The following is a 71,777-nucleotide window of genomic DNA, read 5'->3' on the forward strand; positions in this document are numbered from 1 at the left end:
TATATATGATATGCATGACCATGGCTCATTATGCTGCTGATACCGTTACCCTTCTGATACTGTTACTGTTGCTGATACTGTTATTGGTAGGGTATGTATGCTCTATACTACATGCTCAATGTTCCGTGCTTGACCAGTATATATTTCACTACTGTATCACGTTGAAATCATGCAGTTTTTAAATCACGTCCTCTTAAAATTAAACAAATCCAGCATTTTATCCAACACTTTGAAATCATTCAAAACATATTTTCTTCATAAAATCTAAACAGTTTCAACATGACATGTTCTCAAATAATTTGCATAATTTAAATCTTAATCGCAAAACATACTCCAACACTTTAAATCAATTAACACCTTTCACTCATGCATCAATTCTTAAACATCATTGATAATATTTAAACATAATCGAAACTAATCAAATCATCTCAAAACATACATTTCATCATATGGTTGGTTCGGTTTCATAAACAACATATATATTTTTATCAATCCAATACATATAAAAATATATATTTTCTCAGTGAGTGGAATACCCACCTTGGATCGTGTGTACTCCCAAATGTCCAGACAACTCTAAGCTCAACCGCAATGTGCTGCTAAAACACAATACATTGCTTTAATTAGCATTCCAACTAGTAATTACACCTAGTGGCATTTTGAATCGCTCCAAAGCCATTTTTACTAAATCCCAACCTTGCTAACCCATAAGCATAACTTAGGGTTAACCACAATAATATATCGCTTTAATAAAATACCTAAAACTATTGTCTATGGGAAACTCACCAGAAATTCACCAAGCAGTGACCCAATGCTCGGGATGCTCCTGGCAACTCCAAACTACACCAAACCTAGAGAAAATACCAAGTTAAACTCATTTCTATAAGATTTAACAAAAACCTCTAAAAGATGCGATTTTAACTGTTTACCTCAAAAAGTTCGATCATAACGTAGATCGGGCTTCAAGGATTACGTTATCGAAGTCGGATCTAAGATTGGACGGTTGGATTTCAAGATATCACAGTTTTTGAGTGACAAAACCGTGGAGAAATAGTGAAAACAACCGGAGAAAAGGAAGAAACAGGCGTACTGCCCCTTTTAAAGGGAATCCTGTCCGGACGGGCATCTCAAATCGTCCGAACGCGCGTCATTTTAGACAGACCGTCCGGACGGGCATAAATCACCGTCCGGACGCGCGTCGTTTAAGAAGACTGAGCACCGCTCGTTGCAGACCGTCCGAACGCGCGTGGAATAAGGCGTCCGCCACGTGGTGATAAGGTACCGTTCGGACGAGCCTGTCGAGCCGTCCGGACGCGCCACATTAATTTTATTTATTAAATCCCTTTTTGCATTTATTCAATTCCTCCTTCATTCTCACACATTTTTTCCTTATATAATTTATTCTTTGGTCCATAAAACATTCTCTGCACGTCCCATTATTTTTTTCTAGTCGCCTAGTTAATTTTACTTGTCTATCCCAATAAATTTTATTCCCAAAATAGCCAATAATATTCGGGACATCACACTAACGCCCGAAAGAAGACAACAGACTGAGTGAGAGGGAGATGAGATCGAGAGAGTAAGACGGAGAGTGAGGGATCGAGATCGAGAGATTGAGAGGGAGATCAGAGAGAGACGGATTCTGGAGCCCGATCCTTCGGTGGGTGACGCCGACGAGACCAAAGAACGCCGGTGACGCGATATCCGGTGAGGCCGTGAACTAGAGATGACCCGGGAGAGAGAACCCGTAACCCGGTGACCTGAGCAACCCAGGGAGACCTGTAACCCGAAAGGCCCAGATACCCGATCCTCCATGGGCATTCTCTGGCGAGTTTTTCGGCGGTCCAGTGAGGCAATTTCCAGCGGATTTTCTAGGAAAATCCTCTTGGTAATTTCTTGTTAATTTCCAGTTACTATTTTGTTGATTATATGTTGATTAAAAAGCGGGTTAGTCTTGATTAGATTATTGATAAATTATCCATGCTATTTTAGGGATGATTTTATGATTTGGGGGTTGATTGATTGTGATTTTGATGAGTTGGAAGTTGATACCGGTTGGGGGTTTTGATTTTCTTTATTGATGACCGAATGGGTATTGAGGTTTTGGATTGATTTTTAGTATGAATTCTAGGTTGTCATTGGTTGAGTTTGAAGCTTGAACTTAATGATGGGTTTTGGTTGCCTAGAAATTTAGTTTTGAATGGGTACGTAATTAAATGATTTTTGGTAGTTGCGATATGTAAATTAGTGTTGATGATAATTGAAGTTGGAATTAGGTGCTATAGATATCGGCTGTAATAGTATTTATTTAATGTTATTTTAGTCCTTTGATTTTCCATTAACGTTTGAGTTATTTGGATTGGGAAAGTTTTTGGAATTATTGGTGATATGGAAGGGTATATTGATGGTGATCCAAATCTGAATTTGGGAATTGTAAATTAAGTATTATGCATAAATGGAAGGGAGTTGAAGCTTTGATTGGTGTGTCTTTTCTGGTTTAGTTGTGATTCTTTGATGAAAGCTTAGCTCTTGGTGGCAATTTATCTTAATGAATTATGTTAGATTTTGTAATACAATTCTAGTCTTCATGTAAGTTATTGAGAATTGGTCTTGATATGTAAATGAGGATTTTGATGATATGTTGGATAAGGTTGATTCAATTAAGTTAGATTCTTTATTTTGGTTTAATTGGATGCTTTAAGGACAATGGATTGTCAATTAGTAATTAAAGTCCTCATCTTGGTACTAAGTGGGGAATGAGAAATAAGATAAGGAAATTGGTTAGGTTGGTTTGTTGAGAAGAGCTTGGAGTTAATGTTTTAGATCATTTGGTGTAAATGGCAAATGTGGTTGAAATAAGGAATGAAAAATGTTATGTACGTATGGTTATGTGGTTTTGTGTACTAATAGATGTATTTGGTTATGTTTATGAGCTTTGGATGGTTTGGATTTTAGGTAAGGTATGAGAAGAATTAATGCATAAGGACACTAAGACAATATGATAAATAGGTAAATGTTGGGCGTTGGGTTCTATGAGCCGATTGATAGAACATATACTTAACTAGAAATAAATTAAGGAATGAGTAAATAGTGTAGGTGAAATGGGTATAATAAATAAATGGAATACATAAGGATTATGTAGCGTTGGAGCAATAGCCTATATACAAGGAATCACTAAGCGGCATCTTTATACGTGTTTGGATTAGGTTTTAGATTGGTGAGCATTTTATATGTGTATATACACACACATGTATATACATGTACATATACAAGTATGTAAGTTAGATGTATATTACTAATTTAGTAAATAAATAAAATGTTATAAAAGGGGGGTTAGCAATGATAATGTAATGCAACAACAATTGATAACCTAATAAAATAATAAACCCACCTTAGTGTTAATAAACATGATATAATAGGAACCTAAACCTAAGCGTTAATTTAATAATAGTTAAGATACTTTGCTAGACTTAGAAGTGGGTAATGCGACGCGTGAGCACGTGGGTAGCTTGTGTGTTATTAGGTCTAGAGTTCAATAGCATAGTCTAACATCATAAATGTTTACAGGCTTGTGTCATCATTGGAGACTTTAATTGGTTCTCCAATGTTGTGTCCAAGTAACAAGAACCCAGTGGGACGTTCGAGTCCAATGCAGCACAGGTGAGTATTCTACTCACTGAGAAAAGATATTTTTATGTATTTTATAGAAATGCAAATGATATATGATTTTCTTACTGAACCAACGATATGTTAACCTGTATGCTTTGGATGTTTTAAGTAGTTTCAATTATGTTGAAATATCAATGATGTTACGAAATGATGCATGAATGAAATGTTTTGAATTGATTTAAAGTATCTGAAAGTGTGCTGGAGTTGGGATTTAATTATGCAAAGAAGGATGATAAAATTTCATGTTTATTGGTTTATCGTATTTGAAGAAAGCATGATTTGCAAAGAATAGGAATATAGAGTTAGAAAGCATGATTTGCAAAGAATAGGAGTATAGAGTTTGAATTGTAAAGCATAAAGCATGAACGCATAATAATGGAAGAGAGCGTAAGGCTCATAATAACGGAGAGAGCGTAAGGCTCATAATAACGAAGAGAGCATAAGGCTCATAATAATGGAAGAGAAGTTAAGCCTCACAATGAACAAAAAGACTATCATGAGCATGCATAGCATTGTTTAAATTGTGTAATGTTTTCATGATAAGTATATTTGTAGTTTTGCTAGACGTATTAGTATGCATGAGAGTCTCGATAGAAAAAGAACTTATGTATATTGGAATCGGATGGTTGCATAATTTAAATGTCATTGTTTTAAATAACGAATCTCCTACGAATAATATTAGTTGCCTAGTATGTTAAAATGCTTTCTATTTGTCAGTGTATGCTATATCAGTTATGGGGATTTTCAAAACAGAAGTTTATAAAATTGGTAGCTGTTATAGTGTACGCATAACTAAAAAGGAGAAGTTGGTTCTTTGCGAAAACTCAGTGAATAATATACTTTTGAGGTCTTAGTGTATTTATCTATGCTAAGACGGTAGGCTCATAATTCCACCTATACGGATGTGGCAAACCCCCACAACCATATAGATGATGTTCCTTTGGTTGCAGGTATTCCGGTCGTAGTTGATAGCATTGTAGAAGGGTACTTTGGATGTTATGACTGAAGCACGCCGCGACTGTCGTAATTGGTGGACCACTGGTTGTCCACTTGTTTATAGGTTTAGTTTATGGCTTGTGACGTTTGTGTCACTTGTTCTTGTAAAGCCATTTCTGTTATGTAATTATATTGAGAAAAGACTTAAACAGATAGATGTAATATGGCTCTTTGTTTATGATTATTTGTAATAGAAGTTTATGTTATGATTTCCGCTATTTAGGTTTATGTTTTCCGCTGCATAGATGAATAGATGTTATACTCTGATATACCAGGTTCATATTATGGGAAATGTACTATATGTTGGCTTTGCGACATATCATCATGCTACTGTGAAGATCCGTTTATATTTTAAAAGACTAATATTTATGCAAATGCTTTGTATAAAAAAATAAAATAAAATAACGGGTCGTCACAGTCCTTAAGTTTTTTATTTCAAAAATAAGGTCCTTAAGTTTTGTCAAAGTTTCAAATTGACCCTCTATTACTTTACCATTATAGTTAACGGTTTTTCATTTGTCACATGTGTCTCATTTGTCACCACTAGGGTCAATGAGAGCTCTCCGAATAACAAGTTATTCGAAAGACCAAGATAACTCAAGGATCCATTTGTCTCATATATGAATGTAATAGTTCCGTGAAACAAATTATTCGAGAGGTTCAACACAAATGATATCCAGATGAAATGGTGGAACCTGGTATGTACTAAACTTCAAAGACAAATCAGAATTATAAGGCACGTCCAGAACCTGAAGCTTGAAAAGTTTTCCTAGAACATTGTCTACAGTACTCCCATTTTACTGATTCTTGAACAGGCGCAATTCTCTCAACAAAGATAATTTTGTAAGATCAGGTATCGCCGCTTGAAGGTTGTTGGACGAGTGGTGAAGATGAACAAGAGCTACCATATTCCCGAAAGCTTTTGGAATAGGGCTGGAGACAAACTTAATCAATTCTCAATACCTATTTCTCATACATTTTCCCCTCTTATTACTCTTAACATCCACGACAAAGCAACTTATGAAATAAGATAATAGATAAAGATAGAAACATAACAAGGAAAGAAAGAGAACAACATAAAAAGAGTTATTGCGTGCGATTAGACCATATCAACGAGCCCCCTGCATTCCTCTGCCTCTTCCTTAGGGAGGAATGGAAGAACCATAGATGTTCGTGAGAGTTTGCATGTTCTTGAATATTGCTTTCTCTATGTGTGTTACCAATTCGAGGACCTTGAGGTGCTTCATCTCCGAGACACATTTTCAAAAGAGGCAACCCACAAAGATATCGGTTACTTGCATATGAATAAGCATTGAAGCTTTGGAGTTGGGTACTTGCTGGGATTCTACTTGATAAATTGTTGTTCGACAAATTCAAATATTCCAAAAAGTTCAAATTAGTGAGGCTTGGGGGAATTACACCAAAAAGGTGATTGCTTGAGAAGTCTAGAGACTCTAATCTCTCCATGTCACCAATACTTTGAGGGATGATGCCAAACATCAAATTTCTAGATAGGTTCAATCCAATCAATTCCACGAGAGTTGTTATTTCTATTGGAATTTCTCCTTTCAATTTATTACTTGAAAGATCAATTACTTTCACTTGTCCAAGAATTTTATCATACTCAAGATGAAATCCTTTTGTATTCACGAATGCATGCTCAATGTTGAGATATTGAGAATATGTTTAATACTCGTGTGCATAAATATAATTGACCAGAAATTCATTACGATAACTTGGACGATCAAAATTTTCTGAATCTTGTTTTTGAGCCATGGTAGTGAAGTTTTTAAGGCACCGAGGTATAGTCCCTGAAATATTGTTGTTAGAGAGGTCCAAGATTTGAAGAGATGTTAGTTGACATAACTCTAATGGTATGCTACCAACAAACATGTTTGATGGGAGGCGAAGAACCACCAAATCTTTTAGGCTTGTGCCTATCCACATTGGTATCCTCCCAACGAGTTTGTTTTCTCCAAAATCTAATACTTTTAGTGAAGAGCAGTTTATCAATGACATAGGCAATTCTCCAATGAAACTGTTGTTCTTGAAATGCAATGACACTAAATACTGTTCTTTCCTACAAATTCCTCCAAAAGATTTAGGGGTAATTACCTTTTCCCCCCATGAACTACCGGCCTGTGTCATTTTGCCCCCATGAACTACCACTTCGACCAAAAGAGAGCATCAAACTACCATTTTTACACACTTTTGCCCCCTTCTGTCAGTCTAATTCATGCAAAGACGTAAATGCCCTAACTCAATTTAAAAAATGACTTAAATACCCTCATTTAAAAAAAAAAAAAAAAGACTGAAGGAAAAGGGGTGGCTGCCGCCACCCCTGAGGTGGCCGGGTGGCCTGCGAGCCACCCCCAGAGGTGGCTCCGGCCACCTCTGGAGTGGCTCGTGGCCTCCCCGGAAGCTGGGTGGCCGCGCGGCCCCCCTAGGTTCTGGGGCGGCCGTGTGGCCACCCCTTAGGCCGGCCACCTCTGGGGTGGCTCGCGGCCACCCTAGAAATGACCTAGGGTGGCCGCGCGGCCCCCCCAGGTTCTGGGGAGGCCGTGCGGCCACCCCTTAGGCTGGGGTGGGCTGCGAGCCACCCCAGAGGTGGCCGGAGCCACCTCTGGGCCACCCGGCCACCTCAGGGGTGGCGGCAGCCACCTCAGGGGTGGCGGCAGCCACCTCAGGGGTGGCGGCAGCCACCCCTTTTCCTTCAGGTTTTTGGTTTTTGGTTTGTTTGTTTGTTTGTTTGTTTGTTTTTTTTTAAAATATATTAATTTTAATATTTTTTATTAATTACTGTAGAGGGTATTTTGGTCTTTAAGTCAAAATTAACGGTAAAAAATGGCATATTCCATCCAAAATTAATGGAATTCCTGACGGAAGGGGGCAAAGTGTATAAAAATGGTAGTTTGATGCTCTCTTTTGGTCGAAGCGGTAGTTCGTGGGGGCAAAATGACATTGGCCGATATTTCATGGGGGAAAAAGGTAATTACCCCAAAGATTTAAGAATTCTCCCAGAGAGATGATTGTTTTCCAAATTAAGGGATGTCCTTATCGTCATATTTTCCCAACACTCGGGGAGCTCTCCAAATAACAAGTTATTTGAAAGATCAAGGTAGTCCAACAATGATATAGTTGGCTTATATATAAATGTAATAGTTCCTTGGAACAAATTATTGGAGAGATTCAACACAGATCCATCAAAATTAATTTGTGGCAGTGGACCACTGAAGCGGTTATAACTCAAATCTATTGCATAATCACTAATAAAGTTTGTCGAAAACCATTGAAGAGGTATGGTACCAGTGATATGGTTGTGGGAGATATTTAATAACTCTATTTTGGAAGAAAGGTCCCAAAACCAGTTGGGGATGGTGTCTGAGATTCTTGAATTAGATATATCAAGCCATGAAAAATTCTGTTGTGTTTGAAGCCATTGAGGAAAAGTTGGCCCCAATTTGCAAGAGCCCAATCCTATGATATCCAAATAAAATAGTGGAACCCAAACTGGACTAAACTTCAAAGATAGAGAATTAAAAGAGAAGTCCAACCGTTGTAGGCTGGGAAAATTTGACAAATGTGCTTCAGTGACCACACCTTTGAAGGAATTGAAAGACACATCCAGCGCATGAAGCTTGGAATGTTTTCCTAGAACATTGTCTAAACTCTCATTTAACTGATTGTTGGACAGACTCAACTCTCTCAACAAGGATAATTTTGTAAGATCCGGCATCGCCCCTTGAAGGTTGTTGTAAGAGAGGTCAAGTTGAACAAAACCTACCATATTCCCAAACGCTTCTGGAATAGAACCTTCTAACATGTTTTGACTGAGGTCAAGATGAACAAGAGCTTCCATATTCCCAAACATTTCTGGAATAGAATCTTCTAACAGGTTATAAGAGAGGTCAAGATAAACTAGAGCTACCATTTTTTCCAAAGCTTTTGGAATGGGACATTTTATCTCGTTAAAACTGAGGTCAAGATGAACAAGGGAATATTGAAGAGTTGAAATTAAAATTGCCAGAGAGATCAAGGAATGAAAGTGGTGAAGAAGAATTAATAGCACTGGAAAGCACAGGAGGAGCAGGCATGGAGAGCTCACAATTACCTAGACGTAAGTCTGACAAAGAAGGGAGCATATTAAATTTATCCAGCCAATTGACTGCCTTGCTAAGGTTCATAGTGCTCATATTTAAGTACCTTAAAGAGGGGAGATGAATGAGCCAATCAAGATTATGGTCCTCAATCAGCCCATAATAGTTCTAGCTGAGATCAAGAGAAATCAAGCTTGAGAGATTTCCAAGCTGTGGTGGAATATTAATGGTTCCAGGAAAAAAGGTCGAGGAAAGATTGAGATATTGCAACTTAGTGAGTGAACCAATGAACTTTGGGAAGTTGGAAAACATATTGAGACTTAACACTATAAAAAAACATGCAATTAGCCACGTGGTTACAGTAGCTGTTACTGTAGCCACGTGGCCAGTTAGCCACGTGTAATAAATACACGTGGCTAAATGTAAAAGAAAGTATGAAAAAGCCAATTAGCCACGTATATTAATTACACGTGGCCAACTCGCAACGTGTAATTAATACACGTTGCCAATTGGCCACGTATATTAATTACACGTGGCTAATTGGCTACGTAATTAATACACATGACCAGTTGGCAACGTGTAATTAATACACGTGGCTAACTGGTTACGTGTGATTAATACACGTGGCCAATTGGCCACGTGTAATTAATACACGTGGTTAAAATATATATGTATATATATATATATATATATATATATATAATTTTTTTCGAGAAATAAAATTATTATAAAATATTTTTAAAATTTAAAATTTTAGCAACGTGGTCATAGACCACGTTGCCATTTGCATGTTTTTGGGGGAAGACGGGTTTTAAATTTGTGTTTGATTTCAATTTTTTAATTTTTTTCTCATTTTCTTTTTAAAAGCCAGATCTGTCTTCTAGAAGATAGATCTGGCTTCTTAAATTTTTCCTTTTCTTTCTATCTCTCGTCTCTCCTCTTTTCTTATTTTTTCAGATCTGCCTTCTTAATTTTTTTTCCTTTTCTTTTTTCAACTCTCTTGTCTCTCCCCATTTGTCATCAAAAAAATGGCTAACTTTGTTTGTATTTTTTTCTCAACAGATCGACGATGACTCACCCCCACCCGGACGCACGACTCGGAGAAGCTTGCTTTCGTCGTCGGTGATGGAGAAGAGGCCGGTGGTTTGTGGGTCCTTTTGACGGTGATTTTTGGTATTTTTGTTAATTTTTTTTGGTCCTTTTTGTTAGTCGCCGGAGTAGTTGGTTTCTTTTGGTGTTTTCTGCTCATTCTCGGCCAAATGGGTATTTTTGAAGTGGGTATTTTCGTCGACGAGTTGGACGAAGATCCGGCGCGGATCTCTCCGGATAAACCGGCCCTTTCTCCAGATCTCACCGGATACACCGGCCCTTTCTCCAGATCTTGCCGGATCGCCGGATCTCGACGACGTACACAAGCTGTTATTTGAATACCGTATACCGTATAGAATATTAGAAAGAAAGAAAAAAAACAGAAGAAGAAAAGAACAGATACGATCTGTTCTTTTCTTGTATTTTTTTTTAAAAAAAAATTCCTGATTTTGGCCACGTGCACAGTAATAAGTGGCTAAAAAAAAAAAAAAAACAAGCCACGTGTACAGTAATAAACGTGGCCACTGTGCCACGTGTATTTCTATACACGTGGCTAATTGTTTGCCACGTGTTATATAAATACATGTGGCGAATTGTACAATTTGCTATACTCGGATCTACCACTCTCCTAACACGTGGCAAACGGTTCGCCACGTGTATGACTTCCGTACACGTGGCGAACTGTAAGTGGCTAATTGCATGTTTTTTTGTAGTGTAAGTCGAGGTAAGTCAAATGTTTCAATCCATGTAATGAAGAGCTTATTTCACCTGACAAATATTTACCTCTTAGATCAAGTGCGACAACATGACCTGTTCGGTTGCTGCATTCAATTCCTTCCCATTTGCAACAATCTCCCTCATGACTGCCCCAAGAAGAGGGCATACCGTAATTATGTTGAAGGCCTTGTTTGAATTTGAGGAGTGCTTGTCTTTCTTCCTCTATGCATCTGACCTCAGAATTATGCAAATTCAATGAGAAACAAATTGTAATTGTGGTTGATAGGAGGAGCCCAAATAGAAGAAGGAATTTAACATAAGGGCCTCTCATTATTCGACCCTCTCGATCTTTGGGAGGGTGGTGGGGTATGTACGTAAGAGGAGAATTAGTTGAAGTACTGCTGGTTTAATTTTGATGTCCCAAAGGAACCACATGGGTTCTATTTATATTGGTATCTCAACGATATTGTAATAAATAAAATAATCCTAGTAGTAGTGGAGGACTTCTTGCATGTCTTCTTTCATATATATATATCGAATTAATTCTCTTTTAACGCACTTTTTTTTTGTCTATCAATAAAGGAAAACGGGATCTCCATTTCCAAGTGCCGTAGTGGAGGACTTCTCTCGTCAACACCATCTCCGATAATAATCATCACCTTTTAAATACGTTCATAATATGTGATGTACGCTCAACTTTAATTTATTTGAGCCACACAAACTCAAAGTCAAGATCAGGATCTTGTCAAATTTTATTTTTAGTAACGTCTTTGAAAACAAATGTATCAGTTATGATTAATGGTTATCCTTTCGGTGATTTCTGGGAAACTCCCATGTCAAGTTCTTTTGTTCTTTTACTCTTACAGTGGGACATGGGCCAGCACACCTATTATTAGATTTATAGTCCTTTTTTAAAAAAAAAAAAAGATTTCTTAAGATTTTAGCACTCAAAAAATTCATATTTTATTCCCGCGTGTTGCAACACCATATCATGATCATCAGACTCATAATAATATATACTTTTTAAAAAGGAGGACTTTCAAAACTTTCTAGAGAGAGAAGCTTTCAACTTTCTAGAGAGAGAGAGTTTGCTTTCAGAGATTTGTTTGCTGGGGGAGGGAGTTTTTTGTCCTCCAAGCTCCTCAAGCTTTGGAGTTTTTGTCCCTCCCTGGCTTTACCAGTGGAGGTTGGTTTTTCTTCCTACCATTAGGGTAGGAAGTTAAGTTCCCCCGAACCTGTTTTCGGTGGTGTTTTGGTCTTCTGACTCTTCGAGGTTGTGAAGTTTTATTGTGTTTTCTTTGGTTTTCTTTTCTATTTTCCAGAAGGAAACTTCCGGTGTATTGTTGGCTTGGATCCGGTTGTTTTCCTTGAGTCCTCGGTGGTTTTCGTCTCTCTGGCAGTGTGTTTATAGTCTTATTTTGAGAGTCAGATATGTGCGTTTTCACCGGAGATATCCTGTCACGCGCTCCGTAGCCGCTTTCGCCGTCGTCTCCCGGTCCGACTGTCACAAGCTGAGGTCGCGTCGTTATTCCTTGACCGGCGCGTGGCCTGCACGCACCGGGATCTTGATTCCTGGATCGGCGCGTGAGGGCTATGCTTCGTTTCTCAGGCCTAGTTTGTGGCTGTTGGTGGTGGTCCGTGGTGGTTGGGTGCTATTGGAGTCTCAGGATATGGCGCGTGTCTCGCACGCGCCGACTCAGGCAATGACTAGCTCTTTTCGGCGATGGCAGTGGATGTTTTTCTGTTTGGATTGTATATTCTTGTCTTTCACAGTGTATCTTTGCAATGGGCTGATATTTTATGGGCTTTTAGGTGGCTTTAAGCTAGACCATGCCTCTTATCTTTAGTAGGGTTGTGTTTTATTGTATTGAGAGGCCCAAATGTATGTTCATGTAATGTTAGTCTGTTGACTGTTGTATTTGATAACTGCTTTAAGTCGGGTTTTATCCTGACTTAGTGGGTAAAGATTCTTTATCTCTGGTCATTGCCATGGCCTATGGGCTGAGCTTCCGCCTTCGAGGTGGTGTTATCGCCTTCTATTTTACTCTTGTATTTGTATAGACCTTTGGTCTTTTGTTGTCACTTGTAATCCCTTTTTGGGGCTTTTATCGGTAATGAAGGTGATGTTAAAAAAAAAAAAAAAAAAAACACCATATACTAATAATCATGATCATCAGACTCAAATCAAATCTCCACTGACCTACTAATTAATGGGAAAACAGGGGATAAAACAAGAATATTTCTCATACAACTTCTGTTAAAAAATTATAAACAACACCGGCCAGCTTATTGGGCACGTCTCGCAGGTACTAATTCTGCCACAAAATCAATGGCTGCGTATAATCTATTTTTAAAGTTTTGTTTGGTAGAAAGAAGTATAAAAAGTGAGGATATATAAGAGACCTAAGAGCATATATTCACATTCAACTTAGCAAATATTTAGCTAAATTTTAATTAAAGAATACTTTTTTTCTTTTCTATTTAGCTACAAACTTTTCTACGATATTCAGATCCAACATTTTAGCTATTCATTTTTATTAGTCTATTTAAAATATTATTTCATTATCTTTTTTTCCATTTTTCAGAAGAATATTGTTTTATTTATTTAATATTATTAATATAGCTAAGGATTTGTTGAGTTACAACCGACTATTGGAGCTCGACAAACCCTTAGGTCTGGTTTAGTATGCGGAATGACTATTCTAGGATCTGTTTGGGTTTGCGATTTTAAAAAGTACAATTTTAAAAATAGCAATTTCAAAATGTGCGCTTTTAAAAAGTAATTTTTAAAAATGAGTTAAGCGTTTAGTAAAATCGCAGTTTGTCTTTTAAAATCACAGGTTAGCCTTTTAAAATACTACGTTTTCAAAAAAGCATCTCATTGTCTGCGATTTAAATAAGCACTTTTCTGCATTTTTAAATCGCAATTTTTTAAAAACGCAGTTTTCAAACGATTTATTTTATGCGATTTGGTTTAAAATCGCACTTTTTCTCTACGAAATCGCAATCCCAAACTCACCCTAAGAAAATGAATAGGTATTACTAAGAATAAAAGAATGTGGAATATAATAGTTATTCATATTTCTTAGTTTGGTCATAATTTATATGCTTTTATTGTAATTGTAACAAAATTACTAAAATACCCAAATTATATATAAAAAACTAATATATATATATATATATATATATTTTAAAAAAAAATTCACACTTCTCGAAATTAGTCAAATCTATTTATAAGAGTCAATATAGAAAGCAGAAATTTCATTTTTAAAAAAATTTGTTAATCAATAGAAAGCAAAGATGTTGCTCACCATTTACAATATCAATTATCAAGGACCGATCAATTACAATTAAAAAGAAACAAATTTGAACAATAGGAAATGCGATCTTTAAACCACCGAGTCCTGCATCTGCACAATAGAGAACAAAATCATTCACATCAGAACCAAGAACCGGAAGCCGGCCTTCACGGGCATATTTAGGATTTGAGCGCAGTGTCAATGATACTAGCAACAAGAATCTCTTACTTTTCACGTCCTTCACTTTTTTACTATCACCATTATACTTCTGCTTCTGCAACTCAATTTTCCCAGGGACCATCTTCTTCATCATTTTCTTCAATCTTCTTCTTTTTTTTTTTTTCTTTTTTTCTAGGTTTTCAGTTTGGTGGACAAAATTCTTTGTTAGGGTTGCCGCATATTAAGGTTTTTTTTTTTTTTTTAAAAAAAAGACAAATAAAAAAATTAATGGGTTTTTTTGGAAAACTCATTACATTCCTCAAGGAATAACTATTCATTTCATTTTTTTAGAGAAATATCTATTCCTCTTCGTAAGGAAATAACTATTCCTATAAATAATGTACAACCAAACAAATAAATAGTTATTCCGTGGGAATAGCTATTCCTATCTATGGGTTTAATCTATGAACCAAATGAGGCCTTAGTTATTTTGGCTAGCTCGGTGTGAAGTTTTTTTTGAGAATGTTTTGCTATGTGCTCAGTCCAATTGACATTAAACTGGGCTAGTTCTGTCCAAGAATGTCCATGGGACAGGCTATTCAACACTACAATCGATGGGTTTGTGGAAAAATTGACTGAAATGTGGGAACAGCGTGATGTTCGTAACATGTATTATTCACAATTTCTTGTATATCACATTCATTAATTTAAATGATATTATCATTTTTGTATTTGTAGTTGTTAAAAGTTTGAATTGGTGAATCTACAGTCGCACAAAAGAGGGAGAGGGAGAGGGAGGGGAGGAAATTGATGGAATTATTCTATATATGTATCATTCCTAAGATATTATTTTGTAGATTAATTGTTTTGGATTTAGATACTTAATGGTTTATTACATTGTTATTTAAGCTATATTGGAGATTAGTAGTTTGCTCTCCATAATTTTGGTATTATGGTTTTATGAGAATTTGGCTATCTTGTAACCCTATGAAGTGTTTACTTTGGCTGATTTCTATTTGGAGGATTAAGAGATCTTTCCGGACTTATTTAGTTGGTAAATAAGTATTGAGATGCATACCAAATTAATTATTAATTAAATAATTTCAAGAGAATTACACAATTTTTCGATACGGTTTTCATTAGTAGCTGGTGGCCATGCTTTGATACCACGTTAATTAATAGGAACCCACAACTAATAACACAAATATTATAGATAATGAACTCCAATTAAGGCAGGAGACAAACCACAAGACAAACTTAATCAATTCTCAATACCCCATTCTCATACATTTTCCCCTCTTAATACTCTAACATTCACGACAAAGCAACTTATGAAATAAGATAATAGATAAAGATAGAAAGATAACAAGGAAAGAAACAGAACAACATAAAAGAGTTATTGTTGCGGTACGTGAGATGGTCTCCCAGCGATTAGATCATATCAACGAGCCCCCTGCATTCCTCTGCCTCTTTTCCTTAGTTGATTCTTGCTTATCGTCTCCTTCAATGACCATGCATCTTGGATTAGGCTGTTGTGGCCTCTTGCTCCTACGTTGCAATGACAAGTTGCTGTTATATGATTATAGTTTCTAAACTAGTAATTGAGAGGCTGATGTGACCATGTTCATAAATCATTGCATCAATTTTTATTAAAAAATTTTAAAAAAAAATTAAGGGTCGATCAAAATTTGAGAGTTGATCTGCCATATATATGTAAAGAAAAAGAACATAAAATATAAAATATTATTGCCACATATTCATAAAGTAAACTTTTCTTGTATATAAAAAATGTATTTCTTTGAAAGGAAAAAGTTAATAGCTACAAAGACAAAAATTTGTACTATTTTCTTGAAGGACAATGAATGGTCAAGCATATATAATTATTGAAAGATTGGGGAACAACTAAAAATAACATGGCTACCTCTACTTAGCAGTGAGTCTTGAAGTTCCTCAACACTTTGGCCATGTTGATAGCTATTGTAACGTAGAGCCTGTCTCCCATTCTTTCCAAAAACTGGAAATAGGCATGCCTCCAAGAACTCTTCAGCACTAACGATCCACAAACTCTCCAAAATCTAACAATGAACCCCATTGCAATGCTTGAATAAAACCATAGATGTTTGTGAGAGTTTGCATGTTCTTGAATATTGCCCTCTATATGTGTGTTACCAATTTGAGGACCTTGAGGTGCTTCATCTCCTAGACACCTTTTCAAAGGAGGCAACCCACAGAGATATCGGTTACTTGCATATGAAGAAGCACCAAAACTTTGGAGATGGGTACTTGTTGGGATTTTACCTGACAAGTTGTTATCTGACAAATTCAAATAGCTTAAAAATCTCAAAGTAGCGAGACTTGGGAGAATTACACTTGAAAGGTGATTGCTTGACAAGTTCAAAGACTCTAATCTCTTCATGTCACCAATACTTTGAGGGATGATACCAGTCAACAAATTTCTATATAGGTTCAACCCAATCAATCCCAAGAGACATGTTATTTCTCTAGGAATTTCTCCTTTCAATCTATTACTTGAAAGATCGATGACTTTTACTAGTCTAAAAATTTTATTTTACTCAAGATGCTTTCCTCTTGTATTCATTGATGCATGCTCAATGTAGGGATACTGAAAAAATGTTGTATAATCGTGTGCAAAATTATAATTGACCAGAAATGCCAATGGATAACTTCGAAAATCAAAAATTTCTAAATCTTTTTGAGCTATGGCAATGAAGAATTTAAGGCACCAAGGTATAGTCCTTGAAATATTGTTACTAGAGAGGTCCAAGATTTGAAAAGAAGTTAGTTGACATAACTCTAATGGTATGCTACCAACAAACATGTTTGATGGGAGTCGAAGAACCACCAAATCTATTAGGCTTGTGCCTATCCATGTTGGTATCCTCCCAAAGAGTTTGGTTTCTCCAAAATGTAACACTTTCAGTGAAGAGCAGTTCATCAATGACATAAGCAGTTCTCCAATAAAACTGTTGTTCTGGAAATGCAACGATTTGACATAATTATCTTTCAAACAAATTCTTACAAAAGATGCAGGAATTCTCCCAGATAGATTATTGTTTGCTAAATTAAGGGATATTAGTGTCATCATATTTTCCCAACACTTGGAGATCTTTCCAAATAACAAGTTATTCGAAAGATCGAGGTAGTCCAAGGATGATCTATTTGTCTCACATATGAATGTAATAGTTTGATCCTTAGAACAAATTATTGGAGAGATTTAACAACAATGCATCGGAACTAAGATGTGGCAGTGGACCACTGAAACGATTATAACTCACATCTATTACGTAAGAATCAATATATTTTGTCAAAAACCATTGAAGAGGTATGGTACCAGTGATCTGGTTGCGGGAGATATTTAATAACTTCATATTGGAAGGAAGGTCCCAAAACCAGTTGAGAATGGTGTCTGAGATTCTTGCATTAGATATATCAAGCCATAATTTATTTATTTATTTATTTTTATTTTTTTGGTGATTGAAGCCACTGAGGAAAAGCTGACCCCAATTTGCAAGAGCCCAATCCTATGATATCCAGATAAAATGGTGGAACCCAGTCTGGATTAAACTTCAAAGATAAATCAGAATTAAAAGACAATTCCAACATTCGTGGGCTGGAAAAATTCGACAAATGTGTTTCAGTGATGACACCTTTGAAAGAATTGAATGACACATCCAGCGCCTGAAGCTTGGAATATTTTCCTAGAACATTATCTAAACTCTCATTTAACTGATTGTTGGACAGACGCAACTCTCTCAACAAGGATAATTTTGTAAGATCTGGTATCGCCCCTTGAAGGTTGTTGTGAGAGAGGTCAAGATGAACAAGAGCTACCATATTCCCAAATGCTTTTGGAATAGAACGTTCTAACATGTTAGAACTGAGGTCAAGATGAACAAGGCTATTGGTATATTAAGCTTATCCGGCCAATTGACTACCTTCCTAAGGTTAATTCACTTCGCTCATATCTAAGTACCTTAAAGAGGAGAGATGAATGAGCCAGTCAACTGAGTCAATCAGCCCATAAATATTGTTCCAACTGAGATCAAGAAATATTGATTTTGATTTGTCAAAGGGAACCACAAGGATTCTATTTATATCATGGTTTTGGCTACTTTACCTTGTCCACTTTGATATTGTAAAACTACTTTTAAAACTTTGAAAAAAACTCAGGCCACAATAATTGAGGGGGAAAAGAAAAATGTGCCAATAACAGTTAGCTTTCCAGTGATTTCTGAGAAGCTAGCTCCCATGTCACGTTCGTCAATCGCGTAATCTTTTTTCAAACAATACTGCGCTCGAGAGCGAACGCCATCTTTTGTAAAACAAACTTTTAATGGCATGTTTGGATATTCTTGACTTTTTAGTTGTTTTTTATAATTCTAAGTTCTACTTAGATTTTATCCAATTTTTTCTAATTTTGGCTCAGGTTTTCAAAACCATCCGAACATAATTTTAAAAAATAAATTATCTCGGTATTCACAATTTTTTTAAAAATCGAAAAATTGAATGAAATGGAAGAGCATGATGTTTGGAACATGTGCAAAGCATGTAAATTGGGGGTGTTTGGCAACAAACAACCGATTCCCCTCATTTATTTATCACTTTTTTAAAAAACAATTAACTTCGAAACATTCTAACTTTTTCACTATTTATATTACATCAATAATTTTTATAGCACTATTCAAATAAAAGAAATCCGCTACAATACATTTTTTTTTTTCACTTTTCTATATAAATTCTTTTTACTAATTTATATCACATCAATCACTTCTCTTTACTACTAAAAAAAGATTCGATTTCAGCTAAATAATCTTTACCAAATACCACCATTATTTTTGGTAACATACTACGGAGTACGTAGTTGTTGGAATCCATTCAGAATCACCGATTCCAACTTTTGACAACTAACAATAGAAAAAGAAATGTGATATACACCATTTCTGTTCATTTTATATCATTTCACTTTTCAAAATCATGATTATAGAATCTATGTAAAGTTTGTGATGCAGAAGACATTGTGCATAGTTGAGTTCACTTCAATAAGTTTTTCAGTTTTGTTACGGTTCGAGGACAGACTCATCACTACGAGCTTATGCAAAGATTTTAAAAATTAATGTATATGAGAAATATATACTCAGTTAATTCTGGGTTGAATACATGTATAACAATATAATGCGGAATTAAAAATTTAATTAATCACAAACAAAAAATCACCCAAATGTGAAAATAATTGACACATATAATTTGGTGACGAAATAAAAACTCTTTGAACTCAAAGAGAAAAACCATTCTGGATAGCCAACCCAAAAAATCAATCCAATAACCAAAAAAAATCCGCCAATTACAATGTTTTGAAAAGTATAAAATAAACTGACGTCAGTAAGAGCAAGAGATTTCTAACACAATCAATTCTTATTACCATAAGCAAAACAAAAATGGAAAAAAGGCTTTTTCAAGATATAATGCATGAGAGTGAACAAAGGGTTGGAAGAAAATTTCAAAGAAGACTCGACAAACTTTAATAATTGAGATGGAAAAGACTGGAGAAAAACTTGAGTGAAGACTAGACAATCAACTTGGCTGTGTCTAAGAATGGTCCTTATTTTCATTAATAGCTGGGACAGACTATTCAACATTTCCATTGCGTCTATTCTCTCGAATATATACTCGGCGTAGTTTATTGATTTTTTAAGTCTTATGACTTGTTTTATCTTTTAATTAGAAGATGCAGAAGTTTTCAATTGTTGTTATCAAGTCTTCTGCTACGTCTTCCGTTTTGATACCAACTGACGTAGCGAAAAATTTGATAACAGCACCTAAAAGCTTTTGCATCTTCTAATCAAACTTGGTAATAGTATACATGATCGAACTTGAAGGTAGTATTTTGGCCAAAACTTGATTGTAATATTTGTGGTTGAATTTAAATGATAATATTTATAACTAAACTTGTATAAGAAGTTTAATATTTTGTTTGTTTCGAAGTAAAATGATTTCCGTCGTAAAATATTTTTGACGAAATCATTTTTCAGAAAAAATAATTTTTTCGAAAATATTTTTCGTCGTTTGACTCATACGAAAAAATTTCTACGGCGAAAAACAGAATCCAGCAACCGCCACCAAAATCCGGCAACGTCCGGTCGCCATCGCTGGATTCTGGCCAAATTCACCGGAATCTGGCCTAACCTGGCCAGTATGGCCAGATCCGACAGGGCTCCGGCTGTACTGGCCAGAATCTGGTCCACCGGAATTCAGTGACAGCGGCAAGACGTCACAGGATTCTAGCACCGACCGGATTTCGGAGGCCGACCAACACTAGAATCTAGTGAATTCGGCGAGTACCGCCAGATTTTGGCAATCGATACCAATATTCAAGACCTACAACAGTAGATTCGAGCTACCAAAAAACTCAAATGCCCGGCGGTGGCGGATTTTCACAAACGCGCATGCAAGAATGAACAGTTTAAATCCAGAAAACGATTTACAGTTTTTAAAATTGTAAAATTGTTTTTCAAAAATTAAAGAAACTTTTATGGTCAAACTGAAAATAATTTTCGTTGACCATTATTTTCGCCCCCATCAAACACCGAAAAATGCCAAAAACATTTTTCAGAAAATATTTTATACCGAAACAAACAGAGCATAGATGTATTATTTGATGTTATTTATGATCACCCTCACAACTTGAAAATTTATGATCATTGCTAGGCAATATGTGTATATTTCAATTAAACGTAATTCTTTTTTAACAATTTACCCATGAGTATTTTCAGAAGTTTAGGCGGTGAAAAATCCTTGCGATACACCTAACTGACATTTCGTCTAAAGAGACTAAAAATGTTAATGAATGATGTTACATGTCACATCATGTCTTTTTTGTGTCGTTTCTAAAATTGATGTGACTTTTAAAATTACTACAAAATTTATGATCGATCGGTATTAAACTTTGATCCAATGATGTCATTCTTGTTTTGAAGAGACAAAAGAGAAATAGAGTGACATTTAGAATTTTTTTTTTCTTTTTATTTTTTATTTTTATTTAACTTTGCAGCTCAACAAACCCTTAGTTTATATTGACTAGTCGGATGTGGATATTTTTTTGAGTATTTTTTGCTATGATCAAACTAGCAAAAAATAGTTATTTTGGTTAGGCAAATGTGAATGCTGAGTCTAAGGAGTATGTTTTTAAAGACTTAAAAGCTAAATTAAGATTTGAAAGGTTAAGCCATACACAATTTTGCCAAACACTTAATTAACTCATTCTTTTAGTCTTATTAAAAATACACATAAGAATCACGTGATATAAGAACATATGTCACTTTAGTTTTTAATTAGGAAAACTTTCTCCCTTGAAAATTGCCTTTGCGTCTACTCCTTCGCTGGCCACATGGCCTGGGATCAATACCATTATTTGGCTAATCAAGTTTAATATCGCAACTAATCTTCACTATTGTGTATGATCGATCAATACCCTTATTTGATCTGATCTTTTCCTGTACATTAAATTACACAATAAATCATGACCTCTGCTCTATGATGGGTATGTTGGAGGCATACTTGTTATTATTATAATTTTTTAATCCTAATATTTTGATATTATGATAATTAAATAATGTTTATCTTAAAAAGTAAACTGATAATAAAAATAATATCATGATATGGACACTTGAGAATGCTAAGTAGCATTTAATTTCTCTACGGTTTAATGAGAATTTGGCTATCTTGTAATATTATTAAGTGTTTAATTACTTTCATTGATTTGTCTCTATTTGGTTATTTACTTGATAAATAGGTTTTGAGAAACGCATTGAATTAATTACTAGTTAATTGTCCTAGTTGGTAGCCATGCAATGCATTGATAGACCACATTAATTGATGGAACTGATCGATCACAACCAATAACAAAAATGTTAATAGATAATAGACTTCAATTAAAGCTGAAGACAAGCTTAATCATTATATTTCTCACACATTTTCCACTTTTATTATTGCTAACATCCACGACTAAGCAACTAATTATGAAATAAGCTAAGATAATACAAGCTAGCGATCGATAACAGATAAAGATAGAAACATAACAAGCAAAGAAAAAAGAACACAAGAACAATTAAGATCAAAAACTTGCTCTGCATGCATCACGTCCCTTGGATTCCTCTGCCTCTTGCTTAGTTGAATGTTGCTTATCCTCTCCTTCAATCACCAATTGACCATTCATCTTGGATTAGGCTGATGTGGCCTCATCTTGGTCCTACGTACGTGGCAATGACGAGTTGTTATCATATATATATTACTACTGTAGTTTCTAGACTAGGCGGGCAATGTTTTTCTTGGACAGCTATAGCATTGATGAAGCTTAAAAAATATATTTAGATAGGTGTTTATATATATAAATTAAAGTAAAAGAACACAAAATGCAAAATATTTTTCCCACGTCTTCAAAAATTAAGTATATGCTTTTCTTGCATATGAAAATTAAAGGAAAAACTTAAAAAAAAAAAAAAAATCAAAGTAATTAAAAAGAGCAAAGGCAAAAATTAATAGCTACAAAGACCCAAAAATGTGTAATATTTTCTTGAAAGACAATGAATGGTCAAACATAGTTAATTGAAGGTAGGAGAACGTACAACTGAAAATAACATGCCTACCTCTACTTAGCAGTGAGTCTTGAAGTTCCTCAACACTTTGGCCATGTTGATAGTTATTGTAACGTAGAGCTTGTCTCCCATTCTGTCCAGAAACTGGAAATAGGCATGCCTCCAAGAACTCTTCAGCGCTAACGTTCCACAAACTCCCCAAAATCCAACAATGAACCCGACTACAATGCTTGCATAAAACCATAAATGTTCGTGAGAGTTTGTATGTTCTTGAATATTGCCTTCTCTATGCGTGTTTCCAATTTGAGGACCTTGAGGTGTTTCATCTCCCAAACACTTCTTCATAAGAGGCAAGCCACATAGATCTTTATTACCTGCATATGAAGAAGCACCGAAGCTTTGGAGCTGGGTACCTGTTGGAATTTTACCTGACAAGTTGTTGTCTGACAAATTCAAATAGCCTAAAAAGCTCAAAGTAGCAAGGCTTGGGGGAATTACACTTGAAAGGTGATTGCTTGACAAGTCTAAAGAATCTAATTCCTTCAGGTCACCAATGCTCCAAGGGATGATGCCAGTCAGCAAGTTTCTAGATAGATTCAACCCAATCAATTCCACGAGACTTGTTATTTCTCTTGGAATTTCTCCTTTCAATTTATTACTTGAAAGATCGATGACTTTCACTAGTCCAAGAATTTTATCGTAATCAAGATGCAATCCTTTTGTATTCACAAATGCATTCTCAAAGTAGGAATACAGAGAAATTGTTAAATACTTGGGTACAGAAATATAATTGGACAGAACTTTCGAAATATAACCTTGAAAAACAGAACTTTCTTGTTTTTGAGACATGGCAGTAAAGTTTTTAAGGCACCGAGGTATAGTCCCTGAAATACTATTGTTAGAGAGGTCCAAGATTTGTAGAGATGTTAGTTGACATAACTCTAATGGTATGCTACCAACAAACATGTTTGATGGGAGACGAAGAACCACCAGATCTTTTAGGCTTGTGCCTATCCATGTTGGTATCCTCCCAAAGAGTTTGTTTTCTCCAAAATCTATTATAATCAGTGAAGAGCAGTTCATCAGTGCCACAGGCAGTTCTCCAATAAAACTATTGTTCTGGAAATGCAACGACGTGACATAATTATCTTTCCGACAAATTCTTCCAAAAGATTCAGGTATTCTCCCAGATAGATTATTGTTTGCCAAATTAAGGAATCTCAATACCATCATATTTTCCCAACACTCGGGGAGCTCTCCAAATAACAAGTTATTCGAAAGATCAAGGTATCCCAATGATGAACTATTTGTCTCACATATGAATGTAATAGTTCCTTGGAACAAATTATTGGAGAGATTCAACACGAATGCATCAGAATTAATTTGTGGCAGTGGACCACTGAAGTGGTTATAACTCACATCTATTATGCAAGAACTAATATATTTTGTCAAAAAGTATTGAAGAGGTATGGTACCAGAGATCTGATTGTGCGAGATTTTTAAGAGATTTATATTGGAAGAAAGGTCCCAAAACCAGTTGGGAATGGTGTCTGAGATTCTTGCATGAGATATATCAAGCCGTGAGAAATTCTTTTGTGTTTGAAGCCATTGAGGAAAAGCTGGCCCCAATTTACAAGATCTCAATCCTATGCTATCCAGATGAAATGGTGGAACCCAGTTTGGAGTAAAATTCAAAGACAGAGAATTAAAAGACAATTCCAAATGGTTTAAGCTAGAAAGATTTGACAAATGCGCTTCAGTGATGACACCTGTTAAAGAATTTAAAGACACATCCAGAAGTTGAAGCTTGGAAAGTTTTCCTAGAACATTGTCTAAACTCCCATTTAACTGATTCTCGAATAGGCGCAATTCTCTCAACAAAGATAATTTTGTAAGATCTGGTATCGTCCCTTGAAGGTTGTTGGACGAGAGGTCAAGATGAACAAGAGTTACCATATTCCCAAAAACTTCTGGAATAGAACCTTCTAACACGTTAGAACTGAGGTCAAGATGAGAAAGGCTGTTGTTATATTTGAACACCCAAGGGAATATTGAGGAGTTGAGATAATTGTTAGAGAGATCAAGGAATGAAAGGGGTGAAGAAGAATTAATAGCATGGGAAAGCACAGGAGGAACTGGCATGGAGAGCTCACAATAACTTAGACGTAAGTCTGACAAAGAAGGGAGCATATTAATCTTATCCGGCCAATTGACTATCTTGCTAAGGTTCAGATAGCTCATATCTAATTGTCTTAAAGAGGAGAGATGAATGAGCCAGTCAAGATTATGGTCCTCAATCAACCTAGAGTTCAAGCTGAGATCAAGAGAAATCAAGCTTGAGAGATTTCCAAGCTGCGGTGGAATGGTTCCAACCATCAAGATGTTGTTGGAAAGATTGAGATATTGCAATTTAGTGAGGGAACCAATGAAGTTCGGGATGATGGAGAAATAATTAGAACTTAAGTCGAGGTAAGTCAAATGTTGCAATCCAAGTAATGAAGAGCTTATCTCACCTGATAGAAATTCAAGGGTTCCCGTGAAAGTATAATTTGCTCGGAGATGAAGCTTGATAACATGACCCGTTGGGTTGCTGCATTCAATTCCTTTCCATTTGCAGCAATCTTCGTGACTGCCCCAAGAAGACAGCCTATCGTAATTATCTTCAAGGCCTTGTTTGAATTGGAGGAGTGCTTGTCTTTCTTCCTCAATGCATGTGACCTCAGAATTACTCAAATTGAAAGCGAAACCAACTGTAATTGCAGTACATAGGAGAAGCCCAAATAGAAGCAGGAATTCAGCATAAGGGCATCTCATTCTTTGACCTTCAATCTCTTTGGGAGGGTAGTGGATAAGAGAAACAAGTTTGAGTAGATGCCACTGCGGGTTTTGATGTCCCAAAGTGAACCACGCACATGGATTGTATTTATATTGGTATTGGCTTTGATAATGTGTGTGTGTATATATGTAAGGGAATGAAATAATTAGAAAGAAAAATGAAAAAAAAAGAAAAGAAAAAGGAATGAAATGTGTGTATGATTGGTTCGTTTTCCAGTGGTTTCTGAGAAACTCCCACAAATTTTGGTGCTTGCGATCGAGTGAAAATTGAAAAAGAGTTGGAAAAAAGTTTCAAAGACGACTTTGACAGTCAAGTAGTCATGTCAAACTTCTAGTGCTTCAAACTTTAATTAATGTTGAGAGTCATCCATTGATTTCTGAGAAGCTCCCATAGTCCCATGTCAAGTTCATCAAAACCTAAAATTCAATAACGTGTAATCTTTTTTCAAGGAATAATGCAAAAGCATGTAATTAAACGTCTTGGTGGTAACAGGCTGCAGACCACTTCTTGGAACCGAGTCAGAATCACCAATTCAAACTGTTAACTACTACCAATAGAAAAATGATAATATCATTTAAATTCATGATCAATTCAAAATTAGACATTGCGAATAGAATAATGTTACATACACTCCTACTTCTTCACATTTATTTCTCCACATCCTTAGGTGGCATTTAAAACTCTCATTGGATTAAAATCCAATAAAGATTCATATCAAAGCAAATTGTGATTTTAAAAGCCATCTAAGGGTGTGAAGAATTGGGCGTGAAGAAGTGTGAGTGTGTGTATAACATTACTCTTGCGAATAAAAGTCCACTTCAATAAGTTTTTTTTTTCTTTTAAAAAAAAAAAAAAAACATTAGCTCATTTGGTGATTTCATGTCTATCGAGCTAAGAGACACCTGATTAAATACACAAGCGGCATATGCCATACCCTTCGCCCATAAGGCTTTGGGTAAGTTCTTTACATAAAGTCAAATTTTGCAAGTTTTCACCAAATGTCAGATATTTCTTTCCGCCACACTATTTTGTTGTGGTGTGTTGTGTATATGCACACAAAAGCTCATTTCGAATGCCGTGCTCTAACAAAAATTGTGAAAAATGGAGTGTCAAGGTTCATAATGCAAGCACCTAGACTTTTTGGTTAGTATTTGAAAAGCAATTATATTAGCTTCATGGAAATAAACTGAGTGTGGAAATTGGAAATTTGCTTTCAACAAGTGGTTTGCTCTTAAATATCCTTTGAATTTGAGTTATAATGGTTGGTGCCAAAGTGGAAGAACGTGCCTGTTACTATCCATGGGAGACGTCTACCTCTGCAAAAGGTTAATCTCTATGCTGCCTCTCGAGTAATTTAGTTCTAGTAAAAGTGGTTATTTATTTGTTGAATAAAAATCATCATTTCAAGATGTTTCAGTCGTGGTTAGGAGTGTTGAGTTGTTTGTAAGCTGTTAAATATTAGGAGTCTTATTGTTAATGGGTGGTGTAAGTCTATTTAATCAAGAATTGTTTCAAATATTTGCCATATTTGATAAGACCATTGAAGAAAAATTGCAAGCTTTTCTTACTGTAACTTTTTTTTTTTTTAACAGATTTTCTTACTGTAACTCTTAATTGTATGCTAAGTGCTCGTTTGATGTTGCTTATTTGCCAAAATAATTTGCGATTTTAAAGAAAATCGCAAATCGTGGGGTGTTTGGAGATTACGATTTAAAATCGCATTTTCTAAAATCACGAAAAAAAACCACGATTTCTGGCAGCAGCCATGGAGGTGTTTAATTGAAAAAGTGCGAATTTAAATCAAAATTATGATTTCGAATAACAAATGTTTAGCGGAAATTTTCAAGCGGGAAGAAAAAAAATTTCAAAACTACCCAACTAAAAAATGTTAAAACCCTTGTTTTTTCTTCTCTTTCTTGTTCTTCTCTGGCTCTCTTCTCCTTCTCACAGGCGTTGGCCGGCTCCAGACTGCCGTTCTACGCTGCATCTCCAGATATGTTAAGAAGAAAGATGAAAGGGCTGGAGAAATATGCTTGAGATACATGTATGTTTTTTTAAATATGTTGGAAAGGTTAGACTAAAAGAGAGGTTTTTAAATGTTGACAACGCCGTGAATATTTTTTGAACGTTTGATTTAATTTTTTTATTGTTTTTTTTTGTTTAATTGCGCTGCAGGAAACAGTGTAAGGGATGAAATTTATTTGTTCAATAAATTACTGTTCAGTGAACAGTTCACACGGTTACTGTTCACTGAACAGTGATTAGTAAGTACTTTCAGACTGATAGCTTACTGCGCAATCACCGTTCATTTTGCGCAGGACAGTGAGTGATCACTGTTTTATATATATATATATATAAAACTATCTTAAACATAAATTTTATAATTAAATTTTTTATTAAATCACTGTTTAGTGAACAGTATACACGTTCACTGTTCACTGAACAGTATTTTTTTTTTTATATAGATACGATTGAAATACAAAGGGAAACATTACAACTGAAACATTACAACTAATTATTAAGGAACAGGAAATTTTGCCCAGGATCTAAAATAGCACTGACAATCTGAGTAGTAGCAGAAGAGGTGGCTGATGAGGATGTGGGAATGCTGCTTGACTGGAATCGAGCTGCGGCCCAATGTGCCACATAGTGGGCACCGAAGTTTGCACTTCTATTGACTTTCCGAAATGACCAAGTCGAATCAGGAGGGAACAAGTCTAGTGTTTGTTGGATGATGTCAGTGATACGCCAATCTTGAACAATATTTGGCTGTTGTAGAGCAAGGATTACAATTTGAGAATCACCTTCAATGATAAACCGGTCAAGGCGAAGGGATGATGCTAGAGAAATAGCGAGTTGAGCAGCTAAAGCCTCGCCTTTATTAGGTGAACATGCAGCCTGGATTTGAGTAGCCACCTTGATTAACTTTCCCTTATTATCTCGACAAATAGCTGCTTGACAGGAAAAAGAGGCACGTATAGCAGTATCAAAATTGATTTTATACCAATGTAATGGAGGCCCAATCCATTTTTCCGGTTTAGGAAATAATTTAGCAGACCAAGCATCACAATGCTGACGGTAGGAAATGCAAATAAGATTTGCAATGGAACGAGCATCAAAGTTCAGCCCATCATGATAGGCTTTATTTCGATGAAACCAAAGAAGATCACAAGTAATCGCTGCAAAGACCTGAAACTGATGCTTTTCCAAGAAAGGAATATTGAGCAAGACATCCGGGTATAAAATAATTCGTATCCAGTTAAGCAGATCAGGAGAATCGAAAGTAGTTGAATCAAGTGGCCAAGGTGAAAAACGCCAAACTACTCTAGCAAAGTGACAGTGAAAGAAAAGATGTCTGATGGAATCCTGACCAGATTTGCAGAGCGGACAAGAAGCATCAGGATGATATGTAGGAATGATTGACTGTAACCGCTGAGTAGTTGGCAAAATATTCCAAGCTATCTTCCATATAAATATTCTAAGACGATCCGTTAGTTGGAGTTTCCAGATATCTCTCCAAAAAGTAGACAAAGGACATAGATGTGACCCAGTAAAATCATCATTCAAGATTGAAAGATAGGCAGTTGAAGTGGAGAACCGCCCAGAACAAGAAGAAGTCCAGAGATAGCTTTTAGCAGAGGCTATCATGATCGGTAATTTCCCAACTGCCACAGCCGAGGAAGGATCAAATAGAACTGAAAGCAAACGCTTATTCCATTGACGAGTTCCTGGCATAATCAGGTCAGAGATAGACAAGGGGGGAAGAAATCTTGAATTTGGACTACGGGGAGAAGGCCGATAGGATGGAAGGGACGGAACCCAGTATGTTGTCCAAATACAGTCATCACTATTTACTGAAACATTCAGACAAGACCCAGCAACAAGAAATCTTTTACATTTCTGAAGACCTTTCCAAATCCAAGAAGCAGTAGTAGCAGTGGAAGTAGTGAAGAATGAGCCATAGTGAATATATTTTTTCTGCAAATGTTCGACCCATAAAGAATTAGAGTGCAAAAACTTCCATCCCAGCTTAGTAATAAGTGCCAAATTTGTAGTAGACATCTTTCGTAACCCAAGACCCCCTTGTTTCCTTTTTTTTTCTTTTTTTTTTAATTTTTTATATATAAATATACGGTTACTGTTCACTAAACAGTGATCGATAAGCATCACTTTTTCCTGACTGATAGATTCTACGCAGAACAATAATAAATCACTGTTTACTCTGCGCAGGACAGTGAATGATCACTGTTTTTTTTTTTAATTATATATATATATATATTCTTGACTTAAATTTTTTATTAAATCACTGTTCAGTGAACAGTTAATACGGTTACTGTTCACTGAACAGTGATCGTGAGCAACAATTTTTTTAATGAATTATTGATTATTTTTTTAGATAAAATATTGTTTAATATTGATTTTGATTGTGTGAACTGTTCGGTGAGCATGAATTGTTGTTGATTAAATTGTCCAATGTTAATAGATTACAGTGATTAGTCAATGCTTGATTTTATTAAGATAGAATATTATTCGGTGAACACAGTTTAAATTTTGATTTAATCCATCATGTATTAATTTTTTTTTAAACAGTGAACACGGATTAAATTTTGTTTTCATCAATCATAGATTATTATGTCAAGAAAATTTATACTTTGGTTTGCAAGAGGCATTGAAATGAAGACTTAACAATGTTAGTTATTTTATTGTTATAAATAAATGTTTTTATTGGTAATTTACTTATGAAATCACAATTTTATATTAATGTTATCCAAACACTTAAATGACAAAAAGAGCACTTTTTAATCAATATTACCAAACGCTAAGTGCGATTTTAAAAATTACTTTTTTTTTATAAATTGCGTTTTGAAATCATACTTTTTAAAAATCGTACTTATTGAAATCGTAATCCCAAACGTACCCTAATACGAAAATTAAATGTCTTTTCATCTATCTAAATTGTGTTTATGCAGTTTTGATTTTTCTATGTGGTGGGAAAATCCCCTCAGCATGATTGGTGGTCACTTGTTAATTGACTGTCACTACCAGCAATGTCGGCTTGTGCTTGAGTTCGTCTATACGGAGGACGAGGGTCAGACCCTCGTCCTACGTGGCACTATTTTTTTTTTTTTTTATTCTTTGATTAAAAAAAAAAAAAAAAAAAACGCGTGAAAACTTTTCACGTTTCCCCCATTTCAGAAAATACACCTTCCACAAAATTTCAAAATCCCCCAAGCCTTATCCCTCCATCTCCACCGTCCCCCAACCCACCCACCTCCGACCGCTGCCTCCACGAACACGCCGACCAAGCTGATCGTTTCAGCTTTCCCCTCCCCCATGAACAGTGTCTCTCCACCACGAGCACCTCCGATCGCCACCCACCGCCAAACAGGAGCTCCAACGCAGACCCTGCACCAAAGAAACATAGAGAACAGCAAGAAGCAAGCATTGCACAAAAGAGAAAGCAAATATTTGAAAGTATACGAATACAAAAACCAAAGCCAGATTTAGACCCATCAAACCAGATTTCAGAAAAATCAAACTCTAAAGAAAGAGATGAGAGAATGAGAAAACCTGAGATTTTGTTCACACTGGGAGAGAAGGAGGCGTCGCACAGGGAGGGGATCGAATGATCTGCTATCCAGAAAAAGCCCGGCTCTGGCGCTCCTCGTCAGAGATCTGCGGAGAGAGGGAGACTAACCGGAGATCGGCGGTGCTCGTCGTCGGCTCTGGCGCAGCTTCTCGTCGGACCTGGACGGAGATCCGCAGTGCTCGTGGGCCGTCGGTCTGCTGGGTCCGAGAGAGAGACAGAGAGAGCTGGGAGAGGGATGGTGTCAGTAGGTGGGCCGGTCGTCTAGGTGGGAGGCGCTCGGTCGGTGGGCGGCGATCTGTCCGTTCTGCTGGGTCCGAGAGAGAGAGAGAGAGAGAGCTGGGAGAGGGAGGTTTCGGTCGGTGGGCCGGTCGTCTAGGTGGGAGGCGCTGAGCTGGGAGAGGGATGGTGGTCGTCTAGGTGGGAGGCGCTCGGTCGGTGGTCGGAGAGGGTGAGAAATGGGGGGAAATTTTGGACCCCATCTATATCTATATGTTCGTTGTCCCGCGTTTTCATTGTTTTTTTTTTTTTTAATCAAAGGATAAAAAAAAAAAAAAAATAGTGCCACGTAGGACGAGGGTCGGACGAGGGTCTGACCCTCGTCCTCCGTATAGACGAACTCCTTGTGCTTGCTTTCCAGGAACCATCCTGGGAAGGTGGCAAATTATCCACTTAGTCAAAGTCAACTTTTCCATCATTTCCACTTTAGTCAAAAGTCAGCTTTTGCGTACCCATAGGCCATAGCCCATAGAAAATATCAGTAATATGGGGCTCTTTAGCTCAAATGCTTAATAAAAGGTTTATAAACAAATAATATAACGTGATTGACTAGAGGGAAAATGGTTAGGAAGTAATGGGGGTATATTGAAGAGAATTTTTTTTTTTAACAAAATCTTAATGAGATTATAATATAACATGTTGGGACACCTCTCATAGTCCAAATTTTATTTTGTTGTATCTAACTGTTTAAAAATTGTAGATATGTAGCAATATATATATTATTAGATCTGTAAAATCTATTGTGTATCACGAAACAGTTTCTCTCAATTTCAAGTGAAATGGAAATGACGGGTTTGAATCTAGTGTCAGAATAGCCACTCATATTTATGATATGTTTTTGAATCTAGGGTACTTGCGGAAACTCAAACAATCTCAAAATTTGGCTGATTATGGCAGGTGAAATTATTTATAGTCAAAACTAGATTATGTACATGAAACACTATGGAAGAAATATGCAAGTCATAAGAGAGAACTTATATGGCAAAAGAGTACCACTATTAGGGCTCAAGATTGTTGTCACTGACTCACTAGTGTTCAACCTGATGTTAGCCTTAGAGATTATTCAAAAATACAAAAGATTATATTAGTATACATGGGGCCTCAAGGTCCAACATTTTCATTTACTAGATGCTATAAGAATGCCAATTTGTTTTATTTCTAAAGGCTTGTGAGCTTGCAAGCTTGGGTTCGAGCTGACAATTCTTGTGCCACAAAATGCATAGTGGGTCGTGACTCTGGCTTGTCATCCACGCATTGTAAGGCTACAGTCACTACAAATGCCACCTCCTGTGCCATTTGGCCCGTGGGTTGTGAGAGTCCTTGGTCTAACACATCTTTTAGAAGAAATACTGCAGTGTCTGAAACTGGCATTGCTGTTGTTGATTTGGATGATGATAGGGAAGATAGGAGCTCCCTTGGGTGCCTTCCCATCATAACTTCTAATGCCACCACTCCAAAGCTATAAACGTCGCATTTATCTGTTACTTGCATCGTGAATGCAAGCTCTGCACATCCATAAAACAAGATCGACATCCGTTTAATGATAGAATATGAGCATGAAAACACATAAATTGGCTACACGCTTCTTAATATGAGAAGCCATTTCTTCTTTGAAGAGTTTCTCATACTCAACCGAATGAGGGTCCCTTGCAATTTTCTATCTGAATTATAAGGAATTTTAGAGAATTCGATCCTACTCCATTTATAGTTATAGTTATTATACGAAAGTAGTCTATCCTAAGACAAATACTCGAAATGAGCAGTACAAAAATGCAAAAACTAGATTGTTAGCTTACCCGGAGCCATGTAGCCATAAGACCCAACAATTGTTGTCCAGTTAGTTGTATCTGAACTCAAACATTTTGCAGTGCCAAAATCTGAAAGTCGGGGTTCGAACTCTGGCTCTAGCAATATGTTGTTCATAGTTATGTCTTGGTGCACAATTTGAGGAGAGCAATCATGGTGCAAGTAAGCAATTGCATGAGCCACACCTTGCACAATTTTTACCCTTTTACCCCAGTCTAGTTCTGCTTTCCCTTTCAACCCATACAATACATTTCCCAAACTGCCTTTCTCCACAAATTCATAAACCAAGTACATGCACCCCCTAATGGAACAGAACCCATAAAGCCTAATGATATTGCGGTGCCTAACTTCTGTCAACACACGAATCTCATTCTCAAAACTCTTGCGATTGGCTGCTGGGATGTCACTGGAGTTTGACATGTTAAGTTTTTTAACTGCAACAATTTGACCTGTTGTCAATGCCGCTTTGTAAACGCTTCCAAATCCTCCTTTTCCAATGCAGTACTTCTCATGGAAGTTTTCTGTGGCCTTCACGAGATCCTCGAATGTGAATTTACCTTCTCCTTCCCATATCAGTGACTCAGCCTTCTCATCATACTCTCCAATTGTTCTGCTTTCTTCATCAAGGGGTTTTGTCCTCCGATACCATATTATAAGTCCAGCAACAATGATTGCAAGCAACAATAGGCCACAGATAGGAACGAGGACAACTAATAGAGTTGTATTAGAATGTTTTTTCTCTCTGGAATCTATGTAACAAGGAGATAGTCCTTCTGCATCTCCACACAAACCTGAGTTTCCAACATAAGCTTTCGCAGGTGCATCTTCGAAAACTGTACTAGTTGGGATCGAACTTGTTAAATTGTTGTATGAAAAATCGATGGAGGTGTTGCGTAGACTAACCATGCCGGTAAACGATGATGGGATTTCCCCTGAAAGTTGGTTATGTGACACATTAAGACTCTCCAATGATGAAAGCTTCGCAAGGTTTTGAGGAATATTTCCTGAGAGTCGATTGCTGCTGAGGTCCAACAATAGCTGCAACGTGACTAAGTTACCAAGCTCGGATGGTATTACCCCTAACAGGTTGTTGTTGCTCAAGTCCAAGATCAATAATTTACCACAATTCCCAAGTTCTTTTGGTATGTTCCCAGTCAAACTGTTCCTAGACAAATCAAGATTGCTAAGTTCACTCAAACTGCCTAGACTCCGAGGAATCTCTCCTGTCAAATGGTTCCTGCTCAGATTGAGCTTGTACAGCAGGCTTAGATTTCCAAGTACAGTTGGAATTTCCCCGGACAATTCGTTGGAGTCCAGATTCAAAACCTGCAGTTGAGTCAACTTTCCAAGCTCTACTGGGATTTTTCCAGAAATTCTGTTTCTGTCCATATGCAAATCAGTGAGAGATTCACATTCCCCCCATTCCGCTGAGATTTCACCAACAAATTGATTGTCACTAAACCAAATGAAACTGAGATGTGCATGAACTCCAAATGCATTTGTAATGTTTCCATTGAATCGATTCCCGTCAAACCGCACTCTCTTTAGTTGCTCGCAATTTCTCAAGCACTCTGGCAATGGCCCTGTGAAGTTGTTGCTATTCACTGTGAAATGATGAAGACCAAAGCTGCTGCACAATTCAGGTGGCAATTCTCCAGAGAAACTATTGTTGGAAAAGCTGACAATGCTCAGATTACTATACTTCCCAAAGTCACTCGGAATAGTGCCCGAGAAGTTATTGGTTAAAAGAGAGATTGCCGTTAAACTAGTGAGGCGAGAAATGGTGTCCGGCAACTCCCCATAGAGTTGGTTAGTGTTGAGATCAAGAGTCTGCAGCGATGTCATATTTCCAATCTCCGGTGGGATTGTGCCATTGAGATTGTTGGAGAAAAGTTCTAAGACTTGAAGGTTTGTGAGGTTCCCAACTGTCGGAGGAATCGGACCAGAGAGGTGGTTTTGTGAAAGGTCTAATTCCCGCAAATCTTTCAAGTTCCCAATCTCAGATGGAATTGACCCAGAGAACTGATTTTTAAACAGATAAAGATATTGGAGCTTTGTCAATAGGCCTATTTCCGGTGGAATTTCTCCAGTGAAATGATTCTCCGCAAATTGCAAAGAGGTTAACTCGGTCCAATTGGAGAGAAAATACGGTGAGATCACACCGGAGAGAGCGTTAGAAGATAAACCCAATTCTGTAATTTTTGTCAGGTTGGTCAAGGACAAAGGCAATTCCCCAGTGAATGAATTTTGAGCCAGGGCCAAGTAGGTGAGATTTGTACAAAACCCAAGCTCAGAAGGAATTGTAGAATTCAACCTATTCATACTAAGATAGAGTCTCCCGAGCTCCTTGAGCTGGCCTATTGAAGAAGGAATACTCCCTTCCAATGAATTGTTGAACAATTCTATAGTCTGAAGATTTGACATTGCTCCAATATCCTCAGGAATTAGACCACTGAAATTGTTATTTCCTAGAAAAAGATGTTTGAGCTTGGAAAGGTGGGAAATGTTTGGTGACAATGGTCCTTGGAATAAATTATCAAAAAGATTAAGGTATTCAAGCTTGCCCAGATTGGTAAATACAGATTCTGGTATTGGTCCAGTCAAATGATTCTGGGACAAATCCAAGGACGTCAAGTTCTTACAATCAAGTATAAATCCTGGGAACCCAGAAGTGAGTTCATTGAAATTAAAGCCAAGATGGGTCAACAATGGCATGGCAGAAACCTTAGACCAGTCAGGATTTACCAAGAAGTTTGATCCAAGGTCTAAGTACCATGCCTTTTGAAGATTGCTAATCTGATATGGGATTGTCCCATCGAGATAGTTGTCGAGAAGACTTACATACCGAAGCTCCGTCAGCCGGCCTATCTCCGAAGGTATTGGTCCGCTGAGATTGTTGTGGCTGAGGTCGAAGCGGGTGAGATTAAGGAACGGAGTAAAGTTGAAGTGGGCCAGTGTTCCGTTGAGCTTGGCACCTGAGAGGTCTATCTCGGAGACTGTTCCGGTTGAGTCGGCGCAGGCAATGCTTGTCCAGTTGCAAAGGTTGTTGAGGTTGGCGAGGGACCATGAAGTGAGAAGAGGGGGAATAGGGGAGAGGCTGTTTTTCCATTTGACAAGAGCTTCTGCTTGTGTTGCCGGTGATGCTGTGATCTGTAATGAAAGTGTGGAGAGCAAGAGAAGGTGAAGGAAAAGAAGATGAGGAGGCTTGGGATTTGCTGCCATGCCTGCCTTTCGACTTTTATCAAACTATCAAACAGCAAGATGTTAACAAAGGCAAAAACAGCAAGATGTTAACACTGTACAAATTGGTACAAAAATCCAAATCAAAGAATGAATCTGCCACAAAAGTCTCAGGCATATATCAATCAACTTTCATAATAAATTCCTTGAACTTTGAGTCTTTGACAATATATGTGGGTTTGTCCCGTAATATATGGATCCTTACCAAATACGTACCATTTCCAACCATGCAACTTGCGAATAGGGCCAAGAGAGAGATAAGAGTCAGCATCCCTAATTTCTTCATTTTTATTTTATTTTTTCTCAGCCCCGTGACTGTTTCAAAATAAATATAATAAGAAAAAGAAAAAGAAGAGAACTTTCCTATGTGACTTTAGTATTGTGTTCATACACATGTTGTACAATCTTTTTTTTTTCTTTTTTTTTTTTTTAACAAATAGCTTGTGCTATTTAGGATCTGAATGCCTGAAGGCTACATCATGAGCAATGAGGGACAAAACCCCTCACATACTCTTAAGTCAGAAGGATCTGACTTAAAAAACAATTACATATGTAGAATCTCAAATTTCACTAAAATTACAATCAGCCCCTAAACAAAGAAAATTCTAGTAAAACTTGAGCCACACGTTGTACAATCTTATCATAATTCTAAAGTCTATAGGATGGAAATTTATACACTTTAAAGATTTCCTATTTTTTCTTGAGCATTTAATTTAAATTGACGTCTATGAGAAAAAGTTATACATGTCAGAAACTTCCATCAATGTGAAAATAGAACTTAAAAAAAGAAAAACAAAACAAATAGGACTTTAATTCTAAGAATTTATGAGCTTTCAGACTTTCTATGGATGTGAATAATGAGACTTTTGATTAGAATTTTTTTAAGATTATAATTGGTAGCATTGATTAGACTATTTATTAACTTTTTATCATATTAGAGTTGCTCAGCATTCTTATGCGGGATGTTAATTCGCATTCGCCTATCAAGTTCAAGTCGTGTCGTGGCAGAAGTACAATATTATATAAGACAATCTTAATTCTTAACCTAACCCATTTAATTAAATGGTGTCCGACCCTTCAACCCTAATTTACTAATTTTGTGTTGGATTCGTGTCAAGTTCGTGGGTCGTGTCAAAAATTGTCAGCTCTAAATGTTGAGTATCGAGTTCGAGCCGTGTCAAGACATAGGTATATATAAGACCCTATGGATCAACTCTAGCTTTACCTATTTAAGTTAGACTTTCAATTATAACCCGTTAATTTTGCATTAAATTTGTGTTGTATTCACTGATTATGTCTAAAATTGAGAGGACATTAAACCACCTCCCATTTATTCATTCAATCATTAATATTGCAACGAAATCATTCGGTGGATCTGATAACTTGACAATGGCAACCCACTTTCGCACAACATGCATATGCATGGCCACTCATAATTAAAAGTAAATCCTGTAAAATATGAACCATAAATAATCAATATATATACAGGAACTTAATTATTGGTGCGGCTATTATATTCATCATCAAGTGATCATCGCATGCATTTTCCCGTCTACCTTTTTTCTTTTCTTTTTTTCTTTTTAATTTCCATTTTCCCGTCTATATAATATGTATGATTGTTTTGTTTTATTGTTTTATTTATCATAATTGTAGCCTTTTGCACAATAAGTGATATGAAAGCTAAAGTTCAGTATTCAGATTGAAAATTACAATAAATATAGCAAGCACAATTATAAAGTTGAGAAGTTAAATGGCATGAATAATTTCTCTTTAATGAAATATCTTTCGATTCAGCAAAAAGTCTACAAGCTTCATTAAAAAGAAATTATGTGGAATTTAAGGTGTTAATGAAAAAAACGAAGAAACTCCAAAAACATAGATCGATGATGAGGAGCGAAAAGAGATGGATGTCAAAGCAGTGCAATTTTTCTAAATTATTCATAATGTGATTGTTTAAAAAAGGCATATATAGACAATTTGTTAGAAATTAATTAGAGTGTACGTGTATGTCATACCCCCAACTCATAATTATTAAATAAACATATCAAGTGGATTTTCATATCTTAATAAATTTAGGACTAGTGGGCTAAATTCCCCAAATTCACAAGAGTCAATCATTTTCCTGAAGTGAACTTAAGCACAATAGATAATTTTATAATGATTTTGATTTGAATGTTATACCCATTTTCACGTGATCAATCCCATCATTAATTCATAAGTCTTTACAAAAAAAAAAAAGAAAAAAAAAAAAAGAAGAAGATTTCTATCCTTCGAGATATAAACAAAGCTCTGTTGTCAAGCCACGTACCATCCACTCTCGAATGTCACATGATGGGCTTTAGTTATCGTCGCAACGAGATCTTCATTCATGGCATTCACTTATTCTTTCCTATATCAACATTGATAGAAGCGATGCTCTTGCCTGCCATCTTTATTGTTTTGATATTTGGGATTTGAGCCATTTTTCTTGAACATTTTATCGTTATTGGCTTCCAATTTATTCTTCTCGATATTCTTGTCAATGTCTATGACATTAACTATTGTTTTCACATCAGAATAATCATTTCTATGTCTATTCCTAAAATATTTTTCAATGCATAAATGACATTCATTGAAGATATTCTAAATAATATTTTCTATCAACTGTTTTAGCTTTTTATTGTAGTCAAACCAAGATGAAGGCATTATGTTTATAATTGCTCCTACTAAGAATTCATAGACTTGGGATGCAACTAGCTTATCGTTAGACATCTTAAAATCCGTAAAATTGGAAATTATTGAAACTTCAATACCTGCTCTTCTTCGATTTTGTATTGTCTCCCAGCTCATCCAAATTAAGTTCTTTGGCCGATGAAAGCGTCTGGTACACATCACTGATAGAATTTGAAAGGGCACTAAGAATGTGTCCCTAGCAAAGGAAATTATCCTTTGCTAAAAATTTAATACATCAATGATGTTATCATAATTTAATATGATTTGATTTATATTTATTTGTTTCCTTAATAGCTTTTGACCTATTATTAATATTAGGATACCAAATAAATCCAATTTGCTTTAGATTTCTAATATGTATAGATTTATTATTATATATTATATATAATATAATTAAGCATTTTAGGGATACATTAAATGAACACTTTTCAACATTTTAAACTGCCACTTGTCGCAATTCTAGCGTGTTCTCTTAAGGATTCAGCTTTTATATATAATATATGATATGATAATTAAATTTACTTGTTCTTATCAGCTTTAGTTTTTAGGATAAGCATTGATTTAAAAATTGGTATTGTAATAGAAGTTTTTAGTTTGAACTTTAACTCTACAATTTACTTCTTATTTGCAATTATATGTTATAAATGTTGGGTCTCACTTGTTGAGGAAGAGTTTTATCTCACACGCGAGATGAAGTTGTATTAAAGTAATAATTAAATGATTAAATTTATTCTTTCGTCTCAACTTCAAATTTTTAGAATAAGTAATAATTTAACATTGTGATAGCAAGTGTCATAACCACTATGGTTTTGTGAGTAAAACTTCTAACGCGTGACGAAGAAATAAATAATTGATTTTTTTTTTTTAGTTTCATTAATTAATTAATGAGGTTATTAATATTAAATTTTTAAGAGTCAAGTGTTATTTTAATTTGTATTTTAATAATGGGAGTGGCCCTGTTAGAGAATATACTCTCCATATATTAGTGGATTTGATTTGAGCAATTTATTGTAATTATAATCAATCAAATTTGAATGATTTGATTGATTTGTTTGTAATCAAATTTGATGGTAATCAAATCACATTGATTGATTACCATACTCATATACCAAAACCCTCTTATAAATAGGAGTATATTGTATTATAAAAATATCAAGCAATAAGAGCATAATGTAGCTTTAGGGTTTTATCTTGTGGACGTAGGTTATAGACTGAACCACGTAAAATCTCTTGTGTTCTTATTTTATTATTCCGCATGTTTATTTTTAGTTTTCCATTCTATTATGTTATCTTTCAGAAAGTCAGTAAAATTAGGATTAGGGTTAAGGTTTAGTAATTGAGTCCTCTTCCTCCTCTCTTCTTCCTGGTAGTAAGATTCTACCAAATCCCTTTTTCTTTCCCCCTACATCGATCTATCCAGCATCAACTTGTTTGAGCGCACACTGATGATGTTTTTTTTTTTTTTTTTTTGCTTGCTTCATTTAATTTTCTTACAAAATGGAGTGTCAAGGTTCATAATGCATGCACCTAGACTTTTTAATTCGTTAGTATTTGAAAAGCAATTATTAGCTTCATGGAAATAAACTCGATCAGTGTACGTGGAAATTTGAAATTTGCTTTCAAAAGCAACAAAAGTTCTTTCCCCATAGGAGTTATATTGGTTGTTGCATGTCAAAGTAGAAGAACATACCGGTTTATTCTGTTAATTGTGTTTTTCTGCTTTGATTTTTCTATGTACGTGGTGGGAAAGTCAATCGATCCCCTCAGTATGATTGGTGGAGGACGGGTTTGAATCTAATGTCAGAATAAACACTCATATTTATGATATCTTTTTAATATAGGAATTTTTTTTTTTTTTTATATATTTTTTCTTTTAACTCAAGTATATTCCAATAGGTACTTGCTCAAACTCAAAGAATCTCAAAATTTGGCTGATTATGGCAGATGAAATTATTTATAGTAAAAATTAGATTATGTACAGGAAACACTATGGAAGAAATATACAAGTCATAATTAGAGAGAAGTTATATGGCAAAAGAGTACCACTATTAGCTAGGGTTCAAGATTGCTGTCACTGACTCACTAGTGCTCAACCAGACATTAGCTGTAGAGATTATTTAGAATTATAAACACTACAAAAAAATCAAGAATTTTGGACGGTTTCAAACCGTCTAGAAATTAAAAAAAAAAAAAAAAAAAAAAAAGTCTAGAAAACGTACTAGACGGTTTTTTTCTAGACGGTTTGAAACCGTCTAGAACTATGTGTCGCTAATCCGGATTATGGACGGTTTGTGCCAAACTGTCCGCAATTCCAGACGGTTTGACACAAACCGTTTAGAACTGATTCTAGATGGTTTTGCCCAAAACCGTCCAGAATCATTAATTATTTTTTTTAAAAAAAAAAAATCAAAATCTATGCGTGAGTTTGAATATGATTTTTTTTTTTTTTTTTGTCCAGTCATCTCCCTCATTTGCAAATCCACTGGAAATCCACCGAAAATCACTGGGTTCACCGTTCATCTCCCTCATTTGCAGATCTAAATACCTCCCTCATTTGCAACAAAAACTAGCACCGAAAATCACTGGGTTCATCTCCCAAAACAATCACTGGGTTCATCTCCGAAAATCACTGTCTCTTCGTCGTCAACCGATTTCCCTTCCTCTTCATTCAATTTCCTTTCGTCTGTAGCGGTCGTTGTCTTCGGTGTACGTTTTCTTCATCTCGTGTGAAGGATCTGCTCAAAACGCAAAACACAACAATGGAGATCGACCCAAATATTTGATCCTATTTTAGTAACTCAAAAGAAGACCCAAAAAACCAACAACGAAATCACACCCAGAAAGCAAACCCATGCTAAAAATAAGACCCAAAAATCAACAACAAGAATAAGGGAAAGATTTGGGGGAGCTGGACGGCGATTATACCAGTCGGTGTCAATCTGTTTGAAACCCAGAAAGCAAACCCATTTGCTGTCAATCTGCTTCAATTTCTGATTTTGGATTCTTGAACAAGCAAAGGAGAAGAGGCTATACAAAAAAGGCATGATTTGGGGTTTTAACGGAAGATTTAGTGCAAATATACATGATTAGGTTGAATGAGAATGAAAAGAATGTCTGGACGCTTGCGGAAGAATGTGCAGATGTGTACAGTTGTGTTCTTGTGTTTATTGAATAATGATCAATAGCATTACTCTGTTTTTAACGGAAGAATGCGCAGATGTGTACAGTTTCGGAGTTTTTAACGGAAGTGCACAAGTCAAAAAAATGGACGGTTGTGATTATGGTTGGGAAAAAAATCGGTTGGATGAGGTGAAATTTGGAGGCATCACGTGGATTGATGACATGGCATGAAAAAAAAATTTCAGACGGTTTTTTTTGAAAGCGTCTGGAACTGAAATTTATTATGGACGGTTTGGTAAAAACCGTCCATAAAATTCCAAACGGTTTTAACTAAACTGTCTGGAAATAACATTTACAGACGGTTTCGAAAAAAAATTTAACTAAACCGTCTGGAATTTTATGGACGATTTAATCAAACCGTCCATAATAAATTTTTTACAGATGGTTTCGGAAAAACCGTCTACAAATTTTGTTTTCTAAACGGTTTTAGAAACCGTCTCGAAAAAAAAAACCGTCCATAAATGCCTTTTTTTTGGTAGTGAAAAGATTATATTAGTATACATGAGGCCTCAAGGTCCAACATTTTCATTTACTAGATGCTATAATAATGCCAATTAATTTGTTCTATTTCTGAAGGCTTGTGAGCTTGCTAATGGTCATCGTGTCCAATGGGTAGGAATTGCAAGCTTGGGTTCGAGCTGACAATTCTTGTGCCACAAAACGCATGGTGGGTCGTGACTCTGGCTCGTCATCCACGCATTGTAAGGCAACAGTCACCACAAATGCCATCTCCTGCGCCATTTGGCCTATGGGTTGTGGGAGTCCTTGGTCTAGCACATCCTTTAGAAGAAATTTTGTAGTGTCTAAAACTGGCATTGTTGTTGTTGATTTGGATGATGACAGGGAAGATAGGAGCTCCCTTGGGTGCCTTCCCATCATAACTTCTAATGCCACCACTCCAAAGCTATAAACGTTGCATTTATCTGTTACACGCATCGCGAATGCAAGCTCTGCACATCCATAAAACAAGATCGACATCTGTTTAATGAAAAAATATGAGCATGAAAACACATAAATTGGCTACACACTTCCTAATATGAGAAGCCATTTCTTCTTTGATGAGTTTCTCATACTCCACCAAATGAGGATCCCTTTCAATTTTCCAACTGAATTATAAGGAATTTTAGAGAACCCGATCCTACTCCATTTATAGTTATAGTTATTATACGAAAGAAGTCTATCCTAAGACAAATACTTGAAATGAGTAGGACAAAAATGTAGAAACTAAATTGTTAGCTTACCCAGAGCCATGTAGCCATAAGACCCAGCAATTGTTGTCTAGTTAGTTGTATTTGAACTCAACAATCTTGCAGTGCCAAAATATGAGAGTCGAGGTTCGAACTCTGACTCCAGCAATATGTTGTTCATAGTTATGTCTCGGTGCACAATTTGAGGAGAGCAATCATGGTGCAAGTAAGCAATTGCATGAGCACACCTTGCAGAATTTTCACCCTTCTACTCCAGTCTAGTTCTGCTTTCCCTTCCACCCCATACAATACATTTCCCAAACTGCCTTTTTCCACATATTCATAAACCAAGTACATACACCCCCTAATGGAACAAAACCCATAAAGCCTAATGATATTGCGGTGCCTAACTTTAGTCAACACACGAATCTCATTCTCAAAATTCTTGCAACTGCCTGTTGGGATGTCACTGGAGTCTGACATGTTAAGTCTTTTAACTGCAACAATTTGACCTGTTGTCAAAGCCGCTTTGTAAACGCTTTGCACCAATATCGATTGATGATACTGGTGCGTGATTTCTTCAGTTCGATCTTCAGCTTTCCCTTATGCATTTTTAGGCCTAACTTCAATGATTTTGCTTGTGATTTCCATTAGGACCTAAAAATAAACTAAAACATTAAAACATAACAAAACATTATATTACAACCCAAACTAAGGTTTAACATATGTGAATTAAAGGACCTTGAATATAAACATTCAACGCTTATCAGTAGCATTGAGTCTTGAAGTTCGTCAGCACTTTGGCCATATTGTAACGTAAAGCATGTCTCCCATTCTGTCCAAAAAATTGAAATAGGCATGCGTCCAAGAACTCTTTAGCACTAACGATCCACAAACTCCCCAAAAGCCAACAATGAACCCGATTGCAATGCTTGTACAAAACCATAGATGTTCATAGGAGTTTGCTGTTCTTGAATATTGCCTTCTCTATGCGTGTTACCAATTTGAGGACCTTGAGATGTTCATCTCCTAGACACATTTTTAAAAGAGTCAACCCACAAAAATATCGGTTACTTGCATATGAAGAAGCACCGAAACTTTGGATCTGGGTACCTGTTGGGATTTTACAAGGCAAGTTGTTGTCTGACAAATTCAAGTTGTTGTAAACATTCAACGCTTAGCATGTCTCCCATTCTGTCAAAAAACTGGAAATAGGCATGCCTCCAAGAACTCTTCAGCACTAACGATCCACAAACTCCCCAAATGCCAACAATGAACCCGATTGCAATGCTTGTACAAAACCATAGATGTTCATAGGAGTTTGCTATTCTTGAATATTGCCTTCTCTATGCGTGTTACCAATTTGAGGACCTTGAGATGTTCATCTCCTAGACACATTTTCAAAAGTCAACCCACAAAAATATCGGTTACTTGCATATGAAAAAGCACCGAAACTTTGGATCTGGGTACCTGTTGGGATTTTACAAGGCAAGTTGTTGTCTGACAAATTCAAGTTGTTGTAAACATTCAATGCTTAGCATGTCTCCCATTCTGTCAAAAAACTGGAAATAGGCATGCCTCCAAGAACTCTTCAGCACTAACGATCCACAAACTCCCCAAATGCCAACAATGAACCCGATTGCAATGCTTGTACAAAACCATAGATGTTCGTGGGAGTTTGCATGTTTTTGAATATTGCCTTCTCTATGCGTGTTACCAATTTGAGGACCTTGAGGTGCTTCATCTCCTAGACACCTTTTCAAAAGAGTCAACCCACAAAAATATCGGTTACTTGCATATGAAGAAGCACCGAAACTTTGGAGTTGGGTGCCTGTTGGGATTTTACAAGACAAGTTATTGTCTAACAAATTCAAGTTGTTGTAAACATTCAACGCTTATCAGTAGCATTGAATCTTGAAGCTTGTCAGCACTTTGGCCATATTGTAACGTAAAGCATGTCTCCCATTCTATCCAAAAACTGGAAATAGGCATGCCTTAAGAACTCTTAAGCATTAACGATCCACAAACTCCCTAAAATCCAACAATGAACCCTATTGCAATGCTTGTATAAAACCATAGATGTTTGTGGGTGTAATGACCCAAGGAAAAGTGTTAACTACATCTGTGCTATCACCCCAAAAGGACTAGTCAATTTGGAGTTTTCCTAAAATCCCTTATAAAGCCTAGTTTCACCTAGTAACTAGGCAATATGTGACTTAGCACCTATGAGTATCTTTATAACTACTCACTCTATGTGAGCTATACATCTCTTTCCAATATGGGACCAGGGTGTTACAAACTCCCCCCCTTAAATTCCTGACGTCCTCGTTAGAGCCACGTCATGCAGTACTTCAGTACCACATGACCTGGCATTACTAGGTAGGTGGCTCTGATACCATTTGTAACGACCCAAAGAAAAGCACTAGCCACATTTGCGCTATCACCCCAAAAGGACTAGTCAATTTGAAGTTTTCCTAGAATCTCTTACAAAGCCCAGTTTCACCTAGTAACTAGGCAATGTGTGACTTAGCACCCATAAGTATCTTTATAAACCACTCACTCTATGTGAGCTATTCATCTCTTCCCAATATGGGACTGGGGTGTTACAAATTCCCCCCCTTAAATCCCTGACATCCTCGTTAGGGTCACGTCATGCAGTGCTTCAATACCACATGACCTAGCGTTACTAGGTGGCTCTGATACCATTTGTAATGACCCAAGAAAAACTGCTGGCCACATCTACGCTATCACCCTAGAAGGACTAGTCAATTTGGAGCTTTCTTAGAATCCCTTATAAAGCACAGTTTCACCTAATAATTAGGAAATGTGTGACTTATCACTCATGAGTATCTTTATAAACCACTCACTCTATGTGAGCTATTCATCTCTTCCCAATATGGGATCGGGGTGTTACAGTGGGAGTTTGCATGTTCTTGAATATTGCCTTCTCTATGCGTGTTACCAATTTGAGGACCTTGAGGTGCTTCATCTCCTAGACACCTTTTCAAAAAAGACAACCCACACAAATATCGACTACTTGCATATGAAGAAGCACCGAAACTTTGGAGCCGGGTACCTGTTGGGATTTTACCTGACAAGTTTGTTGTCTGACAAATTCAAATAGCTTAAAAAGCTCAAAGTAGCAAGGCTTGGGGGAATCACGCTTGAAAGGTGATTGCTTGACAAGTCTAGATTGAGACTCTAATCTTTCCAGGTCACCATTAGTCTGAGGGATAATGCTAGTCAACAAGTTTCTAGATAGGTTCAGCCCAATCAATCCCAAGAGACTTGTTATTTCTCTTGGAATTTCCCCTTTCAATTTATTACTTGAAAGATCGATGGCTTTTACTAGTCCAAGAATTGATCATATTCGAGATTCAATCCTTTTGTATTCATGAATGCATGCTCAATGTAGGGATACTGAGAAAATGTTGTATACTCATGTGCAGAAATATAAATGACCAGAAATTTCATAGGATAACTTTGAAGATCAAAATTTTCTAAATCCTTTTGAGCTATGGTAGTGAAGTTTTTAAGGCACCGAGGTATAGTCCCTGAAATACTGTTGTTAGAGAGGTCCAAGATTTGAAGAGATGTTAGTTGACATAACTTTAATGGTATGCTACCAACAAACATGTTTGATGGGAGGCGAAGAGCCACCAAATCTTTTAGGCTTGTGCCTATCCATGTTGGTATCCTCCCAAAGAGTTTGTTTTCTCCAAAATCTAATACTTTCAGTGAAGAGCAGTTCATCAATGACATAGGCAATTCTCCAATGAAACTGTTGTTCTGGAAATGCAACGACTTGGCTTCATTATCTTTCAAACAAATTCTTATACCAACAATGTTATAATACCAATGATATTATAAGACAACAATTATCATAATATATACTATATTCAATAATATTACAAACCAATACTATTATTCACAATATTTATTATTCCCACTAATTTACTGAACATTCAAGTTTGTCTATTTATTAATCAGGTCACTCAATAATATTATTGGAGTCCCATAATAATTTTTCACAAATAATAGGGATAGGTGTTCGGCGATATCTGCACTTTGCAGTTCTACGTCGATCGAGCGCCAGTCATTGGCGATCGAGCATCAAGTAGATCAATCGTCAGTCTATGGGGATCGATCGTCGTGAAGGTAGATCGTCATATTGTGGGGATCGATCGCCGATCTCCAAATTAGTTATTTGTAATATTGTATCTTAAAGTTAAGGCTCGTTAAACTTATCTAATCAATTTGGAACTGTAAATATGCCTTAAATATTGATGAATAGTTAATCTAATAAATATTAATATATTCTTTTATATTATGTTTAGGTCTTAAATTCTAATTTAAGACATTATATTTTATGTCTTAAAATCGAGGGCGTTACATCCCTCCCCCCTTAACGGAATTTTGTTCTCAAAATTTATAAACTATGATACGCATAAAGTTTATACTAAAATAAGATTTAGACTTCTAAATCTAAATCGAGCAACTCAGATTTTAAAACTTAGCACTTAGTCGCTAAACATGGGTTACTTTAACCGTTATCACTTAGAAATGTTCTAAGTTAAAAAAATGATGTAAGAAAATGAAAAATGAAATTTTGACTTCTAAAATAAATAGCAAGTGTGTGCACAAAGTGTTAACAAAAATAAATAATGCGGAAAATAAACAACACAAGAATTTTTGTTAACGAAGTGGAAACTCAAAATTAGAAAAACCACTCTGGGGCAGCCAAACTCAGGATATCCACTATTCAAAAGACAAGACTAGATACAAGATAGTAACACTCACATACCCCTGATGCAGTAGTCGTACCTTGCTCTCTAACGTGTAACCCAATACGAATGCCTCCCAACCAAGTCTCCTACCTGAATGGGTCTTCAATGGAATCATTTACCTTAGGGTTGACCCCTAAGATAGACTTCAGTTGTAACATAGCAATAACACACTTGCAATGGCTTGAGAGGGACAAATCAGCTCCAATAATCTCACAAATAACTCTCTAAGCTCTGATGGAATTCAATACCGAATTCTTGAAGTTCTTAATGCCTAGGGGCCTCTATTTATAGGCTGGAGGATGAAATGGGCGACTGCTTTGATAAGTACGGATGCCGTCCGGACGGTGGACATGGGCAGTCCGAACGAACAACTGGGCAACCAGAATTTATGAGATTTTTGCTGAAAATCTTTCTTGTTTAAGAGCCGCGTCCGGACGGTGAGGCATTGTCGTCCGGACAGTCGCACGTCCGCTGCAAGTAATTTCCATATAGGGCTTTGCGCGTCCGGACCAAGGGGGATGGCCGTCCGGACGGTTAATCTTCAACACGCAATTTCCATATCTGATGAGCGTGAGTCCGGACCATGAAAGGCAGGCGTCCAGACGGTTGAAGTTGAATACGTAATTTCCATATCTGTTGAACGCGCGTCCGGACCATGCTGACAGACGTTCGGACGGTTGTATTTGAATTGTGATTCTTGCCTTATAAATGAGCGCGTCCGGACGGGAATCCACGTCGTTCGGACGGTTAAATCAATCTTCCCTTAATTGAACTTAGAAAGAAAATCTGAAGCTGATCGATCACTAGACGTCGTCCGGACGGTTAAATCAATCTTCCCTTAATTGAACTTGGAAAGAAAATCTGAAGCTGATCGATCACTAGACGTCGTCCGGACGGGCTGCTGAGTCATCCGGACGGATGCAAGCTGGCACAGAAACTTCTCGAAACAGTGAAGGGTCAGGACGGAAATCCACGTCGTCCGGACGGGTGATGCTTGGTCTGTCGGGCGTCCGAACGGTATTGCATGTCATCCGAACGGCTGGAACTATGGACAGAAGAGCGTCCGGACGGGATGACACGTCGTCTGGACGGCTGGCAGGGAACCGACTTTTTCTGACTTGCAGAATATTCTGAAACACTTTTGAATAGTGGAATCCCTGTTAAAAAGCATCTTTACACACAAGTGATTTTGTCCAAACAGAATGAGGCCAATTACTAACAGAAAATAATGTACATTTCTTTTCTATACATCATCTTGACATACAATCTAAATCTATATGATCAACATTCAACTTTCACCATCCACATCATTTCTATTTCTCTACTTCAGTGTAAAGGTCTACTCTTGACATAGATCCTTATAACTTGTACGTCTATGATACCACTTGTTCAATTCATCATACAATCAAATATCTCAAGTAATATTCCAGAATTTGATCTTATCTTCTATTATTGAAATTCATCTTATATTATTGAAATTTCACCTCCCAATCTTAGGAGAGAATCTTATTTATGACCTAATCATCCTTAGGTCTCTGCACAGGTTGGAGTTTCCTTCCTATAGGAAATCCTTTAACATTAATCTGGGTCCAACCATTTCTATTCCCCAAGTAAGTAATAGTCTTTAATTCCTCAGACCTCGAAAACGTAAATCATATCTGAAAATTGAAATGACTTCTAATTTAAACAGCAAGTGTGTGCATAAGTGTCAACAAAAATTAAAGCACAGCGGAAAGTAAATGACACACAGATTTTTGTTGACGAAGTGGAAACTCAGTTAAGAGAAAAACCACTCCGGGGCAGCCAAACCTAGGAATTCTACTATTCAGAAGACATAGCTAGATACAAGACAGTAACACTCACATGTACCGATGCAGTGGTCGTATCTTGATCTCTGACGCGTAACCTAACACGAACGCTTCCCAACCAGGTTCACCTACCTGAAGGGGTCTTCAATGGAACTCCTTACCTTAGAGCCAACCTCTAAGATAGACTTCGGTTTATAGCACAACACACTTGTAAAATGGCTTCAGAGGGATTGATGACTTCTCTGAGCTCTAATGGAATTCACACTGAATTCTTGCAGTTCTCAGTGCCCAGGGGCCTCTATTTATAGGATGGGGGCTCAAATGAGCGTCAAGCAAAATATACCTGGGCACCGTCCGGACGGTGGACATGGACCGTCCGGACGAACAACTGTGCGACAAGATTTTTCGAAAAATTCGCGGAGAAATCTTTCCTGTTTAAGGGCATCGTCCGGACGGGATGGCACATTATCCGAACGGTCGCACGTCCGCTGCAAGTAATTTCCTTATAAGGCTCTCGAGCGTCCGGACCATGAGGGATGAGCGTCCGGACGGCTATTCTTCAACACGCAATTTCCATATCGGTAATGCGCGCGTCCGAACCATGATAGGCAGTCGTCCGGACGGTTGAAGTCAAATCGGCAATTTTCTTCTTTGATGCACGCACGTCCGGACAATCATATTTGAATTGAGATTCTTGCCTTACGGAGACGCACGTCCGGACGGGATACCACATCGTCCAGACGGTTGATTGATCTTCCCTTTCTTGGAACTTGGAAAGAAATCAGAAACTGATTGAGTGCTGGGAGGCATCCAGACGTGATGCTGAAACGTCCGGATGGATGCAAGCTGGCACAGAAACTTCTCGATACAGTATGGGGTCCGGACGGAATGAACACTTCGTCCGGACGGATGATGCTGGTCTGTCTAGCGTCCGGACGGGATGACACGTCATCCGGACGGATGGAACAGTGGACAGATGGGCGTCCAGATGGGATGGCTCGATCGTCTGGACGGCTGACAGGGAACTTGAATTCTTCTAACTTGCAGACTCTGAATAGTGGAATCCCTGTTTACAACATCTTTACACTTAAGTGATTTTGTCCAAACACAGAATGAGGCCAAAATACTAACAATATCATTCAAAAATAATTTACACTAAGCAAAGAATCTCAAATCAAGATATTGTTTACCTCAATCATCTTCAAATGCAGCTTAGTGGGAAACTGAGATATTTCTCTTATTGTCCAACCTCAAGTCATATTTTAGTCTATGGAATTCTCCAATATGACAATACTCAAATAGTTAATCGCTTCGTCTAATCAACTAGGTTAACATCACACATCTCAGAAATTTACCTCAAACTCAAATCCGCATTATGTCATAGGTACTTTGGTCTATACAATCATGACTATCCTTTGAATTCATGCTATCATCAATGAAAATAATTATTGACTTTTAATTAAAACCAAATGTGTGTGTGTTTGTGTACAAACAAATATATTAAATGCGAAATTTAAATAAGACAAGATATTTGTTACGAAGTAGAAACTCTGTGAAGAGAAAAAACCACTCCGGGCAGCCAAACCCAGGAAATCCACAATCCAAAAACAAAGCTAGTTACAAGACACTCGTACTCACATACCCTTATGTAGTAGTCATACCTCTAACTCTGACGTGTAACCCAACATGAACACTTTCCAACCAGATTTTCCACCTAAAGGGGTTTTTGATGGATTCCTTTACCTTAAGGCCAACCCCTAAGATAGACTTCACATGAACACTTGAGCACACACTGGCAACGGCTTGAGAGTTAGAAGATCTTTGATTCTCCCTAAACACCATCTCAAAGCACTACGAAATTCACTGTCGAATTCTGTACAAAACACAAGTCTAGAGTGTAAAGACCAAGAAAATTATACAGGAAATGTTGCAATTAATGAATAGAAAAGTAAAATAAAATAAATAAATAAATATACATATATGGGTGAGTGGCATTTCAGTAATTTTTCTTCTTCTCCCTTGGTTCACGCACAGCCCCCCATTCCTCTTTTCTTTTCTTCTTTTATTCCTCTCCTTGGTGGACAGCCTTCCATGACACCATCTTCTCTTCTTTCTTCTTCTTTTCTTCTTTCTTCCTCTCCCTCTCCTCTCTGTCACTCACACACGCACAAAACACACTTGCCCCCTGTTTCTTCAAATTAGCCTAAACCCACAGCCCCTCCATTTCCTCTTCTTCTCTTCGACTCACACGCAATCTCTCTTCTTTCCTTCTTCCTTTCTTCCTATTTCTCGGTTTCGCCCAAACACACAGAGAGAGCCGAGAGATTGAGAGTGAGATCGGGAGAGATGAAGGAGAGACCCGAGTAGGACCCGATACTTCTTAAGGTCTGGTCGGTGGCGGGTCAACGGTGGTCGACGCCGACGAAGCTGAAGGTTCAAATTCTGGCGGTTTGGAGGTGCGAAATCCAGCGAAATTTCCGGTGGTTCTTGGGCTTTGTTTTATTAGGTAATTTTCAAGCAAATTCTTGGATTATCCTAAGCGTTTTGGATTTTATATTTGGGTGATTTTCTGTTGGCCGAATGGGTCTTTCTTTTAGGTTGATTTGGGTTGAAATCTTAGAGTTTAATTTTGTCTATGTTTTTGGATTGAATCCGAAAATGGGTATGGATTTTATGGGATTTAATTTAGATGAAAATTTAGGGTTTATGGTGATTTTTGGGAGTGATGGCCTAATGGTGTTTTTATTTTGGGGTTTTGTTTCTTGTAGCTTTCATGGTTGATTATTTTAGTTGATTTAGGTTGTGGATTTTGAATTAGGAATTTTGAAGATATGATTTTGAGTTTACTCATGTTGCTAATCAAATTAGAAATGGTTTTTAAAGGTGGGATTTCCTATCCTGACCATGTGATGTTTTAGGTATTTATATTTGGTATGTGTAATAGTGATAGAGATGATTTTGATGAAAACCCTAAATCTGGTTTGTATTTGTAAATGGGATAATTATGTTAGTTTATGACTATTGGTTAGGGATTAAGTTTGTTTATGTTCTAGGGTTGATGTTAGCTTAATTGGAGATGAACTTTGAGGGTTTGGTGTGGAGATACTAAATTGGTATTCTTGGAAGTTTGGTTTTAGGCTTTTGATAATTGTTGATGTCTTGGCTATTGATTGTGGTTGGTTTTAGAACTCGTGCGTATGGTGACCTTATATGTGAGTTGAAATGAGAGGTGTGTGGTGTTGTCTTTATGGACTTAGTGTGGTGGAGGAGTCTCGGAGAAGTTAGTTTTGGTTATGTGACAGAGTTTTGAATTATGGCCTAAAAGGAGTTGAGTTAGTTATTATGTTGTAAGTGGTTAAATGAACAAGATAATGACTAATATAAATTAAGGAGTAAAGGCAACATAGAGTGAGTGAGCAAATAAAATATATTAATATAAAGAAATAATAAACCCATGAGTAGGTAAAGTAATTATATAAATGGATTATGGATTTAGGCTAATATAATTGAAGACATTAAGATAATCTTTAAGTATAAGTCACTAAAGTTCTAGGTTAGAAAGACTTAATAGATTCGCTTAAAGTGTTGTATGTGTATATGTATATATGTATACATGTACATGTATATGACTAATATATATATATATATTGTTAACTTAATGAATGAATTACAAACTATAGAAAATGGTTAACAATAATAGGGTGATACAATAATAATGTGTAAACCAACAAAAATAGTAAACACACCTTTGTGATTAATAAGCAAGATATAATAAGAACCTATAACCAATGATTAGCCTAATAATAGTTTAGGATACCTAGCTAGCTTTAGAAGCGAGTGATGTGACGTGTGAGCACGCGAGTAGTCTATGTGTCATAGAGTATAGAGTTCAATAGCAAAGTCTAATGTTACCAATGTTTGCAGGATCATGTTCGGATTGGAGACTTTAATTGGTTCTCCAATGTAGAGTCCAAGTGATTGGAGTCCAAGGGAATGTTCGAGTCAAGAGTCCAATGCAGCCAAGGTAGGTATTCCACTCACTGAGAAAAATACATATTTTTATATGTAATAGATTGATAAAAATATATATAATGTTTATGAAACCGAACCAACCATAAGATGAATTATATGCTTTGAGATGATTTGATTAGTTTCGATTATGTTTAAACTATATCAATGATGTTTAAGAGATAGTGGAAGAGTGAAAAGTATTGAATAGATTTAAAGTGTTAAGTTCTGCGGTTGGGATTTAAATTATGCAAAATTGTTTGAGAACATGTCATGTTTAAACTGTTTATGTTTTATGAAACTATGTTTTGAATTTGAGAACATGTCATGTTGAAAATGTTTAGATTTTATGAAGAAAATATGTTTTGAATGATTTCAAAGTGTTGATAAAATGTTGGATTTGTTTAGTTTTAAGAGGACGTGATTTAGCAACTACATGATTTCAGCGTGATACAGTAATGAAATATATACTGGTCAAGCACGGAACATTGAGCATGTAGTATAGAGCATACATACCAGCAGTATCAGTATATCAACAGCATATCAGTATCAGCAGCATAACAGTATCAGCAACATAACAGTATCAGCAGCATATCAGTATCAGCAGTATTATTAGCCCAAGTTCATGCATAGCATATATAGCATTGTTTTATGAGTGATTTTTTTATGTTATGAGTAGCTTTTACTAGACGTATTAGTATGCATAAAAGTTTTACTGAAAAAGAGCTTATGCATATTTCTATCGGATGGTCGCATGTGTTAAGATCATACATTGTACTTGAAAGTACATGGATATGATTGCCCAAGTGCGAGTAATGGCATGTCTATGAGTAGGAAGGTTGACTGTTATTGTTCTTCAAGAAAGACGTGTTAGCATGATTGAGTTTAGCTCTAGTGCTCTCATGATCTATTGACGTTCAAGGCACGAAGCTGAAATACGATTAGAGATGGTGTTGCGAGTGTTTTGTTGACGGATGTTATCCTAGTATGGAAGAGTAAGATGCCATGTTCCTTGCTTAAGACTTATGTGTATATGTGATATCTGTGATGGAGTGATCGTGTGCACATATGTCTAAGCGACCGATGAAAAGTATTATTATAGAGGGGTCTATATATAGAATCTTCCAAGCGGTAGACTGGAATTTCTACATATGTTCACAGCTATATAATATGTTTTAAATATTTTTGGATAGTCGGTGTTTGCTGGATTAGCTATTGGTAAATTGTGGCTAATATAGTGCTCGCACGACTAAAAATAAAATAGAGGTTGGTTCTTCGTGAAAACTCAGTTAGTCTTATACCACTGAGATCTTAGTATGTTTTATGCTAAGACGGTGAACTCATTCTTTCACCTATGCGGATGTGGATACCACCACAACCGTGTAAATGATGTTTCTTTGGCCGCAGGTACTTCGATATAGTTGATGGGTTAGTAGCAGTGTGCTTGGGATATTATGACTGAAACTTGCCGCGACGGTTGTAATTGTCGGATCACGGGTTGTCCACTATTTTATAGGTCTGGTATGGCTTGTGACGCTTGTGTCACTTATTCTTTGTTAAGCCATTATTGTTATGTAATCATTGTGTTAATAAGACTCAAACTGATAGATATTAAATGACTCTTTATTGTAATTAATTTGTGATAGATGTATAAGTGGTAATTTCCGTTATTCAGGTTTATGTTTTCCGCTGCATAGTTAAATAGATGTTATTCTGATTATCAGGTGCATGTTATGAGACATGTACCATATGTTGGCTTTGCGACATATCGTCGTGCCACTGTGTGGACTCGTTTTACGTTTTGTATAAAAAAAAAAAAAAAAAAACGGGTCGTCACATAGAGCCCCCTATTTATAGGCTTGAAGAGACCTCAAAATCTGCTGAGATTTGGACTCTGGCTGTCGAGCGTCCGGATGGTTTTCTGTGGTATCCTTTCAGAAACAGCACAATTCTATCTTTGTGAGGTTTACGTCTGGATGGCTTGACCGAGCGTCCTGACGGTCTTCCCTAAAATCCTTTCCTCGTTCAAACGGAACTCTGAAATATTCTGAAATACTGGACATCGTCCGGACGTGTTGCCACGTCGTCCGGACGGCTTGCAAAGACTTCCCAAACAGTGTCGACTTTTGAAATTCAATTATGTGTTGAACAATGACTGACCTAGCGTTCAGACGGTGTTGGTTTGACATCCGGACGTCTTCAATGTTTATCTGTAAAACACTGCGGGGCGTCCGGACGCATTCAAAGGCTCGTCCAGACGGTTGCACAGGAACTGGCTGATTTGTCTTGGATTTTTGCAAGGACTCTTCATGGACATCTTGTAGAAGCTTCTGATCACTTATAGTCTTTGATTTGATCATTGTCTGAAAACATGAAGATACTTAATTGAAAACCAACAACCTGTTAAAATGCAACCATTACATAAAGTGTTTTTGTTTTATCCAGAATGTAGCCAATAAAAATACTAACAATCAAGTTAGAATGTAAGACTTAAAATCAAGTCCTATAAATAATCATTGTTTCCTTTTATCCTCAAAAAAATTGTGTTAAAAAAATAATGTTTTTCAATCCTATCTTCAAATTATTTCACAGATCATAGTCTATAATTTAGACAAGATTCTTGCATTCCATTGCAAGTTTTAACCTCAAATATAGTTCAGCTAGTAATCAAACATGTACTTAATATCTGATTCAATAAATCAGCCATTCCAAAGTCAATAAGGTTTCAACATCAATTATCAAAATCAGTTACCTTGTTCCTGATACCTAATTTAGGAACAACTTCCTTTTATCTACTACGTAGCATTTCTCACTTTCCTAAAAATCAACTAGGCATTGATATGGGCGATGTATCTTGACCTATTCTCCATATTGTCAATACATATATATAGAGTAAAAATTCCAAGCCTCGTTCCTCATTCATATCCTTTGCTATGATCTCAATTAATAGGAACTTATCATAATTATTTCATAATCATGTTTCTAATCATGTGAACTTCAAAGTGGCTTCACATATTATTTTCCAACATTAATCTTTCAAATTCTTTTCTATAAAGTCATCAAAATCCTTCCAATAACTTTGAACCATATATCTCATAATCCAATAATTAAAGATCACCTCACAAGTATAAACATATCATCAAATTTTCAATTTTTGGCTGATATCATAAAATCAGTATTCAATCATTTAAAAACTTCAAACTCAGCCAATATAAATCATTTAGCAAATCTAAATTAAAACTTGTTAATTTATTATAACAGATCATCAAGAATGATATCACGGAATCCTCAATCCATTCTGCTAAGATATGAAATTGCCATAATCATTATAACTCAATAGCCAAAGCAACTTCCATTTATCATCAAGGCTAATTATGAATTCAATTTCCTAACAATTTATCCCCTTAGCCAAAATTCATTTTAATCGAAACAGGGAATAAACTAAACCAACTCCACAATTCCATGAAAGTTTTGGTGAGTACTAACTCTACTTAACTTTTTAGTAACGAGAAGATTTACGTATATTTAACCAATAAGTGTACCTGGAGTGCGTTTGGTTTTCTTTGGTGTGAACATATGGATTCGTATTGAGTATGTAAATCTGACTTGCTAACCATTGCCTCCCTTAGGTGCTTCACTTTGCCATTGTTGTTTGGTCGTGGCCAAAGTCAACCAATCAACATTCAATCAAACATTAGTGACAAGGCAATCAATCGAGTAAAATGAAACCTATCATCTTACTTTTTCATATGACTTAAGACTCAAAGCAAATCAATCCTAATCACTAAGATTTTAATCTATGCCTCAATATAAAGTTCTCAAATATAAATATTTCCTCTAAAGATCAATTCCTTAACTTGTCATAGCATTCCTATCTCTAATCATTTAATCAGTAATCCATTGTCGATCTATACAACCTCAAAGTCTACTGATCAAGTTATTTTCCGTGCGTGTATATCATACATCATTATTCTTACTGAGTCATAGCAGTATAAATCAAAACACTTAAACGATTATCAGTACATACCTCAAAGCATTGCAGTCCTTTTCTATGCACTCACTATATTTCCCGAATCACATTTAATCAATCTTATAAGAGAGATGGAAGGAAATAATATTTTCCTATGTTTTAAGACCTTATTATTTCCTTTAAAATTTTATATAGTACCATGATCTTTTCCTTATCCTTGCATAATTACTATCATCCTCAAGAAACATTAGATTAGGTCATTCTATTTCAATTATGCAGTTAATTGATTTTTGAATCTAATAGTTAAAATATCTATCCACAAAATAGGGATTTCTAGGAGAATTGTTCTAAATAAAACACATATTCAATTTCTTATTTAACTTAGGTCCAGAAAACCTCAATAGTTTATCAATAAATAAATTCTAACTTCTCCAAAGTTTATCAGATGCCTAGGAAGATAATCTTTCCAAATTTCATCAAATTATTTAATCAACTCATTTCTTATATATCTTCAATATACATGAATAAGTAGTCTACAATTTATACATATATCCCCAAAAGATACTAGATAGGCACTCATCAGTCATAATATATCTTTCCTTACATTCTAGGGCTAATCGGGTATGCCTCAAAACCTCAATATTTATCTTTATTAATCCTAAAGTTATTCTTTACCATGGACATAGGAAAAGTATTACATGTAAGTACACAAAATATCAATAAAGTGCTTAACGAATTTATCAACTTAATATTCATAAATCTGCCAAGGTATTAAGCACCAAATTCTTTATCTCCAAATATCATTTCACGATTATATCTAAAAATAATACTAGGCATCAATAATCCTAATCATGAGATCATTCTTAGTACCATACCTCAAGCTTCTTATTCATTATCGGCACACTGCTTTCTTACTACTACAACCAAGGATCTCCTCCATTCCATGTTGAGACCATTATCATCGTGGAATCTTTATGTACTTAAAACATCCAAATTTGTTAATTTTAATAAAAGGATATCTATTCAACCCTATACTAATCAAATAGTTATCCAATCATTTATCTCATAACTTTAAAGATAAGACGAATAAATACTTAACATCTATAAAACTATGGATATGAAACTTGGAGGTCATATACGAAAAACCAAAGACATTTATTTATGGACATAATCGAAAGTGATACTATGTGTTATTCTACCAAGGGTATACTACCACCATACATATTTTTTACATGCATATCATTAACACATATTTTCGAAAAAAAAATCCATTGTATTAAACCTTTGTTTTTCATAAAGAAATCTCATTGTTTTTCGAAATCTTTTAAAGCATGTTAGTAGCACATGAATAAGCTTGAATTCTCATCCAGGAATAAGAGTTTAATTTCCTCTTATTCAATGGAGGGTCTCCATTGCTTTTAGACAAAAATACAAACCTACATGTATTTATTATTTTCACAAAACTTTTATTTTTAAGATTTTTTTATTACATCTAAGCCTTATTTGTAAACATTGTACCAATGTTGAAAGTTCATACTTGAAACATTTTTCTTTTAAAAATCAAAATCATTTCATATCTCTGATTTCATAGAATAATTATTGTTTAGCATGAAATCTTACCAATATGTTTTCTAACATGCAACAAAACATTGTGATGCACACATTCATAGCTCATCAATGGATGGAAGCATAAACAAGCATTCATCAAACAATACTATAGATTCGATTAAAGTCCACACAAAGTATTTTCAAAGTTTGAAAAGTGGTTTATATTTCCAATGGCTCTTATGTTATTTCTAGATTTCTAAGGTCAATTCTAAGGGTCTTAAGAGCAAACTGCTTTGATATCATATTGTAACACCCCGCTTTTTACAAAAAGCATAAGTAATTAAATCTGATTAATTACGTGACATTACTACATCAAAGATGATAAAATCTAGCAGCGGAATATATATTTTTTTATTTAAAGACTTAGTGTTTTGTAAATATTTTTCATTTTGAGTTGTTTGTTAATATTTTTGTTTTGGAAAAATAAAACAAAAGGGAGAAGAAAAAAAAAATTATCAAGCAAAGCCTAGTCTCTAGGGTTGGCATCAGTTGAGCACGAGTGACATACATCTTTTACCCTAATAATGCTACCCTTTTGCCATATAACTTCCCTCTTATGACTTGTATATTTATTACATAGGCCTCGTTTGGTTCGTAGAATAAACCCTTGAAATAGAATGACTATTCCTATGGAATAGTTATTCTTTTGTTTGGCATGGGTCTATTCTTTGGAATAGTTATTCCCATTGGAATAACTATTCTCTTACGAAGAGGAATACCAATTCCTCTAAAAAATGAGAAGAATAGTTATTCCAATGGGAACAGACAACAAATTTTAGGGAAAAAAAAAACTCTTTTTATTATTATTTTCTTTTTTTTTTTTTTTCAAAAAATAAAAAAGAAAAAAGCGAAACCCAACCTCCTACATAGTGGCTGGCCGACCACCCCAATAGGTGCTCGGCCACCCCCAGAGTAATTTGGGGGCGGTTGCAGCCACCCACCATTTTTTTTTTATTGTTTATTGTTTTTATTTTTTTATAATTTAAGTTTTTATTTTTCTAAAAAATATATATATAATGTGAGGTTTTATTTTAGTAATTTTGATTGGATTCCAATTAAAGTGTATGTGTTGTTACCAAAGTAAAGATTGTGAATAATCATTCAATTCTACTCTCTTTTATTCTTGGGAATAACTATTAATTTTTCCTTTTGAATACTCATTTCGTAAACCAAACGAGGCCATAGTGTTTTTATGTACAGAATCTATTTTTTAGTATAAATAATTTCACCTGCCATAATGCCAAATTTTGATATTGTTTTAAGTTTCAGCAAGTACCCTATTGGAATATACTTTTAAAAATAATAATAATAATAATAATAATAATAATAATAAACTATTCCTATATATTGAAAAGAAATCATAAATATGACTAGTTAATAAGACATTAGATTTAAACCCGTAAAATGGAGAGGAACAATTTCATGGTACATGATAGATTTTATAGATCTAATAGTGAATATGTTGCCACATATTTATAAATTTACACCATTAAATATAACAAAATAAAATCTGAAACGATGTCCTAATATGTTATATTATGATGTCATTTAAAACACTTCCAATTTGTTAATCTCATCGATATACCCAAAGACTTTTTCTTCAGCCTATTCTCTTTGATTCTCGGAAAGTACTGATCATGACTTCCCAAGCATTTTACCTCTAGAGTCAAGTCAATCACATTACATTATTCGTTGAGAGTATTGTTACCCTTCACACTTAAACAAATTACAATAGTCAGTGTGAAAGAGTAGCAATGCGGTGGGAAAATCCGCTCAGAATGATTGGTGGTCACTTGTTAGTGTGATAACCTCAGTAGTTTTGTACATAACATTTTTATCATACAAGAGCATTGCACAATGAAATAGTGGAAATTGTCTGCAACCTGAATTGGACTTGGTTGTCCTTTTGAAGTTTAGGTCAATAGGCAATGTATATAGAGATTCCCTAAAGTATTATATATTGTTTTTTTATTATTATTATTGAATTGAAGTATTATATATTGTTAATACCATAGGAAGAACTGCATCCACTGCTTGTCTGTACATTATGTTTGCTGATTGATTTTGGCCCAATAATTTTATGTTCAATGAACTAATCAATGTTCAAGATTTAGTTATCAGGAAGAGAAATTTATTGCTAAAATTATACAAGAAATGAAATGTGGAGTATTCTCAAGTGAACTTGGTAAGATAATTTGGTACCTCTACATCATTCATGTTCGGGGCTCTCATCTATTGCATGGTGCCACTAGTGCTCGACAGCTAACTAGTTTACTGTAAGAAGATGAATTCGGCTTGCTCACACATGGAAGATTGCTAGACTTGTTTTCCTGAGTACTTGTTAATATTTTTGCCATCAAATTCTTTCCGGCTCAAAATTTCCATTTGGTTCTGAGTTTCCTTTGGAAGAAGCAGAATTTTGAAGAAAAGAAATTTTAAAGATGCAAAATAGTGCTTCTGCTTGCAATCTAGTGTGATGGTTTAGGTGTGCCTGGGTGTGCTAGTGCAGAAGGAAAAGGGTGTCTAAAATGCCAGTGAACTTCTGGTATGTCTAACTCGAAGTTGTTTAAATATTTTAAGTATGGATACCTTATTAAATTTTTTAGTTGTGTTTTCACTCTATCCCTTGTTGAAATGATTTTGATAATTTTTTACACAAGTGGTTTGAATTCTGAACCAAAATTCTATGTAAACCCGGAAACCTATTTACTAATTCTAACGAATTACTCACCTCAGATTCTGTCCATGTACAGAAGTGATTTGTCTTCTGTGTTTGTTAGGTAGAATAGGTGCCTTTAACATAGGATTTTGTCAGAGGAAGTTATCATTTGGTGGAAGATGGTATCCGTCTGTTTGTGTGTTAAAAGTCATTATTGGGCCTAACTTCTCTTCTTTCTATACCATCCTTAGGCAAGATGATTTGTATTTCCTATTTAGAATTTTTTAATCATATCAAAGTATCATTCGATCTCTCCCTCTCTCTTCCGTATGATTTACAAAATGTGTTTAAGCAGGCAGCTCTTGGGCATTTAGGTGTGGACGGTGTAAAGATTTGCCTCAGACAAGACCTAATTATCCTACTTTTTCTTTAGTGATGCTTCTGGGAAAGTTCACAGGATATTTGAGTAAAATAGAAGGAAGATGATAAAGACAAACAGTATCAACTTTTTTGAAGGCTATCCACTCCAAAAAGTGCTCGATCACCACTACTGATGTTACATCACCATATGCAATTCTTAGACACCCTCTCCAAGCTGGGGCCATTCTGACTAGGGATGGTCGTAAAGCAAAGGTGGATGAGGTGTTGATGGTGATGATTCTTATCTCTGCCAAATGGGAGAGTGACATGTAAAGATGTATACATGCCAACAGAAATTGACACTGGAAAGTGCAGTCTTCATGTTTTCTTTTGGCTATATAATCTCCTGCAGTTCATTGCTTCCAGCCATACAAGCTCTCCTTGAAACAATACACAGCTGTTTGTGGGAAAGGAGCTAACAATGAAAATATCAAGCATCTCTAGCTTGAGGAGGATCCTGTTCTTGAAGTTGGGGAAGAGAATTTCTAGTGCTGGGTCTTCTGTCACCCTTGGGAGTGTCAAAAGAAGAACTTTACTGGATTGTTGGCATGGATCATATGTCTTGAGGCAGTTGGTGGGAAAGTTCAAATCGCAGTGGAAGCAAAATTTGGGTTGGCAAAGGAGCAGGGCACAGTACAGCTATGATCTTCACAGCTATTCTCTCAACTTTGACGATGGTGTCTTTAAATGATCATCTCTCTGACATCATGGTTGCCCATGATTTTTCTTTTTTCCTTTTAAATAAGCAATGATTTGTTCTAGAGTTTTTTTTTTTTTTTTAATTGTTTCAGAGGCCATTTATGGCGTATACACCAGGGTTGGTTGAATTCTTTATCAGTTTTAGTTTCCTTTTCTACTATGGTTGATGACTTGATGACGGAAAGATACCAACAATTTTGATGTCCGGATTGCTAACACTCCGGGCAATAAATGTGAGAGTTTTTATAGGGTTTCTCTCTCCAAATAGGTTTTGGACAATTTGCCAACCTGATCAAACAAATGAGTCTCATAAAAATTCTTTTGCATTTGATGTCTAGATACTTTTACATTTGCGGTCTAAATCCGGTTGATAACAGCTAGAATCATGGCAGAGAGAGAGAGAGAAATAGCATAATCTTATCCCTACTAAGTTAGCATTTTATTATGTCAAAGTTTTTAAAGATATGTTATTTGCACACAAATGGTACACACAACGCCTTTTGATCAATGGCACCTGTTGATCCACTCCTTCAACCTATATTCTATGGACCCAAATTCTTGGGCCCCAAACTCTGTCTTGGGCCAACCCTTTTAACTTTCCATTATGGACCAAAATCTACGACCTATCCTTAAATCCTGTTGTTCCGGGCCCTCCTCACCAAGCCCACAATAACCTTTTAATCCAACAGCTAAGATTCATTGATCAAACAGACTGCATGCAAATGACAAAGTTTTCTTTAAATTGGGTTAGAGAATATTTTTCAAATTTAATCTATTAAATTGATATGGATCTTTAAAAAATATGATTTTTTCAGACATTTTTAATAGAGCTTGCGTCTTTTTAAAATACATGATTTAATAGATTGAGTAGGAAGAATTTCTTGTTCCCTTACAAAAACAAAGAAAATGAACAACTAGGGGCCAAAAGTGTACTAATTCAGTTGAGTTTGTCTTTATCATGCTATGTAAAACTAAACATAAAGGAGTAATGCTACCACACTTTTTATTATATTTTTGTCCAATTTTATTAATGTGACACTTCTAATCAATCCTTAATCAGCCAAATTTGCAGATTAACAAATTAAGTAAGATAAAAATTTGATAAACATGTTGTATATAGTATTTGACAACAAAAAGAGACACAACTACATAGGGAACAACATTAATGAGTTGTGAAGCATGAGTTTGCCTTTTTGTCTGTTTATTCATTATGTATTCGTTAAGCCATATATAGTTAATCCACTTTAATCAATTACCTCATGAGATTTTCAAAAACAAGCCCCCACACCCCATGTGATCCACCCTTTATCTGCCCTCACCTCCTCTCTCAGTAATTCCACCAATTCCTCCCTCCCTCTACCTCTTTAGTGAGAGAGAGAATGCAAATGGGAAAACTCCTAAGATTTCTACTAATCTTCTCAAGCCTCTTCATTGCCTCAGTGGCTGCTGCAGATTGGAACATTTTGAACCATAAAAGGAGAAATAATGGGGTGGGATCTTCTTCAAGCTTGAAGAATTACTGTGAGAGTTGGAGGATCAATGTTGAGGTAAACAACATCAGGGGATTCGATGTTGTGCCCCAAGAATGCGTTGAGCACATCAAGAAATACATGACATCTTCCCAATACAAAGCTGACTCCGAGAGGGCCATTGAAGAGGCCAAGCTTTACCTGAGCAGCTGCTGTACTCTGAAAGGTGATGGTAAAGATGCATGGATCTTTGATGTTGATGACACCCTTCTGTCCACGGTGCCTTACTACAACAAACATGGATTTGGGTAAGTGCAAATTAAGTTATATAGCATTTTTTTATAGTTATTTGAAATTTTCAGATTGTTGTGTTTTGAATTAGGAGCTTCCAACTCCAAGCAAGTACATTGATAATAACAACATAAGATCTACAAGTTTCAAATCTAGGCAATATCAGATCGGATAGATTACCTTAGACACCTATGTTATTCAAAAAAAGAAAAAGAAAAAATACACATGGCTCCATTTGTTAATGCTTTTTTTTTTTCTAAATATATATATATATATATATATATATATATATATATATTTTAATATGACATAAAAGTAAAAAATGTATTTTGTGTCTTAAGTCATTTGTTAATGTTTTTATTTTGAAAAAAAAAAAAAAAAGGTGAAAAGAAGAATTATTTAACAAACAGTCTATTAGTTTTTTTTTTTTTTTTTTTTGGGAGGAAAAATGGATACTATTAGGAGTTGTCCGGCCCGACATAATTAAAACTGTAATCTTTAGCAAAGAGAATTAATGCAAACATCGAGTAAGTTTTTTTTTTTTTTTTTAACAAGGTTAATTTTCTTCAAATTAGATTTGACATTTGTCCGTAGCAAAGAGAATTCATTCAACTCAATTTATTAAGTTGACACTGTACATAATTTTAACATTTTTAATTCTAATAAATACTTAAAATAACTGAGTTGGTTAGAAGAATTTTTTACAGCTTAAATTAAAATTGCAAACCTAAACGGATCATTGGTCTCACCAAAAATAACTTTTTGTCAAGGCAAACTACTGAAAAAATAAAATAAAATTCTAACAGCTTCACCATTTTGCTGAAATTCGTTTTGGTGAGTGAACGTGAATCACCAACAATAAAACTCCCCCCCCCCCCCCCCCTTTTTATTCCTATTTTTTCGTTTACTCCTCTTTCTTTTTACGTGCACTGGTTGGCAGCAAGAATGCAGCCGCCCACCACGCAGGGTTGCTTATGGTTGTGATTCTGGTAGTGTTCTGTCTGTGTGAATGCAAATCCATGTTTTTACAGTTGAAGCACCGAATGGGTATTGGCCAAAATGAAGTGATTTTTGGTTGGGCTTTCTTTGAGTTTTAGTGTTGTTGTCTTGGTTTGGGGGGTTTTCTTTGCTTGGCCGATTTGGAGAGAAATGGGATGCTTGATTTTCTGTGGATGAGCTGCGAGTTTTGGTGAGAAATCTTGATTTTTTGTGGACCAGTGCCAGATTCCGGTACCGATTGGATTCCAGCGGCGGTCACCGCACAAGGATCCAGTGATCGGAAACCTTCGGCGGTAGATTCGGACTATTAACAAACTCTAATGTCTAACGATGACGGATTCCTACAAACGTATCTGCAAGAATGAAGATTTTAAATCTAAAAAATGATTTAAAACTGTAAATCGTTTTCCAAAAATTTAAAGAAATTTTTACGGTTAAAGTGAAAATGATTTCTGTTGACTATCATTTTCAGCTGCACCAAATACTAAAAAATATATAAAATATTTTTCAGAAAATATTTTACGTTCAAACAAACAGAACATTAAAACATATGGTTTTCATATGCATTTTTAATAGAATTAAAAGAAAAAATAGTCCTCATGTGAAAATCACATGTTTTAAACACATATTAATTTAATAGAATCAATTAAAGAAATTTCTTCCAACTTAATTTAGAGAAAACTTAGTCTGAAAAATGAAACATTGTCAAACGGGTCCAAAACATTTGAGTTCTTGGCACTAATTTTGTCTGTTCTGCATCAATTGACCTCATTGGATCCTCATTGGTCTCATAAAAATCTAATTAGGGGGGAGAAGCTGAATGCAACCTCTTTGGAAGCATGGATGAAAGAGAGCAAGGCACCAGCTCTTGAGCATACATTCAAGCTCTTCCATGAGATCAAAGATAGAGGGTTTAAGATCATCTTGGTTTCTTCAAGAAAGGAAACACTTCGATCTTCCACTGTTGACAACCTCATCAAAGTTGGGTACCATGGATGGAAGAGTCTAATGCTAAGGTATGTAACATGTTCATCCTCATTGAACCAAAAGAAGAAAGAAATAGATTTTGTTGATAAAAGCTTGACTACATATATCATGAAAGAGTCTCTCTTCTATGTATCAACTATATATATATAATTACAGGGGTCTTGAAGATGAATTTATGGAAGTGCAATGGTACAAATCCAAGGTGAGGCAAGAGTTGGTTAATGAAGGGTATCGCATTTGGTGCATTATTGGAGATCAGTGGAGCAGTTTTGAGGGCCCTCCCGGCGCAGAAAGGACATTCAAACTACCCAATTCCATTTACTATCTACCATAGAAGTCTACAGCATGTTCATTGAAGTAAAGCTTGTGTTCTTCTTCTGGATTGCCTCCAACCAATCTTATTATATCTTCATATATACTTGTTCAAGGCTATGAATATGAAATATTTGCTACTTTAATGCAATGTGGTGGCTGCAAATTAAACTTTAAAATCATGGAGGACATTTTCTCAAGGACAAATTGATTTTCAAGGTCTAAAATGTTTGCAAATTTCAAATAGCATCATTAATATAAAACGATATTGACACTAAGATAGTAGAGAGCTAGTGAAGAAAGAAACACCATTTAAATATTTGAGAAAACTTCACTTACTACATTTTTTTATCATTTTTACAATCACACTCTTAAACATTAAAAAGTGTTAATTTAGTATATTCATATTTTAATTTTTTTTTTTTAAAAAAAAAAATCATCTATATGTTAGGATTTTTCGTTACATTTTATCAAAAATTTCAAAATATCTTTTTTTTTTTGTTTAATAATTTTTTTTAAAAAAAATTCAGGCATAGGTATTGTTGTTACTGTTCACAATAATAATGAATAATATGGAATAAAAAAGAGAGAGCAAGACAAAAAAATCAAGATACAGATTTACATGGGTCGGCAATGTGCCTACGTCCATAGCAATGCGACTATATTTCAGTATATGATTTAGGGTTACAACATAACATGTTTATAAGAAAATCATAATAGTACGAACGTATGTATTTTGAAAAACTCCAAAATACCATGTATCGTATCGGCAGTACAAGTCGGTACCACGGGGGCTTTGCGATGCTCCACCAATTTCACCACTATACTGGTATTTTAGTATTACTCTCTATATCTAAGAGAATATGAGCCACTTGTTCCAATAGGTATTTTTGAAAATTCCATTAAAATCCTGACCAATTCATAAATCTTTGTAATTTTATTCTTCTTTTTTTCTTTAAAAAAAAAAATGAGATATTTTAGAAATTTTGACACCCATTTGTTAGGATTTAACCGGAAGATCTAAGGGAGAGATAAAATTAAAAAATTAAAAATTAAAAAAAGTAAAAGATAGATAGATAGATTAAATTGACATTTTTTAAAGTTTATGGATATAATTGTAAAAATAATGAACATGTTGAGTAGTAAGTGAAATTGTTGCTTAAGAAGAGAACTCTTGCCAGCCTTGCCAGTGCTGATCAAAGCAATCTCCTGAAGTTGCAAAGAGGTTAATTCGGTCCAATTGGAGAGAAAATAGCACACCAGAGAGCAAATTAGCAGATAATTAACCCAAGTCTGTAATTTTAGTGAGGTTGGTCATGAAGGACAAAGGCAATTCCCCGTTTGATTAAATTTCGGGCTCTCAATAAGTGAGGCCTATATCTTAATTGTGAATGGTTGGTGCCAATTAAACTGGAGATAGAGTATATTGGCCATATTTGATCAAGACTTGTAGCAAACATATGGCCATATTAAAAAAAAAAAAAAAAAAAAAAACAAAAAAAAAAAAAAGAAAAAAAAAAAGAAAGACTATTAATTAAGAGAAATGCTAAAGCTCATTCTATTGTCTTTCTTGTGTCCTTCTGGATGATATGGATTTAAAAATAAATAAATAAATAAAATTATCTCAAAATGTGACCTATGAAATGCAATTTTTTAAGCAAAAAAATTAATCTACGTCATCCAGAAAGACGCTAAAAAAAAGCTCTAGCATTTCTCATTAATTAACTGATTAAATTCATTCTTTCATATCAACTTAAATTTTTAGAATAATTAATGATTTTAACATTATGATAGCAAGTGTCATAACCACTATGTCTTTGTGAGTAAAACTTCTTACGCGTGACAAATTTTTTTATTTTTCTATACAAATTCTTTTTACTTTATATCACATCTATCACTTTTTACTAATTTCAAAATTAACAACCCACTATCTTGTTTTGCACAGTACTTTGCCAAACAAGGCATTCGTCTTAAATACCAAGTTTGTCTTTTGTCACCGACAACTGGTTTGGTCTTAAATATCGTTTTGAATTTGAGTTACAAAATGGAGTGTCAAGGTTCATAATGCATGCACCTATACATTAGAAGAAACTATCAGGAGGTGGAAGCGTATGTGCTCACAAAGTGTCTCGTCAAGTCTGCTTGCTATAACTATCACAATTTCAATTTTCAATGACCAAACAGTAGTCACATGCTAAGGTGTTAAATAAATAGATATTTGTTACGATATCCTAAATACCAAAAAACCTGCTGGCTATCACAACATCAATACCCTAACATTAAATCACATGCTGAAGTCAAACACATTACATTATTTGTTTATGAACCATTTTTTTTTCCCCCTTGACACTGGCTTTCTTTATTAAGCATTTGAGCTAAATAGTCTCATATTACTGATTTTTTCTATGGCTGCTCAAAAGCTGCTTTTGACTAGGTGGAAATTATGGAAAAGTTGACTTTGACTAAGTGGAATTCTTGGTATCTGGATAGCTTGTCAGCTTCCCAGGATGGTTCCTGGAATTTGGAAAGCATACACAAGCCGACATGGCTGCTAGTGACAATCAATTAACAAGTGACCACAAATCATACTGAGGGGACTATCCCACCACATAGAAAAATCAAAATAGAATAAACACAATTAACATAGATGAAGGAATATGGCCAATATGTTTGCTACAATTCTTGATCAAATATGGCCAATATGTTCTTCCACTCTGGCATGCACCAACCAATATAACTCCTATGTGGAAAGAACTTTTGCTGCTTTTGAAAGCAAATTTCCAATTTCCACGTGCAATGAGTTTATTTCCATGAATGAAGCTAATAATTGCTTTTCAAATACTAACCAAAAAGTCTAGGTGCATTATGAACCTTGACACTCCATTTTGTAAGAAAAATGAAGCAAGCCAAAAAAATAAAAAATAAATAAAAAAATAAAAAAAAAATTCATCATCAGTGCACGCCTAAACAAGTTGATGCTGGACAGATGAAGGGAAAAGGAAAAGGGATTAAGTTGCACAATTCAAAGCAAAGGGAAATTTGGTATCGTCTCACTACCGGAAAGAATAGAGGAGGAAGAGAACTTAATGACTAAACCTGCAGCATAGACAGAGAAAGAAGACGCAGAAGAAGCAAGAGGAAGAAGCTGCAGCAAGGGTCTGCTTCTGGACAACTGATAGGGACAGAGGATGCTACTAGGAGACTGCTCAGACCGTTATTTTTGATTTTCCATCCAACATAACAGTCAAAATTGACGGATGTAGCTAAATAATAACAAATTGATAGTTTGAATGGTCAAATCATAACACTTGTCAATTTGTGGTGCTATAGACAGAGAAAGAAGACGTAGAAGAAGCAAGAGGAAGAAGCTGCAGCTAGAGTCTGCGTCTGGACGGCTGATAGGGACAGAGAAAGCTACTAGGAGACTGCTCAGACCGTTATGTTTGATTTTTCATCCAACATAATGGTCAAAATTGACGGATGTGGCTAAATAATAACAAATTGATAGTTTGAATGGCCAAATCATGACACTTGTCAGTTCGTGGTGCTTTATTGAAAATGATTGTTAGTTAAAGGGGCTAAATAATATTTAACCAGTTTATTTTATATCTAAAAAAGTTTGATGTGCATTTAATTGGAAGATTTCCCTCTTTCAAGTCAATCCAAAATTTTAGAAGTATAGGAAGAAAAGTTTGTCACACATTAGCTAGATACAAAGATGTCAATTTGTTTATAAGGAATCCTCTTCACTTAACAATAAATTGAAGTGAACAAGAAGAGAGCTAGACGCTCGTGTCACCGTCACGTGACACATGCAAGGCCAATGGGCTTTGGGGACTATGGAGAGCACTTTACACTTTGCACGTGCACATCAGAGCAAGAAGCAATTGAGGAGCTCTAATTGATCTTGAAAAATTAACAGTTGACTATATAGTAGTCTCGGTCGACCGAGCTGATGTATCATGGCCCCCATACAAAAAGCCAAAAGCCTCGGCAAAAGCTCGGCTGGCCGAACCTTGTCATTTTAAATGAAAAATCAATGAAAACCTAAACATTTTCTACCGATTGGAAGGGTTTAATATGCGATTTATGGTGTCTATTAAAGTGGGTTTCGTGGTTACAATTTGTGGCCATTGGATCAAACGATCTTGGACATCTAGATGTGTTCAAAATCACAATTAATATGACTATTTGGTCATAGGCAAAGACACAATCTCATAGCTCCTATGTTTTTCTCCTACAAACTCATTTTTTGTCTTATTCTCTACATAAGGTGTTTTTGTTATTGTATCTTG

The 71,777-nt window shown here is 35.8% G+C and overlaps 7 protein-coding genes across 7 annotated transcripts; 1 reads left to right on the forward strand and 6 right to left on the reverse strand.

Annotated features, from left to right (window-relative positions):
• Window positions 1-5,751: 5,751 nt before the first annotated feature.
• On the reverse strand, window positions 5,752-14,168 carry LOC133856843 (receptor-like protein 35). The gene is made up of 6 exons (XM_062291883.1): window positions 13,880-14,168; window positions 13,777-13,795; window positions 10,635-10,798; window positions 8,690-8,788; window positions 8,266-8,589; window positions 5,752-6,302 (listed from the first exon to the last, which is right to left on the reverse strand). Exons 1-6 carry the CDS (start codon window positions 14,166-14,168, stop codon window positions 5,752-5,754), a joined length of 1,446 nt encoding a protein of 481 aa, XP_062147867.1.
• Window positions 14,169-15,953: 1,785 nt separating this feature from the next.
• Window positions 15,954-17,917, reverse strand: LOC133856844 (receptor-like protein EIX2). The gene is made up of 2 exons (XM_062291884.1): window positions 17,547-17,917; window positions 15,954-16,482 (listed from the first exon to the last, which is right to left on the reverse strand). The coding sequence occupies exons 1-2, from the start codon at window positions 17,915-17,917 to the stop codon at window positions 15,954-15,956; spliced, it is 900 nt and encodes a 299-aa protein (XP_062147868.1).
• A 4,062-nt stretch (window positions 17,918-21,979) lies between these two features.
• LOC133856560 (receptor-like protein EIX2) lies at window positions 21,980-23,869 on the reverse strand. Its single transcript, XM_062291615.1, has 2 exons — window positions 22,690-23,869; window positions 21,980-22,292 (listed from the first exon to the last, which is right to left on the reverse strand). Exon 1 carries the CDS (start codon window positions 23,866-23,868, stop codon window positions 22,696-22,698), a length of 1,173 nt encoding a protein of 390 aa, XP_062147599.1. The 5' UTR covers window position 23,869; the 3' UTR covers window positions 21,980-22,292; window positions 22,690-22,695.
• Window positions 23,870-23,920: 51 nt separating this feature from the next.
• LOC133856845 (receptor-like protein EIX1) lies at window positions 23,921-25,452 on the reverse strand. Its single transcript, XM_062291885.1, has 2 exons — window positions 24,058-25,452; window positions 23,921-23,941 (listed from the first exon to the last, which is right to left on the reverse strand). The coding sequence occupies exons 1-2, from the start codon at window positions 25,450-25,452 to the stop codon at window positions 23,921-23,923; spliced, it is 1,416 nt and encodes a 471-aa protein (XP_062147869.1).
• Window positions 25,453-27,985: 2,533 nt separating this feature from the next.
• LOC133856846 (uncharacterized) lies at window positions 27,986-31,796 on the reverse strand. The gene is made up of 4 exons (XM_062291886.1): window positions 31,793-31,796; window positions 31,659-31,709; window positions 30,747-30,880; window positions 27,986-29,452 (listed from the first exon to the last, which is right to left on the reverse strand). Exons 1-4 carry the CDS (start codon window positions 31,794-31,796, stop codon window positions 27,986-27,988), a joined length of 1,656 nt encoding a protein of 551 aa, XP_062147870.1.
• A 603-nt stretch (window positions 31,797-32,399) lies between these two features.
• Window positions 32,400-36,495, reverse strand: LOC133857392 (MDIS1-interacting receptor like kinase 2-like). Its single transcript, XM_062292650.1, has 2 exons — window positions 33,137-36,495; window positions 32,400-32,845 (listed from the first exon to the last, which is right to left on the reverse strand). Exons 1-2 carry the CDS (start codon window positions 36,366-36,368, stop codon window positions 32,499-32,501), a joined length of 3,579 nt encoding a protein of 1,192 aa, XP_062148634.1. The 5' UTR covers window positions 36,369-36,495; the 3' UTR covers window positions 32,400-32,498.
• A 28,043-nt stretch (window positions 36,496-64,538) lies between these two features.
• Window positions 64,539-67,633, forward strand: LOC133858108 (acid phosphatase 1). The gene is made up of 3 exons (XM_062293556.1): window positions 64,539-65,201; window positions 66,990-67,199; window positions 67,327-67,633. Exons 1-3 carry the CDS (start codon window positions 64,804-64,806, stop codon window positions 67,502-67,504), a joined length of 786 nt encoding a protein of 261 aa, XP_062149540.1. The 5' UTR covers window positions 64,539-64,803; the 3' UTR covers window positions 67,505-67,633.
• The last annotated feature ends 4,144 nt before the right edge of the window (window positions 67,634-71,777 follow it).

This window comes from Alnus glutinosa, chromosome 14 (genome assembly GCF_958979055.1).
Source record: "Alnus glutinosa chromosome 14, dhAlnGlut1.1, whole genome shotgun sequence".
In the NCBI taxonomy this organism is placed as follows: Eukaryota; Viridiplantae; Streptophyta; class Magnoliopsida; order Fagales; family Betulaceae; genus Alnus; species Alnus glutinosa.

Coding starts and splice junctions, on each gene's coding strand:
- LOC133856843 (XM_062291883.1), bottom strand. CDS start 14,168: ATGGTCCCTGGGAAAATTGAGTTGCAGAAGCAGAAGTATAATGGTGAT. Junction 8,789..10,634: donor TGTCGCACTTGATCTAAGAG/GTAAATATTTGT, acceptor CTTCTTTGTCAG/ACTTACGTCTAGGTAATTGT. Junction 8,590..8,689: donor TTCATTCCTTGATCTCTCTG/GCAATTTTAATT, acceptor AAAAAATGGTAG/CTCTAGTTTATCTTGACCTC.
- LOC133856845 (XM_062291885.1), bottom strand. CDS start 25,452: ATGAGATGCCCTTATGCTGAATTCCTGCTTCTATTTGGGCTTCTCCTA. Junction 23,942..24,057: donor TTAGTTCTTGCATAATAGAT/GTGAGTTATAAC, acceptor TGAGACAAATAG/TTCATCATTGGGATACCTTG.
- LOC133856560 (XM_062291615.1), bottom strand. CDS start 23,868: ATGGTATTGAGATTCCTTAATTTGGCAAACAATAATCTATCTGGGAGA.
- LOC133858108 (XM_062293556.1), top strand. CDS start 64,804: ATGCAAATGGGAAAACTCCTAAGATTTCTACTAATCTTCTCAAGCCTC. Junction 65,202..66,989: donor TACAACAAACATGGATTTGG/GTAAGTGCAAAT, acceptor AAATCTAATTAG/GGGGGAGAAGCTGAATGCAA. Junction 67,200..67,326: donor TGGAAGAGTCTAATGCTAAG/GTATGTAACATG, acceptor ATATAATTACAG/GGGTCTTGAAGATGAATTTA.
- LOC133857392 (XM_062292650.1), bottom strand. CDS start 36,368: ATGGCAGCAAATCCCAAGCCTCCTCATCTTCTTTTCCTTCACCTTCTC. Junction 32,846..33,136: donor TTATGGCTACATGGCTCCGG/GTAAGCTAACAA, acceptor ATGGATGTGCAG/AGCTTGCATTCACGATGCAA.
- LOC133856846 (XM_062291886.1), bottom strand. Junction 30,881..31,658: donor CGTCTATACGGAGGACGAGG/GTCAGACCCTCG, acceptor TCTTTGGTGCAG/GGTCTGCGTTGGAGCTCCTG. Junction 29,453..30,746: donor CGTGGAGGCAGCGGTCGGAG/GTGGGTGGGTTG, acceptor GAACATTTGCAG/AAAAAATATATTCACTATGG.
- LOC133856844 (XM_062291884.1), bottom strand. CDS start 17,917: ATGTTAGAACGTTCTATTCCAAAAGCATTTGGGAATATGGTAGCTCTT. Junction 16,483..17,546: donor TTGGGCTCTTGCAAATTGGG/GTCAGCTTTTCC, acceptor GAACCTATATAG/AAATTTGTTGACTGGTATCA.